General features: G+C 50.8%; 1 protein-coding gene across 8 annotated transcripts; it reads right to left on the bottom strand.

Moving 5' to 3' along the window:
• Positions 1 to 37,134: 37,134 nt before the first annotated feature.
• Positions 37,135 to 51,547, bottom strand: LOC308186927 (uncharacterized protein). 8 transcript variants are annotated; one of them, XR_013944389.1, is made up of 18 exons: positions 51,511 to 51,547; positions 49,883 to 51,436; positions 49,399 to 49,631; positions 49,135 to 49,222; positions 46,464 to 46,750; positions 46,228 to 46,362; positions 46,094 to 46,144; positions 45,905 to 45,964; positions 45,755 to 45,804; positions 45,291 to 45,382; positions 44,296 to 44,669; positions 44,101 to 44,155; positions 42,122 to 43,749; positions 41,635 to 41,869; positions 41,371 to 41,458; positions 39,782 to 40,014; positions 39,518 to 39,605; positions 37,135 to 37,503 (listed from the first exon to the last, which is right to left on the bottom strand). XR_013944389.1 is itself a non-coding variant. In XM_080609078.1 (18 exons), the coding sequence occupies exons 11-15, from the start codon at positions 43,692 to 43,694 to the stop codon at positions 39,975 to 39,977; spliced, it is 297 nt and encodes a 98-aa protein (XP_080465204.1). In that variant the 5' UTR covers positions 43,695 to 43,749; positions 44,101 to 44,155; positions 44,296 to 45,266; positions 45,751 to 45,804; positions 45,905 to 45,964; positions 46,094 to 46,144; positions 46,228 to 46,362; positions 46,464 to 46,750; positions 49,135 to 49,222; positions 49,399 to 49,631; positions 49,883 to 50,017; the 3' UTR covers positions 37,135 to 37,503; positions 39,518 to 39,605; positions 39,782 to 39,875; positions 39,958 to 39,974. The 8 variants fall into 8 exon arrangements, 7 of the variants coding, with proteins under 7 accessions (XP_080465204.1, XP_080465202.1, XP_080465207.1 ...); XM_080609078.1 differs by lacking the exons at positions 41,371 to 41,458; positions 41,635 to 41,869; positions 45,291 to 45,382; positions 51,511 to 51,547 and adding an exon at positions 41,970 to 42,022 and having other exon boundaries at positions 39,782 to 39,875; positions 39,958 to 40,014; positions 42,122 to 42,174; ... (3 more) ...; positions 45,751 to 45,804; positions 49,883 to 50,017; XM_080609076.1 differs by lacking the exons at positions 41,371 to 41,458; positions 41,635 to 41,869; positions 45,291 to 45,382; positions 51,511 to 51,547 and adding an exon at positions 41,970 to 42,022 and having other exon boundaries at positions 39,782 to 39,875; positions 39,958 to 40,014; positions 42,122 to 42,174; ... (3 more) ...; positions 45,751 to 45,804; positions 49,883 to 50,017.
• Positions 51,548 to 72,089: the final 20,542 nt, after the last annotated feature.

Below are 72,089 nucleotides of genomic sequence, written 5' to 3'. Positions count from 1 at the left end.
ACTGCAGTGCATCCCCAGTGGTGCCAGTGCACTCTCTGGAGTCACTGCACTGCATCCCCAGTGGTGCCAGTGCACTCTCTGGACTCACTGCACTGCATCCCCAGTGGTTCCAGCGCACTCTCTGGACTCACTGCACTGCATCCCCAGTAGTGCTAGTGCACTCTGTGGACTCACTGCAGTGCATCCCCAGTGGTGCCAGTGCACTCTCTGGACTCACTGAAGTGCATTCTCAGTGGTGCCAGTGCACTCTCTGGACTCACTTCAGTGCATCCCCAGTGGTGCCAGTACACTCTCTGGACTCACTGCAGTGCATCCCCAGTGGTGCCAGTGCACTCTCTGGACTCACTGCAGTGCATCCCCAGTGGTGCCAGTGCACTCTCTGGACTCACTGCAGTGCATCCGCAGTGGTGCCATTGCACTCTCTGGACTCACTGCACTGCATCCCCAGTGGTGCCAGTGCACTCTCTGGACTCACTGCACTGCATCCCCAGTGCTGCCAGTGCACTCTCTTGAGTCACTGCACTGCATCCCCTCTGGTGCAAGAGCACTCTCTGGACTCACAGCAGTGCATCACCAGTGGTGCCAGTGCACTCTCTGGACTCACTGCACTGCATCCCCAGTGGTGCCAGTGCACTCTCTGGACTCACTGCACTGCATCCCCAGTGGTGCTAGTGCACTGTGTGGACTCACTGTACTGCATCCCCAGTGGTGCCAGTGCAATCTCTGGACTCACTGCAGTGCATCCCCAGTGGTGCCAGTGCACTCTCTGGACTCACTGCACTGCATCCCCAGTATTGCCAGTGCACTCTCTGGACTCACTGCAGTGCATCCCCAGTGGTGCCAGTGCACTCTCTGGACTCACTGCACTGCTTCCCCAGTGGTGCCAGTGCACTCTTTCGAGTCACTGCAGTGCATCCCCATTGGTGCCAGTGCACTCTCTGGACTCACTGCAGTGCATCACCAGTGGTGCCAGTGCACTCTCTGGACTCACTGCAGTGCATCCCCAGTGGTGCCAGTGCGCTCTCTGGAGTCACAGCACTGCATCCCCAGTGGTGCCAGTGCAATCTCTGGACTCACTGCACTGCATCCCCAGTGGTGCCAGTGCGCTCTCTGGACTCACTGCAGTGCATTCTCAGTGGTGCCAGTGCACTCTCTGGACTCACTGCACTGCATCCCCAGTGGTGCCAGTGCACTCTCTGGACTCACTGAACTGCATCCCCAGTGGTGCCAGTGCAATCTCCGGACTCACTGCAGTGCATCCCCAGTGGTGCCAGTGCACTCTCTGGACTCACTGCACTGCATCCACAGTGGTGCCACTGCACTCTCTGGACTCACTGCACTGCTTCCCCAGTGGTGCCAGTGCACTCTCTGAACTTACTGCACTGCATCCCCAGTGGTGCCAGTGCACTCACTGGACTCACTGCACTGCATCCCCAGTGGTGCCAGTGCACTCTCTGGAGTCCCTGCACTGCATCCCCAGTGGTGCCAGTGCACTCTCTGTACTCACTGCACTGCACCCCCAGTGGTTCCAGCGCACTCTCTGGACTCACTGCACTGCATCCGCAGTAGTGCTATTGCACTCTGTGGACTCACTGCAGTGCATCCCCAGTGGTGCCAGTGCACTCTCTGGACTCACTGAAGTGCATTCCCAGTGGTGCCAGTGCACTCTCTGGACTCACTTCAGTGCATCCCCAGTGGTGCCAGTACACTCTCTGGACTCACTGCAGTGCATCCCCAGTGGTGCCAGTGCACTCTCTGGACTCACTGCAGTGCATCCCCAGTGGAGCCAGTGCACTCTCTGGACTCACTGCAGTGCATCCGCAGTGGTGCCATTGCACTCTCTGGACTCACTGCACTGCATCCCCAGTGGTGCCAGTGCACTCTCTGGACTCACTGCAGTGCATCCCCAGTAGTGCCAGTGCACTCTCTTGAGACACTGCACTGCATCCGCTGTGGTGCAAGAGCACTCTCTGGACTCACAGCAGTGCATCACCAGTGGTGCCAGTGCACTCTCTGGACTCACTGCACTGCATCCCCAGTGGTGCCAGTGCACTCTCTGGACTCACTGCACTGCATCCCCAGTGTTGCTAGTGCACTGTGTGGACTCACTGTACTGCATCCCCAGTGGTGCCAGTGCAATCTCTGGACTCACTGCAGTGCATCCCCAGTGGTGCCAGTGCACTCTCTGGACTCACTGAAGTGCATTCTCAGTGGTGCCAGTGCACTCTCTGGACTCACTGCACTGCATCCCCAGTATTGCCAGTGCACTCTCTGGACGCACTGCAGTGCATCCCCAGTGGTGCCAGTGCACTCTCTGGACTCACTGCACTGCATCCCCAGTAGTGCTAGTGCACTCTCTGGACTCACTGCAGTGCATCCCCAGTGGTGCCAGTGCACTCTCTGGACTCATTGAAGTGCATTCCCAGCGGTGCCAGTGCACTCTCTGGACTCACTTCAGTGCATCCCCAGTGGTGCCAGTACACTCTCTGGACTCACTGCAGAGCATCCCCAGTGGTGCCAGTGCACTCTCTGGACTCACTGCAGTGCATCCCCAGTGGAGCCAGTGCACTCTCTGGACTCACTGCAGTGCATCCGCAGTGGTGCCATTGCACTCTCTGGACTCACTGCACTGCATCCCCAGTGGTGCCAGTGCACTCTCTGGACTCACTGCACTGCATCCCCAGTGCTGCCAGTGCACTCTCTTGAGTCACTGCACTGCATCCCCTGTGGTGCAAGAGCACTCTCTGGACTCACAGCACTGCATCACCAGTGGTGCCAGTGCGCTCTCTGGACTCACTGCACTGCATCCCCAGTGGTGCCAGTGCACTCTCTGGACTCACTGCACTGCATCCACAGTGGTGCTAGTGCACTCTCTGGACTCACTGTACTGCATCCCCAGTGGTGCCAGTGCAATCTCTGGACTCACTGCAGTGCATCCCCAGTGGTGCCAGTGCACTCTCTGGACTCACTGAAGTGCATTCTCAGTGGTGCCAGTGCACTCTCTGGTCTCACTGCACTGCTTCCCCAGTGGTGCCAGTGCACTCTCTGAACTTACTGCACTGCATCCCCAGTGGTGCCAGTGCACTCACTGGACTCACTGCAGTGCATCCCCAGTGGTGCCAGTGCACTCTCTGGACTCACTGCACTGCATCCCCAGTGGTGCCAGTGCACTCTCTGTACTCACTGCACTGCACCCCCAGTGGTTCCAGCGCACTCTCTGGACTCACTGCACTGCATCCGCAGTAGTGCTATTGCACTCTGTGGACTCACTGCAGTGCATCCCCAGTGGTGCCAGTGTACTCTCTGGACTCACTGAAGTGCATTCCCAGTGGTGCCAGTGTACTCTCTGGACTCACTTCAGTGCATCCCCAGTGGTGCCAGTACACTCTCTGGACTCACTGCAGTGCATCCCCAGTGGTGCCAGTGCACTCTCTGGACTCACTGCAGTGCATCCCCAGTGGAGCCAGTGCACTCTCTGGACTCACTGCAGTGCATCCGCAGTGGTGCCATTGCACTCTCTGGACTCACTGCACTGCATCCCCAGTGGTGCCAGTGCACTCTCTGGACTCACTGCAGTGCATCCCCAGTAGTGCCAGTGCACTCTCTTGAGACACTGCACTGCATCCGCTGTGGTGCAAGAGCACTCTCTGGACTCACAGCAGTGCATCACCAGTGGTGCCAGTGCACTCTCTGGACTCACTGCACTGCATCCCCAGTGGTGCCAGTGCACTCTCTGGACTCACTGCACTGCATCCCCAGTGGTGCTAGTGCACTGTGTGGACTCACTGTACTGCATCCCCAGTGGTGCCAGTGCAATCTCTGGACTCACTGCAGTGCATCCCCAGTGGTGCCAGTGCACTCTCTGGACTCACTGAAGTGCATTCTCAGTGGTGCCAGTGCACTCTCTGGACTCACTGCACTGCATCCCCAGTATTGCCAGTGCACTCTCTGGACGAGAGTCTCAACCACGCGAGAACACCTGCTCATAACACTCCACATTATCCCAATATTCCTCCTAATCCTCAAACCCGAACTGATCTCCGGAATCCCCTCATGCCTTCTTTAAAGCCATACTATTCCTATGCTCAGGGTCTATCATCCACAACCTAAACGGAGAACAAGATATCCGAAAGATAGGAGGCCTACAGAAAATACTCCCAGTCACTACTTCCTGCCTAACCATCGGAAACCTGGCGCTGATAGGAACCCCATTCCTAGCCGGATTCTACTCAAAAGACCTCATCATCGAAAGCTTAAACACATCATACCTAAATACTTGAGCCCTACTCCTAACCCTTATAGCCACAGCATTCACCGCAACCTACAGCATCCGCATAACCATCCTAGTCCAAGCTGGACAAACCCGAATCCCCCCAATAGTATCAATAAACGAAAACAACCCACTAATCACCGCCCCCCTAACCCGACTCGCCCTAGGCAGCATTACAGCAGGAATAATCATTACCTCTTTCATCACACCAACCAAAACCCCCCCAATAACCATACCCCTTATCACCAAAACCGCTGCCATCCTCATAACAATCCTAGGAATCATCCTAGGCCCCTCATGTACAGGGCCACACCCCTCTAACGGCGCAAGCTTACATAGAAACATTATTAACAGACCTAGACAGATACAAAAACCCCTACAAGACCACGTATTAACTAACCCTGTTAACCCGACTCAGGAGCGCCTATAAGAGCGATTAAAATCTGTGAAAGGAACTCGGCAAATTAATAAGGCCCGACTGTTTACCAAAAACATAGCCTTCAGCAAATTAAACAAGTATTGAAGGTGATGCCTGCCCGGTGACTTAGGTTTAACGGCCGCGGTATCCTAACCGTGCAAAGATAGCGCAATCAATTGTCCCATAAATCGAGACTTGTATGAATGGTTAAACGAGGTCTTAACTGTCTCTCACAGATAATCAGTGAAATTGATCTCCCCGTGCAAAAGCGGGGATGTGAACATAAGACGAGAAGACCCTGTGGAACTTAAAACTCAACGACCACCGCGAATCCTCAATCAACCCCACTGGGGCCACTACCATCGCAGAGCCTGGTCGATATTTTTCGGTTGGGGCGACCTTGGAGGAGAACAAATCCTCCAAAAACAAGACCATACCTCTTTACCTAGAGCTACCCCTCAAAGTGCTAACAGTGACCAGACCCAATATAATTGATTAATGGACCAAGCTACCCCAGGGATAACAGCGCAATCCCCCTCAAGAGCCCATATCGACAGGGGGGTTTACGACCTCGATGTTGGATCAGGACATCCTAATGGTGCAGCCGCTATTAAGGGTTCGTTTGTTCAACGATTAACAGTCCTACGTGATCTGAGTTCAGACCGGAACAATCCAGGTCAGTTTCTATCTATGACACACTCTCCCCAGTACGAAAGGACCGGGAAAGTGGGGCCAATACCACAAGCACGCCCCCCCCCCCTAAGCAGTGAAACCAACTAAACCGTGAAGAGGGCCTTCCCCCACCACTTTCAATCCTAGAAAAGGACCAGCTAGAGTGGCAGAGCCCGGCAAGTGCAGAAGGCTTAAGCCCTTTCCCCAGAGGTTCAAATCCTCTCCCTAGCTTCACCCATGATTCAAATAACAACACTAAGCTGCCTCATTATATCCCTCCTATACATCATCCCAATCCTGATTGCCGTAGCCTTCCTAACCCTAGTAGAACGGAAAATCCTAAGCTACATACAATCCCGCAAAGGCCCTAACGTTGTCGGGCCTTTTGGCCTACTTCAACCATTTGCGGACGGACTGAAACTATTTACCAAAGAGCCCATCCGACCCTCTACCTCTTCCCCACTTCTATTCATTCTGATACCAATACTAGCCCTTGTCCTAGCCCTCACCACTTGAGCACCACTACCACTCCCATTTCCCCTAGCAGATCTAAACCTCGGAGTTCTCTTCCTAATAGCCATGTCAAGCCTAGCCGTCTACTCAGTCCTATGATCAGGCTGAGCCTCGAACTCAAAATACGCACTAATCGGAGCCCTACGGGCAGTAGCACAGACCATTTCATACGAAGTGACACTGGCCATAATCCTGCTATCAATAATCATACTAAGCGGAAGCTACACACTCAGCTCCTTTGCCATCGCACAGGAGCCTCTATACTTCATTTTCTCCTCATGACCCCTAGCAATAATATGATACGTATCCACCCTAGCAGAGACAAACCGAGCTCCTTTTGACCTCACAGAGGGTGAATCTGAGCTAGTCTCAGGGTTTAACGTTGAATACGCCGCAGGACCCTTCGCCTTATTCTTCCTAGCTGAATATGCGAACATTATGCTAATAAATACACTTACAGCCATCATATTCCTAAACCCAAGCGCCCTAGGGCCACCCACAGAACTATTCCCCGTCATCCTAGCCACAAAAGTCCTCCTACTATCTTCTGGTTTCTTATGGGTCCGAGCTTCATACCCACGATTCCGATATGACCAACTAATGCACCTACTTTGAAAAAACTTCCTACCCCTCACACTAGCTCTGTGCCTCTGACACATCAGCATACCTATCTGCTATGCAGGCCTACCTCCTTACATAAGGAAATGTGCCTGAACTACAAAGGGTCACTATGATAAAGTGAACATAGAGGTATAACAGCCCTCTCATTTCCTGTTGACCTTAGAAAAGTAGGAATTGAACCCACACAAGAGAAATCAAAATTCTCCATACTTCCCTTATATTATTTTCTAGTAGAGTCAGCTAATCAAGCTATCGGGCCCATACCCCGAAAATGATGGTTTAACCCCCTCCTCTACTAATGAACCCTTACGCGACCCCAATCATAACCTTCAGCCTCATCTTGGGCACCACAATCACAATTTCCAGCAACCACTGAGTTCTGGCCTGGACAGGACTGGAGATCAACGCACTAGCCATCATTCCCCTAATTGCCAAATCCCACCACCCACGAGCAGTAGAAGCCGCAACGAAATACTTCCTAACCCAAGCAGCTGCTTCCGCCCTGGTCCTATTCTCTAGCATAACCAATGCCTGAGTCACCGGCCAATGAGACATCACACAAATAAACCACCCAACCTCCTGTCTACTACTGACAGCAGCAATCGCTATTAAACTGGGCCTAGTGCCATTTCACTTCTGATTCCCAGAAGTACTACAAGGATCGCCACTAATAACAGCCCTGCTACTCTCGACCCTCATAAAATTCCCCCCACTAACCCTGCTCCTACTAACATCCAAATCCCTCGACCCAGCTCTACTCACCGCCATGGCCCTAGCCTCAACAGCACTAGGAGGCTGAATAGGACTGAACCAAACACAAACACACAAAATCCTAGCCTTCTCGTCCATCTCCCACTTAGGCTGAATCGCCATCATCCTAGTTTACAGCCCCAAATTGGCCTTACTTACCTTCTACCTATACACAATCATAACATCAGCCGTATTCCTAGCCCTTAACAAAATCAAAGCCCTTAACCTATCCATGATCACAACCTCATGAACAAAAACCCCAGTGCTAAACGCCACCCTAATACTAGTACTTTTATCCCTAGCAGGCCTCCCCCCATTAACAGGCTTTATACCAAAGTGACTTATCATCCAAGAACTAACTAAACAGGAAATAACACCAGCAGCCATGGCAATTGCCATGCTATCACTGCTCAGCCTCTTCTTCTACCTACGCCTCGCATACCACTCAACAATTACCCTTCCCCCCAACTCCTCTAACCACATAAAACAATGATACACTAGCAAAGCCCCAAGCACACCTACTGCGGTCCTTGCCTCACTATCAATCCTCTTACTTCCCCTGTCCCCAATAATACATGCCATTGTCTAGAAACTTAGGATAACACCCCAAACCGAAGGCCTTCAAAGCCTTAAATAAGAGTTAAACCCTCTTAGTTTCTGCACATTAAGACTTACAGAATATTAACCTGTATCTTCTGAATGCAAGTCAGACGCTTTAATTAAGCTAAAGCCTCCCTAGACAGATGGGCTTCGATCCCACAAAACTCTAGTTAACAGCTAAATGCCTAAACCAATTGGCTTCTGCCTACAAAGACCCTGACGCACCCTAGTGCGCATCGATGAGCTTGCAACTCAACATGAATTTCACTACAGAGCCGATAAGAAGAGGAATTAAACCTCTGTAAAAAGGACTACAGCCTAACGCTTCAACACTCAGCCATCTTACCCGTCACCTTCATCAACCGATGACTATTTTCCACTAACCATAAGGATATTGGCACCCTGTACCTCATCTTCGGGGCATGAGCAGGAATAGTCGGCACCGCACTCAGCCTATTAATCCGCGCAGAACTAGGACAACCAGGAACTCTCCTAGGCGACGACCAAATTTACAATGTAATCGTTACCGCTCACGCCTTTGTAATAAGCTTCTTTATAGTCATACCCATCATGATCGGAGGATTCGGCAACTGATTAGTCCCCCTCATAATCGGTGCCCCCGACATAGCATTCCCGCGAATAAACAACATAAGCTTTTGACTCCTCCCCCCATCATTCCTCCTCCTACTAGCCTCATCCACTGTAGAAGCTGGCGCCGGCACAGGCTGAACTGTCTACCCTCCCCTAGCAGGTAACCTTGCCCACGCCGGAGCTTCAGTAGACCTGGCTATCTTCTCACTCCACTTAGCCGGTATCTCCTCCATCCTTGGGGCCATCAACTTTATCACCACAGCCATCAACATAAAACCCCCCGCACTCTCACAATACCAAACCCCACTATTTGTCTGATCCATACTAATTACCGCCATCCTACTCCTTCTATCACTCCCCGTACTCGCCGCCGGTATTACAATATTACTAACTGATCGAAACCTAAACACCACATTCTTCGACCCCGCTGGAGGAGGAGACCCAATCCTGTACCAACACCTATTCTGATTCTTCGGACACCCAGAAGTCTATATTCTGATCCTACCGGGGTTCGGAATCATCTCACACGTAGTCACGTACTACTCAGGCAAAAAGGAGCCCTTCGGCTACATGGGAATAGTCTGAGCCATACTATCCATCGGCTTCCTAGGATTCATCGTCTGAGCTCACCACATGTTTACAGTAGGAATAGACGTTGATACCCGAGCCTACTTTACATCAGCCACTATAATCATTGCCATCCCTACCGGAATCAAAGTATTTAGCTGACTAGCCACCCTGCACGGAGGAACAATCAAATGAGACCCCCCCAATACTATGAGCTCTAGGATTTATCTTCCTATTTACCATCGGAGGATTAACAGGAATCGTTCTTGCAAACTCTTCCCTAGACATCGCCCTGCACGACACGTACTACGTAGTTGCCCACTTCCACTACGTCCTATCCATAGGCGCCGTCTTTGCCATTCTAGCAGGATTTACTCACTGATTCCCACTACTCACTGGGTTTACCCTACACCAAACATGAGCAAAAGCCCACTTCGGGGTAATATTTACAGGAGTAAACCTAACGTTCTTCCCCCAGCACTTCCTAGGCCTAGCAGGAATACCCCGACGATACTCGGACTATCCCGACGCCTACACACTATGAAACACCATTTCCTCCATCGGCTCCCTAATCTCAATAGTAGCCGTAATCATACTAATATTCATCATCTGAGAAGCCTTTCCGGCCAAACGAAAAGTCCTACAACCAGAACTAACTACCACAAACGTTGAATGAATCCACGGCTGCCCTCCCCCATACCATACTTTCGAGGAACCGGCCTTCGTCCAAGTACAAGAAAGGAAGGAATCGAACCCTCACATGCTGGTTTCAAGCCAACTGCATTAACCGCTCATGCTTCTTTCTTATGAGACGTTAGTAAACCAATTACATAGCCTTGTCAAGACTAAATCACAGGTAAAAATCCTGTACATCTCATGTGGCCAACCACTCCCAACTAGGATTCCAAGACGCCTCATCACCCATCATAGAAGAACTCGTTGAATTCCACGACCACGCCCTAATCGTTGCTCTAGCTATCTGCAGCCTAGTTCTCTACCTTTTAGCCCACATACTAACAGAAAAACTCTCGTCCAATGCTGTAGACGCCCAAGAAGTAGAGCTGATCTGGACAATCCTACCTGCTATCGTCCTGGTACTCCTCGCCCTCCCATCCCTACAAATCCTCTACATAATGGACAAAATCGATGAACCAGACCTCACCCTAAAAGCCATCGGCCACCAATGATACTGAAGCTACGAATACACAGACTTCAAAGACCTATCATTCGACTCCTACATAGTGCCCACCCCAGACTTACCCAACGGCCACTTCCGACTGCTAGAAGTTGACCACCGCGTAGTTATCCCAATAGAATCCCCCATCCGCGTGATCATTACTGCAGGAGACGTACTCCACTCCTGAGCAGTCCCAACGCTCGGAGTTAAAACAGACGCAATCCCAGGCCGACTAAACCAAACTTCATTCATTACCACCCGGCCTGGGATTTTTTACGGACAATGCTCAGAAATTTGCGGGGCTAATCACAGCTACATACCCATTGTAGTAGAATCAACCCCACTCCCACATTTCGAGGCCTGATCGTCCCTTCTATCATCATCCTAATCATTAAGAAGCTATGCAACAGCACTAGCCTTTTAAGCTAGCTGAAGAGGGACTTCCCCCTCCTTAATGATATGCCACAGCTTAACCCCGCACCATGATTTTCAATCATAATTATAACCTGATTAACCCTAGCACTCCTCATCCAACCAAAACTACTAGCCTTCACCACAACCAACCCCCCATCAAATAAGACCTCCCTCACTACCAAACCCACACCATGATCCTGACCATGAACCTAAGCTTCTTTGACCAATTTTCCAGCCCCAATCTATTCGGCATCCCCTTAATCCTACTATCCCTACTCTTCCCAGCCCTACTATTCCCGTCCCCAAACAACCGATGAATCAACAACCGCCTTTCTACTATCCAAACATGACTCCTTCACCTAATCACAAAACAACTAATAGTCCCACTCAACAAAAATGGCCACAAATGAGCCATAATATTTACATCCCTAATAATCATACTTCTTACAATCAACCTTCTAGGCCTCCTTCCATATACATTCACCCCAACCACCCAACTATCTATGAACATAGCCCTAGCCTTCCCACTATGGCTCGCCACACTACTAACAGGCCTACGAAACCAACCATCAGCCTCTTTAGCCCACCTATTACCCGAAGGTACCCCTACACCCCTAATCCCCGCACTAATCCTGATCGAAACAACCAGCCTACTAATCCGCCCCCTAGCCCTCGGAGTCCGCCTTACAGCCAACCTTACAGCAGGACACTTACTCATCCAACTCATCTCTACAGCCTCCATTGCATTAATACCCACCCTTCCTGCAGTATCCATCCTAACAATAATCATCCTACTACTCCTAACCATCCTAGAAGTAGCAGTAGCCATAATCCAGGCCTACGTCTTCGTGCTCCTTCTAAGCCTATACTTACAAGAAAACATCTAATGGCACACCAAGCACACTCATACCACATAGTTGACCCAAGCCCTTGACCAATCTTCGGGGCAGCCGCCGCCCTACTCACAACCTCAGGATTAATCATGTGATTCCACTACAACTCATCCATACTACTAACCCTAGGCCTCATCTCAATACTCCTAGTAATACTCCAATGATGACGAGACATTGTACGAGAAAGCACCTTCCAAGGCCATCACACTCCCACAGTCCAAAAAGGCCTACGATACGGCATAATCCTTTTCATCACATCCGAAGCATTCTTCTTCTTAGGGTTCTTCTGAGCGTTCTTCCACTCGAGCCTGGCCCCAACCCCAGAACTAGGAGGCCAATGACCCCCAACAGGAATTAAACCACTCAACCCGATAGAAGTCCCCCTACTAAACACAGCCATCCTACTAGCCTCAGGCGTTACCGTAACGTGAGCCCATCACAGCATCACAGAAGGAAACCGAAAACACGCCATCCACGCCCTAACCCTAACGATCCTCCTGGGATTCTACTTCACAGCCCTACAAGCAATAGAATACCACGAAGCCCCATTCTCAATCGCCGATAGCGTCTACGGATCTACCTTCTTCGTTGCCACTGGATTCCACGGACTCCACGTAATCATCGGATCCTCCTTCCTGACCGTCTGCCTCTTCCGACTGATCAAGTTCCACTTTACATCAGACCACCACTTCGGATTCGAGGCAGCAGCCTGATACTGACACTTCGTAGACGTCATCTGACTATTCCTCTACATAACCATCTACTGATGAGGATCTTGCTCTTCTAGTATATTAATTACAATTGACTTCCAATCTCTAGAATCTGGTATAAACCCAGAGGAGAGCAATGAACGCACTCATGTTCATATTTGCCCTATCATCAATCCTAAGCGCCGCCCTAACCGCATTAAACTTCTGACTCGCCCAAATAAACCCCGACTCAGAGAAACTCTCACCGTACGAATGTGGATTCGACCCACTTGGATCTGCTCGATTACCATTCTCAGTCCGATTCTTCCTCAGTAGCCATCCTGTTCGTCCTATTCGACCTAGAAATCGCCCTCCTACTCCCCCTGCCATGAGCCGTCCAACTCCAATCCCCCCTAATGACCCTCACCTGAACTGTAGTGATCCTCCTTCTCCTAACACTCGGACTGGCCTACGAGTGAATTCAAGGGGGCCTAGAATGAGCAGAATAACAGAAAGTTAGTCTAACCAAAAAGATAGCTGGTTTCGACCCAGCAGATTACAGCCAACCCTGTAACTTTCTTATGTCGCCCCTACATTTAAGCTTCTACTCAGCCTTCATTTTCAGCGGACTAGGACTAGCCTTCCACCGAACCCACCTAGTATCCGCCCTACTATGCCTTGAAAGCATAATATTATCGATATTCGTAGGCCTATCAATATGATCCATCGAAAACCAAGTCTCCTCATTCACCATGGTACCAATTCTCATGCTAACCTTCTCAGCGTGTGAGGCGGGCACAGGCCTGGCCATCCTAGTAGCCTCCACCCGCACACATGGCTCCGACCATCTACACAACCTAAACCTCCTGCAATGCTAAAAATCATCCTACCCACAATCATACTTCTTCCAACAGCCCTGCTGTCTCCACCAAAATTTCTATGGACTAACACCACCTTATACAGCCTCCTAATCGCTGCCCTAAGCCTACAGTGATTAATCCCAACCTACTACCCCTACAAATTTTTATCCAACTGAACAGGAATTGACCAAATCTCATCCCCCCTCCTAGTACTATCCTGCTGACTACTCCCACTCATAATCATAGCAAGCCAAAACCACCTGCAACAAGAACCCCTACAACGCAAACGAATCTTTATCTCAACCTTAGTCGCAGTCCAGCCATTCATCCTACTAGCCTTTTCCACCACAGAACTAGCACTATTTTACATCTCATTTGAAGCAACCCTCATTCCCACCCTAATCTTAATCACCCGATGGGGGAACCAACCAGAACGCCTAAGCGCTGGCATCTACCTGCTATTCTACACGCCAGTAAGCTCTCTACCCCTGCTAATCACAATCATACACCTATACGTGAAAATTGGCACCCTGCACCTGCCAACCCTACAACTAACCCACCCAACCCTATCCACCTCATGGACAGGAATACTATCAGGTCTAGCACTGCTCATAGCATTCATAGTAAAAGCCCCACTATACGGCCTACACCACTGACTGCCAAAAGCCCACGTAGAAGCACCCATCGCAGGCTCAATACTCCTCGCCGCCCTACTACTAAAGCTAGGAGGATACGGAATTATACGAGTCACTCTATTTATGGGCCCACTGTCCAACCTCCTGCACTACCCCTTCCTAACCCTGGCCCTATGAGGCGCCCTAATGACTAGCTCAATCTGCCTACGACAGACAGACCTAAAATCACTAATCGCTTATTCATCCGTTAGCCACATAGGCCTAGTTATCGCCGCAGGAATAATCCAAACCCACTGATCATTCTCAGGGGCAATGATCCTAATAATTTCCCATGGACTAACTTCCTCCATACTATTCTGCCTAGCCAACACAAACTATCAACGTACGCACAGCCGAATTCTACTACTCACACGAGGCCTACAACCTCTCCTACCACTCATAGCTACCTGATGATTGCTGGCCAATCTAACAAACATAGCCTTACCCCCAACAACAAACCTCATAGCAGAGCTAACCATTATAATCACCTTATTCAACTGATCTGCCTTCACGATCATCCTAACAGGAATCGCAACCCTACTAACCGCCTCCTACACCTTATTCATACTACTAATGACCCAACGAGGCTCAATCCCCTCCCACATCACATCTATGCAAAACTCAACCACGCGAGAACACCTGCTCATAACACTCCACATTATCCCAATATTCCTCCTAATCCTCAAACCCGAACTGATCTCCGGAATCCCCTCATGCAAGTATAGTTTAAACCAAACATTAGACTGTGATTCTAAGAATAGAAGTTCAAACCTTCTTACCTGCCGAGGGGAGGGTTTAACCAACAAGAGCTGCTAACTCTTACATCTGAGCCTAAAACCTCAGCCCCCTTACTTTTAAAGGATAACAGCAATCCACTGGTCTTAGGAACCACCCATCTTGGTGCAAATCCAAGTAAAAGTAGTGAACCCCACACTACTAATCAACTCCCTCACACTACTCACGCTGACAATCCTCCTAACCCCAATCATCCTGCCATTTCTATTTAAAAACTTTAAAAACACCCCACAAGCCACCACCCGCGCTGTTAAAACCGCATTCCTAATTAGCCTAGCCCCTACAACCGCATTCATCTACTCGGGAGTAGAATCTGTCACCTGCCACTGGGAGTGAAAATTCATTATAAACTTTAAAATCCCCCTGAGCCTAAAAATAGACCAATACTCAATAACATTTCTTCCAATCGCCCTATTTGTAACATGATCAATCCTACAATTCGCCATATGATACATGGCCTCAGAGCCATACGTAACAAAATTTTTCACCTACCTACTGACATTCCTAGTCGCCATACTCCTCCTAACAACCGCAAACAACATATTCCTCCTATTCGTAGGCTGGGAAGGAGTACGAATCATGTCCTTCCTTCTCATCGGCTGATGACAAGGCCGAGCAGATGCCAACACCGCCGCCCTACGAGCCGTAATCTACAACCGAATCGGAGACATCGGACTGATCCTGAGCATAGCATGACTAGCTTCAACATTCAACACCTGAGAGATCCAACAAGCCGTACACCCCCACCAAACCCCAATCCTCCCCCTCATAGGATTAATCCTCGCAGCCGCAGGAAAATCCGCCCAATTTGGACTCCACCCATGACTGCCCGCAGCAATAGAAGGCCCCACCCCAGTATCAGCCCTACTGCACTCCAGTACCATAGTAGTAGCCGGAATCTTCCTGCTCATCCGCATGCACCCCCTGCTAGCCACCAACCAGACAGCCCTAACTGCCTGCCTATGCCTAGGTGCTCTATCAACCCTATTCGCTGCCACATGCGCCCTAACCCAAAATGACATCAAAAAAATCATTGCTTTCTCAACATCCAGCCAACTAGGACTAATAATAGTCACTATCGGACTAAACCTCCCACAACTAGCCTTCCTACACATCTCAACCCATGCCTTCTTTAAAGCCATACTATTCCTATGCTCAGGGTCTATCATCCACAACCTAAACGGAGAACAAGATATCCGAAAGATAGGAGGCCTACAGAAAATACTCCCAGTCACTACTTCCTGCCTAACCATCGGAAACCTGGCGCTGATAGGAACCCCATTCCTAGCCGGATTCTACTCAAAAGACCTCATCATCGAAAGCTTAAACACATCATACCTAAATACTTGAGCCCTACTCCTAACCCTTATAGCCACAGCATTCACCGCAACCTACAGCATCCGCATAACCATCCTAGTCCAAGCTGGACAAACCCGAATCCCCCCAGTAGTATCAATAAACGAAAACAACCCACTAATCACCGCCCCCCTAACCCGACTCGCCCTAGGCAGCATTACAGCAGGAATAATCATTACCTCTTTCATCACACCAACCAAAACCCCCCCAATAACCATACCCCTTATCACCAAAACCGCTGCCATCCTCATAACAATCCTAGGAATCATCCTAGCCCTAGAACTATCGAACATAACACACACCCTCACTCACCCCAAACCAAACCCCCTCATAAACTTCTCCTCTGCATTAGGGTACTTCAACCCCCTAGTACACCGATTCTTCTCCAAAAACCTACTAGAAAAGGGACAAAACATTGCCCTACACTTGATCGACCTCTCCTGACTCAAAAAAATAGGGCCAGAGGGCCTTGCTGAACTACAAGTAGCCGCAAGCAAAGCCGCAACCTCAATACACACAGGGCTAATTAAGGCCTACCTAGGATCCTTCGCCCTCTCCATCCTGGTAATAATCCTAATAACACACAGACTCACTAATGGCCCCTAACATCCGCAAATCCCATCCCCTACTAAAAATAATCAACAACTCCCTAATCGACCTACCCGCCCCCTCCAACATCTCTGCCTGATGAAACTTCGGCTCCCTTCTAGCCATCTGCTTAGCCACACAAATCCTAACAGGCCTGCTACTAGCCATACACTACACCGCAGACACTTCACTCGCCTTCTCCTCAGTAGCTCACACATGCCGAGACGTCCAGTACGGATGGCTCATCCGCAACCTCCACGCCAACGGTGCTTCGCTCTTCTTTATCTGCATCTACTTACACATCGGACGAGGCCTCTACTACGGCTCCTACCTATACAAAGAAACCTGAAACACAGGAGTAATCCTCCTACTCACCCTAATAGCAACTGCCTTCGTAGGGTATGTCCTACCATGAGGACAAATGTCATTCTGAGGGGCCACCGTAATCACCAACCTATTCTCAGCCATCCCGTACATTGGGCAAACTCTAGTAGAATGAGCCTGAGGAGGATTCTCAGTAGACAATCCAACCTTAACCCGATTCTTCGCCATCCACTTCCTACTGCCCTTCCTAATTGCAGGAATCACCCTAGTCCACCTAACCTTCCTACACGAATCAGGCTCAAATAACCCACTAGGAATCGTATCAGACTGCGACAAAATCCCATTCCACCCATACTTCTCCATTAAAGACAGCTTAGGGCTTACCCTAATAATCACCCCTCTAATAGCACTAGCCCTATTTTCACCGAACCTCCTGGTTCTTGGAATCCTAGTTGGGAGTGGTTGGCCACATGAGATGTACAGGATTTTTACCTGTGATTTAGTCTTGACAAGGCTATGTAATTGGTTTACTAACGTCTCATAAGAAAGAAGCATGAGCGGTTAATGCAGTTGGCTTGAAACCCATCCCCAGTGGTGCAAGTGCACTCTCTGCACTCACTGCACTGCATCCCCAGTGGTGCCAGTGCAATCTCTGGACTCACTGCACTGCATCCCCAGTGGTGCCAGTGCACTCTCTGGACTCACTGAAGTGCATCCCCATTGGTGCCATTGCACTCTCTGCACTCACTGCACTGCATCCCCAGTGGTGCCAGTGCACTCACTGGACTGACTACACTACATCCCCAGTGGTGCCAGTGCGCTCTCCGGAGTCACAGCACTGCATCCCCAGTGGTGCCAGAGCACTCACTGGACACACTGTACTGCATCACAGGTGGTGCCAGTGCACTCTCTGCACTCACTGCACAGCATCCCCAGTGGTGCCAGTGCATTCACTGGACTCACTGGACTGCATCACCAGTGGTGCCAGTGCACTCTCTGGACTCACTGCAGTGCATCCCCAGTGGTGCCAGTGCACTCTCTGGACTCACTGCAGTGCATCCCCAGTGGTGCCAGTGCAGTCTCTGGACTCACTGCACTGCATCCCCAGTGGTGCCAGAGCACTCTCTGGACTCACTGCACCGCATCCCCAGTGGTGTCAGTGCAATCTCTGGACTCACTGTACTGCATCCCCAGTGGTGCCAGTGCACTCTCAAGACTCACTGCAGTGCATCCCCAGTGGTGCCAGTGCACTCTCTGGACTCCCTGCAGTGCATACCCAGTGGCGCCAGTGCACTCTCTGGACTCACTGCACTGCATCCCCAGTGGTGCCAGTGCACTCTCTGGACTCACTGCACTGCATCCCCAGTGGTGCCAGAGCACTCTCTGGACTCACTGCACCGCATCCCCAGTGGTGTCAGTGCAATCTCTGGACTCACTGGACTGCATCACCAGTGGTGCCAGTGCACTCTCTGGACTCACTGAAGTGCATCCCCAGTGGTGCCAGTGCACTCTCTGGACTCACTGCAGTGCATCCCCAGTGGTGCCAGTGCACTCTCTGGACTCACTGCAGTGCATCCCCAGTGGTGCCAGTGCAATCTCTGGACTCACTGTAGTGCATCCCCAGTGGTGCCAGTGCAATCTCTGGACTCACTGCAGTGCATCCCCAGTGGTGCCAGTGCACTCTCTGGACTCACTGTACTGCATCCCCAGTGGTGCCAGTGCACTCTCAAGACTCACTGCAGTGCATCCCCAGTGGTGCCAGTGCACTCTCTGGACTCCCTGCAGTGCATACCCAGTGGCGCCAGTGCACTCTCTGGACTCACTGCACTGCATCCCCAGTGGCGCCAGTGCACTCTCTGGACTCACTGCACTGCATCCCCAGTGGTGCCAGTGCACTCACTGGACTCACTGTACTGCATCACCAGTGGTGCCAGTGCACTCTCTGGACTCACTGCACTGCATCCCCAGTGGTTCCAGTGCATTCACTGGACTCACTGTACTGCATCTCCAGTGGTGCCAGTGCACTCTCTGGACTCACTGCACTGCATCCCCAGTGGTGCCAGTGCACTCTCTGGACTCACTGCACTGCATCCCCAGTGGTGCCAGTGCACTCTCTGCACTCACTTCTCTGCATTCCCAGTGGTGCCAGTGAAGTCTCTGGACTCACTGCACTGCATCCACAGTGGTGCCAGTGCAATCTCTGGACTCACTGCAGTGCATCCCCAGTGGTGCCAGTGCACTCTCTGGACTCACTGCACTGCATCCCCAGTGGCACCACTGCTATAGAAACTTTGCATGTGTATACTGCTGTTCTACATAACAGTGAATATAATAGTCTAATGACCTTTCGGAGCCAGCTGTATAGTCAAGGGAAAAAGTGTTAAATTCAGGCTTGCTGAAGTGATCATTACGGAGTTTGTAACTTCACTCATTTCAGAGTGTATCAAAGCTCCACCACCTAAAAATACCAAAATAAGATGATTCCCTTATCACAAACAGGTCAACCTATGAATATAGGAGAATTAATGCTAAAATAAGTAACTCAGGGCCACACCCCTCTAACGGCGCAAGCTTACATAGAAACATTATTAACAGACCTAGACAGATACAAAAACCCCTACAAGACCACGTATTAACTAACCCTGTTAACCCGACTCAGGAGCGCCTATAAGAGCGATTAAAATCTGTGAAAGGAACTCGGCAAATTAATAAGGCCCGACTGTTTACCAAAAACATAGCCTTCAGCAAATTAAACAAGTATTGAAGGTGATGCCTGCCCGGTGACTTAGGTTTAACGGCCACGGTATCCTAACCGTGCAAAGGTAGCGCAATCAATTGTCCCATAAATCGAGACTTGTATGAATGGCTAAACGAGGTCTTAACTGTCTCTCACAGATAATCAGTCCACTCCTCTACTAATGAACCCTTACGCGACCCCAATCATAACCTTCAGCCTCATCTTGGGCACCACAATCACAATTTCCAGCAACCACTGAGTTCTGGCCTGGACAGGACTGGAGATCAACGCACTAGCCATCATTCCCCTAATTGCCAAATCCCACCACCCACGAGCAGTAGAAGCCGCAACGAAATACTTCCTAACCCAAGCAGCTGCTTCCGCCCTGGTCCTATTCTCTAGCATAACCAATGCCTGAGTCACCGGCCAATGAGACATCACACAAATAAACCACCCAACCTCCTGTCTACTACTGACAGCAGCAATCGCTATTAAACTGGGCCTAGTGCCATTTCACTTCTGATTCCCAGAAGTACTACAAGGATCGCCACTAATAACAGCCCTGCTACTCTCGACCCTCATAAAATTCCCCCCACTAACCCTGCTCCTACTAACATCCAAATCCCTCGACCCAGCTCTACTCACCGCCATGGCCCTAGCCTCAACAGCACTAGGAGGCTGAATAGGACTGAACCAAACACAAACACGCAAAATCCTAGCCTTCTCGTCCATCTCCCACTTAGGCTGAATCGCCATCATCCTAGTTTACAGCCCCAAATTGGCCTTACTTACCTTCTACCTATACACAATCATAACATCAGCCGTATTCCTAGCCCTTAACAAAATCAAAGCCCTTAACCTATCCATGATCACAACCTCATGAACAAAAACCCCAGTGCTAAACGCCACCCTAATACTAGTACTTTTATCCCTAGCAGGCCTCCCCCCATTAACAGGCTTTATACCAAAGTGACTTATCATCCAAGAACTAACTAAACAGGAAATAACACCAGCAGCCATGGCAATTGCCATGCTATCACTGCTCAGCCTCTTCTTCTACCTACGCCTCGCATACCACTCAACAATTACCCTTCCCCCCAACTCCTCTAACCACATAAAACAATGATACACTAGCAAAGCCCCAAGCACACCTACTGCGGTCCTTGCCTCACTATCAATCCTCTTACTTCCCCTGTCCCCAATAATACATGCCATTGTCTAGAAACTTAGGATAACACCCCAAACCGAAGGCCTTCAAAGCCTTAAATAAGAGTTAAACCCTCTTAGTTTCTGCACATTAAGACTTACAGAATATTAACCTGTATCTTCTGAATGCAAGTCAGACGCTTTAATTAAGCTAAAGCCTCCCTAGACAGATGGGCTTCGATCCCACAAAACTCTAGTTAACAGCTAAATGCCTAAACCAATTGGCTTCTGCCTACAAAGACCCTGACGCACCCTAGTGCGCATCGATGAGCTTGCAACTCAACATGAATTTCACTACAGAGCCGATAAGAAGAGGAATTAAACCTCTGTAAAAAGGACTACAGCCTAACGCTTCAACACTCAGCCATCTTACCCGTCACCTTCATCAACCGATGACTATTTTCCACTAACCATAAGGATATTGGCACCCTGTACCTCATCTTCGGGGCATGAGCAGGAATAGTCGGCACCGCACTCAGCCTATTAATCCGCGCAGAACTAGGACAACCAGGAACTCTCCTAGGCGACGACCAAATTTACAATGTAATCGTTACCGCTCACGCCTTTGTAATAAGCTTCTTTATAGTCATACCCATCATGATCGGAGGATTCGGCAACTGATTAGTCCCCCTCATAATCGGTGCCCCCGACATAGCATTCCCGCGAATAAACAACATAAGCTTTTGACTCCTCCCCCCATCATTCCTCCTCCTACTAGCCTCATCCACTGTAGAAGCTGGCGCCGGCACAGGCTGAACTGTCTACCCTCCCCTAGCAGGTAACCTTGCCCACGCCGGAGCTTCAGTAGACCTGGCTATCTTCTCACTCCACTTAGCCGGTATCTCCTCCATCCTTGGGGCCATCAACTTTATCACCACAGCCATCAACATAAAACCCCCCGCACTCTCACAATACCAAACCCCACTATTTGTCTGATCCGTACTAATTACCGCCATCCTACTCCTTCTATCACTCCCCGTACTCGCCGCCGGTATTACAATATTACTAACTGATCGAAACCTAAACACCACATTCTTCGACCCCGCTGGAGGAGGAGACCCAATCCTGTACCAACACCTATTCTGATTCTTCGGACACCCAGAAGTCTATATTCTGATCCTACCGGGGTTCGGAATCATCTCACACGTAGTCACGTACTACTCAGGCAAAAAGGAGCCCTTCGGCTACATGGGAATAGTCTGAGCCATACTATCCATCGGCTTCCTAGGATTCATCGTCTGAGCTCACCACATGTTTACAGTAGGAATAGACGTTGATACCCGAGCCTACTTTACATCAGCCACTATAATCATTGCCATCCCTACCGGAATCAAAGTATTTAGCTGACTAGCCACCCTGCACGGAGGAACAATCAAATGAGACCCCCCCAATACTATGAGCTCTAGGATTTATCTTCCTATTTACCATCGGAGGATTAACAGGAATCGTTCTTGCAAACTCTTCCCTAGACATCGCCCTGCACGACACGTACTACGTAGTTGCCCACTTCCACTACGTCCTATCCATAGGCGCCGTCTTTGCCATTCTAGCAGGATTTACTCACTGATTCCCACTACTCACTGGGTTTACCCTACACCAAACATGAGCAAAAGCCCACTTCGGGGTAATATTTACAGGAGTAAACCTAACGTTCTTCCCCCAGCACTTCCTAGGCCTAGCAGGAATACCCCGACGATACTCGGACTATCCCGACGCCTACACACTATGAAACACCATTTCCTCCATCGGCTCCCTAATCTCAATAGTAGCCGTAATCATACTAATATTCATCATCTGAGAAGCCTTTCCGGCCAAACGAAAAGTCCTACAACCAGAACTAACTACCACAAACGTTGAATGAATCCACGGCTGCCCTCCCCCATACCATACTTTCGAGGAACCGGCCTTCGTCCAAGTACAAGAAAGGAAGGAATCGAACCCTCACATGCTGGTTTCAAGCCAACTGCATTAACCGCTCATGCTTCTTTCTTATGAGACGTTAGTAAACCAATTACATAGCCTTGTCAAGACTAAATCACAGGTAAAAATCCTGTACATCTCATGTGGCCAACCACTCCCAACTAGGATTCCAAGACGCCTCATCACCCATCATAGAAGAACTCGTTGAATTCCACGACCACGCCCTAATCGTTGCCCTAGCTATCTGCAGCCTAGTTCTCTACCTTTTAGCCCACATACTAACAGAAAAACTCTCGTCCAATGCTGTAGACGCCCAAGAAGTAGAGCTGATCTGGACAATCCTACCTGCTATCGTCCTGGTACTCCTCGCCCTCCCATCCCTACAAATCCTCTACATAATGGACAAAATCGACGAACCAGACCTCACCCTAAAAGCCATCGGCCACCAATGATACTGAAGCTACGAATACACAGACTTCAAAGACCTATCCTTCGACTCCTACATAGTGCCCACCCCAGACTTACCCAACGGCCACTTCCGACTGCTAGAAGTTGACCACCGCGTAGTTATCCCAATAGAATCCCCCATCCGCGTGATCATTACTGCAGGAGACGTACTCCACTCCTGAGCAGTCCCAACGCTCGGAGTTAAAACAGACGCAATCCCAGGCCGACTAAACCAAACTTCATTCATTACCACCCGGCCTGGGATTTTTTACGGACAATGCTCAGAAATTTGCGGGGCTAATCACAGCTACATACCCATTGTAGTAGAATCAACCCCACTCCCACATTTCGAGGCCTGATCGTCCCTTCTATCATCATCCTAATCATTAAGAAGCTATGCAACAGCACTTGCCTTTTAAGCTAGCCAAAGAGGGACTTCCCCCTCCTTAATGATATGCCACAGCTTAACCCCGCACCATGATTTTCAATCATAATTATAACCTGATTAACCCTAGCACTCCTCATCCAACCAAAACTACTAGCCTTCACCACAACCAACCCCCCATCAAATAAGACCTCCCTCACTACCAAACCCACACCATGATCCTGACCATGAACCTAAGCTTCTTTGACCAATTTTCCAGCCCCAATCTATTCGGCATCCCCTTAATCCTACTATCCCTACTCTTCCCAGCCCTACTATTCCCGTCCCCAAACAACCGATGAATCAACAACCGCCTTTCTACTATCCAAACATGACTCCTTCACCTAATCACAAAACAACTAATAGTCCCACTCAACAAAAATGGCCACAAATGAGCCATAATATTTACATCCCTAATAATCATACTTCTTACAATCAACCTTCTAGGCCTCCTTCCATATACATTCACCCCAACCACCCAACTATCTATGAACATAGCCCTAGCCTTCCCACTATGGCTCGCCACACTACTAACAGGCCTACGAAACCAACCATCAGCCTCTTTAGCCCACCTATTACCCGAAGGTACCCCTACACCCCTAATCCCCGCACTAATCCTGATCGAAACAACCAGCCTACTAATCCGCCCCCTAGCCCTCGGAGTCCGCCTTACAGCCAACCTTACAGCAGGACACTTACTCATCCAACTCATCTCTACAGCCTCCATTGCATTAATACCCACCCTTCCTGCAGTATCCATCCTAACAATAATCATCCTACTACTCCTAACCATCCTAGAAGTAGCAGTAGCCATAATCCAGGCCTACGTCTTCGTGCTCCTTCTAAGCCTATACTTACAAGAAAACATCTAATGGCACACCAAGCACACTCATACCACATAGTTGACCCAAGCCCTTGACCAATCTTCGGGGCAGCCGCCGCCCTACTCACAACCTCAGGATTAATCATGTGATTCCACTACAACTCATCCATACTACTAACCCTAGGCCTCATCTCAATACTCCTAGTAATACTCCAATGATGACGAGACATTGTACGAGAAAGCACCTTCCAAGGCCATCACACTCCCACAGTCCAAAAAGGCCTACGATACGGCATAATCCTTTTCATCACATCCGAAGCATTCTTCTTCTTAGGGTTCTTCTGAGCGTTCTTCCACTCGAGCCTGGCCCCAACCCCAGAACTAGGAGGCCAATGACCCCCAACAGGAATTAAACCACTCAACCCGATAGAAGTCCCCCTACTAAACACAGCCATCCTACTAGCCTCAGGCGTTACCGTAACGTGAGCCCATCACAGCATCACAGAAGGAAACCGAAAACACGCCATCCACGCCCTAACCCTAACGATCCTCCTGGGATTCTACTTCACAGCCCTACAAGCAATAGAATACCACGAAGCCCCATTCTCAATCGCCGATAGCGTCTACGGATCTACCTTCTTCGTTGCCACTGGATTCCACGGACTCCACGTAATCATCGGATCCTCCTTCCTGACCGTCTGCCTCTTCCGACTGATCAAGTTCCACTTTACATCAGACCACCACTTCGGATTCGAGGCAGCAGCCTGATACTGACACTTCGTAGACGTCATCTGACTATTCCTCTACATAACCATCTACTGATGAGGATCTTGCTCTTCTAGTATATTAATTACAATTGACTTCCAATCTCTAGAATCTGGTATAAACCCAGAGGAGAGCAATGAACGCACTCATGTTCATATTCGCCCTATCATCAATCCTAAGCGCCGCCCTAACCGCATTAAACTTCTGACTCGCCCAAATAAACCCCGACTCAGAGAAACTCTCACCGTACGAATGTGGATTCGACCCACTTGGATCTGCTCGATTACCATTCTCAGTCCGATTCTTCCTCAGTAGCCATCCTGTTCGTCCTATTCGACCTAGAAATCGCCCTCCTACTCCCCCTGCCATGAGCCGTCCAACTCCAATCCCCCCTAATGACCCTCACCTGAACTGTAGTGATCCTCCTTCTCCTAACACTCGGACTGGCCTACGAGTGAATTCAAGGGGGCCTAGAATGAGCAGAATAACAGAAAGTTAGTCTAACCAAAAAGATAGCTGGTTTCGACCCAGCAGATTACAGCCAACCCTGTAACTTTCTTATGTCGCCCCTACATTTAAGCTTCTACTCAGCCTTCATTTTCAGCGGACTAGGACTAGCCTTCCACCGAACCCACCTAGTATCCGCCCTACTATGCCTTGAAAGCATAATATTATCGATATTCGTAGGCCTATCAATATGATCCATCGAAAACCAAGTCTCCTCATTCACCATGGTACCAATTCTCATGCTAACCTTCTCAGCGTGTGAGGCGGGCACAGGCCTGGCCATCCTAGTAGCCTCCACCCGCACACATGGCTCCGACCATCTACACAACCTAAACCTCCTGCAATGCTAAAAATCATCCTACCCACAATCATACTTCTTCCAACAGCCCTGCTGTCTCCACCAAAATTTCTATGGACTAACACCACCTTATACAGCCTCCTAATCGCTGCCCTAAGCCTACAGTGATTAATCCCAACCTACTACCCCTACAAATTTTTATCCAACTGAACAGGAATTGACCAAATCTCATCCCCCCTCCTAGTACTATCCTGCTGACTACTCCCACTCATAATCATAGCAAGCCAAAACCACCTGCAACAAGAACCCCTACAACGCAAACGAATCTTTATCTCAACCTTAGTCGCAGTCCAGCCATTCATCCTACTAGCCTTTTCCACCACAGAACTAGCACTATTTTACATCTCATTTGAAGCAACCCTCATTCCCACCCTAATCTTAATCACCCGATGGGGGAACCAACCAGAACGCCTAAGCGCTGGCATCTACCTGCTATTCTACACGCCAGTAAGCTCTCTACCCCTGCTAATCACAATCATACACCTATACGTGAAAATTGGCACCCTGCACCTGCCAACCCTACAACTAACCCACCCAACCCTATCCACCTCATGGACAGGAATACTATCAGGTCTAGCACTGCTCATAGCATTCATAGTAAAAGCCCCACTATACGGCCTACACCTCTGACTGCCAAAAGCCCACGTAGAAGCACCCATCGCAGGCTCAATACTCCTCGCCGCCCTACTACTAAAGCTAGGAGGATACGGAATTATACGAGTCACTCTATTTATGGGCCCACTGTCCAACCTCCTGCACTACCCCTTCCTAACCCTGGCCCTATGAGGCGCCCTAATGACTAGCTCAATCTGCCTACGACAGACAGACCTAAAATCACTAATCGCTTATTCATCCGTTAGCCACATAGGCCTAGTTATCGCCGCAGGAATAATCCAAACCCACTGATCATTCTCAGGGGCAATGATCCTAATAATTTCCCATGGACTAACTTCCTCCATACTATTCTGCCTAGCCAACACAAACTATGAACGTACGCACAGCCGAATTCTACTACTCACACGAGGCCTACAACCTCTCCTACCACTCATAGCTACCTGATGATTGCTGGCCAATCTAACAAACATAGCCTTACCCCCAACAACAAACCTCATAGCAGAGCTAACCATTATAATCACCTTATTCAACTGATCTGCCTTCACGATCATCCTAACAGGAATCGCAACCCTACTAACCGCCTCCTACACCTTATTCATACTACTAATGACCCAACGAGGCTCAATCCCCTCCCACATCACATCTATGCAAAACTCAACCACGCGAGAACACCTGCTCATAACACTCCACATTATCCCAATATTCCTCCTAATCCTCAAACCCGAACTGATCTCCGGAATCCCCTCATGCAAGTATAGTTTAAACCAAACATTAGACTGTGATTCTAAGAATAGAAGTTCAAACCTTCTTACCTGCCGAGGGGAGGGTTTAACCAACAAGAGCTGCTAACTCTTACATCTGAGCCTAAAACCTCAGCCCCCTTACTTTTAAAGGATAACAGCAATCCACTGGTCTTAGGAACCACCCATCTTGGTGCAAATCCAAGTAAAAGGAGTGAACCCCACACTACTAATCAACTCCCTCACACTACTCACGCTGACAATCCTCCTAACCCCAATCATCCTGCCATTTCTATTTAAAAACTTTAAAAACACCCCACAAGCCACCACCCGCGCTGTTAAAACCGCATTCCTAATTAGCCTAGCCCCTACAACCGCATTCATCTACTCGGGAGTAGAATCTGTCACCTGCCACTGGGAGTGAAAATTCATTATAAACTTTAAAATCCCCCTGAGCCTAAAAATAGACCAATACTCAATAACATTTCTTCCAATCGCCCTATTTGTAACATGATCAATCCTACAATTCGCCATATGATACATGGCCTCAGAGCCATACGTAACAAAATTTTTCACCTACCTACTGACATTCCTAGTCGCCATACTCCTCCTAACAACCGCAAACAACATATTCCTCCTATTCGTAGGCTGGGAAGGAGTACGAATCATGTCCTTCCTTCTCATCGGCTGATGACAAGGCCGAGCAGATGCCAACACCGCCGCCCTACGAGCCGTAATCTACAACCGAATCGGAGACGTCGGACTGATCCTGAGCATAGCATGACTAGCTTCAACATTCAACACCTGAGAGATCCAACAAGCCGTACACCCCCACCAAACCCCAATCCTCCCCCTCATAGGATTAATCCTCGCAGCCGCAGGAAAATCCGCCCAATTTGGACTCCACCCATGACTGCCCGCAGCAATAGAAGGCCCCACCCCAGTATCAGCCCTACTGCACTCCAGTACCATAGTAGTAGCCGGAATCTTCCTGCTCATCCGCATGCACCCCCTGCTAGCCACCAACCAGACAGCCCTAACTGCCTGCCTATGCCTAGGTGCTCTATCAACCCTATTCGCTGCCACATGCGCCCTAACCCAAAATGACATCAAAAAAATCATTGCTTTCTCAACATCCAGCCAACTAGGACTAATAATAGTCACTATCGGACTAAACCTCCCACAACTAGCCTTCCTACACATCTCAACCCATGCCTTCTTTAAAGCCATACTATTCCTATGCTCAGGGTCTATCATCCACAACCTAAACGGAGAACAAGATATCCGAAAGATAGGAGGCCTACAGAAAATACTCCCAGTCACTACTTCCTGCCTAACCATCGGAAACCTGGCGCTGATAGGAACCCCATTCCTAGCCGGATTCTACTCAAAAGACCTCATCATCGAAAGCTTAAACACATCATACCTAAATACTTGAGCCCTACTCCTAACCCTTATAGCCACAGCATTCACCGCAACCTACAGCATCCGCATAACCATCCTAGTCCAAGCTGGACAAACCCGAATCCCCCCAATAGTATCAATAAACGAAAACAACCCACTAATCACCGCCCCCCTAACCCGACTCGCCCTAGGCAGCATTACAGCAGGAATAATCATTACCTCTTTCATCACACCAACCAAAACCCCCCCAATAACCATACCCCTTATCACCAAAACCGCTGCCATCCTCATAACAATCCTAGGAATCATCCTAGGCCCCTCATGTACAGGGCCACACCCCTCTAACGGCGCAAGCTTACATAGAAACATTATTAACAGACCTAGACAGATACAAAAACCCCTACAAGACCACGTATTAACTAACCCTGTTAACCCGACTCAGGAGCGCCTATAAGAGCGATTAAAATCTGTGAAAGGAACTCGGCAAATTAATAAGGCCCGACTGTTTACCAAAAACATAGCCTTCAGCAAATTAAACAAGTATTGAAGGTGATGCCTGCCCGGTGACTTAGGTTTAACGGCCGCGGTATCCTAACCGTGCAAAGATAGCGCAATCAATTGTCCCATAAATCGAGACTTGTATGAATGGCTAAACGAGGTCTTAACTGTCTCTCACAGATAATCAGTGAAATTGATCTCCCCGTGCAAAAGCGGGGATGTGAACATAAGACGAGAAGACCCTGTGGAACTTAAAAATCAACGACCACCGCGAATCCTCAATCAACCCCACTGGGGCCACTACCATCGCAGAGCCTGGTCGATATTTTTCGGTTGGGGTGACCTTGGAGGAGAACAAATCCTCCAAAAACAAGACCATACCTCTTTACCTAGAGCTACCCCTCAAAGTGCTAACAGTGACCAGACCCAATATAATTGATTAATGGACCAAGCTACCCCAGGGATAACAGCGCAATCCCCCTCAAGAGCCCATATCGACAGGGGGGTTTACGACCTCGATGTTGGATCAGGACATCCTAATGGTGCAGCCGCTATTAAGGGTTCGTTTGTTCAACGATTAACAGTCCTACGTGATCTGAGCTCAGACCGGAGCAATCCAGGTCGGTTTCTATCTATGACACACTCTCCCCAGTACGAAAGGACCGGGAAAGTGGGGCCAATACCACAAGCACGCCCCCCCCCCGCTCTAAGCAGTGAAACCAACTAAACCGTGAAGAGGGCCTTCCCCCACCACTTTCAATCCTAGAAAAGGACCAGCTAGAGTGGCAGAGCCCGGCAAGTGCAGAAGGCTTAAGCCCTTTCCCCAGAGGTTCAAATCCTCTCCCTAGCTTCACCCATGATTCAAATAACAACACTAAGCTGCCTCGTTATATCCCTCCTATACATCATCCCAATCCTGATTGCCGTAGCCTTCCTAACCCTATTAGAACGGAAAATCCTAAGCTACATACAATCCCGCAAAGGCCCTAACGTTGTCGGGCCTTTTGGCCCACTTCAACCATTTGCGGACGGACTGAAACTATTTTCCAAAGAGCCCATCCGACCCTCTACCTCTTCCCCACTTCTATTCATTCTGATACCAATACTAGCCCTTGTCCTAGCCATCACCACTTGAGCACCACTACCACTCCCATTTCCCCTAGCAGATCTAAACCTCGGAGTTCTCTTCCTAATAGCCATGTCAAGCCTAGCCGTCTACTCAGTCCTATGATCAGGCTGAGCCTCGAACTCAAAATACGCACTAATCGGAGCCCTACGGGCAGTAGCACAGACCATTTCATACGAAGTGACACTGGCCATAATCCTGCTATCAATAATCATACTAAGCGGAAGCTACACACTCAGCTCCTTTGCCGTCGCACAGGAGCCTCTATACTTCATTTTCTCCTCATGACCCCTAGCAATAATATGATACGTATCCACCCTAGCAGAGACAATCCGAGCTCCTTTTGACCTCACAGAGGGCGAATCTGAGCTAGTCTCAGGGTTTAACGTTGAATACGCCGCAGGACCCTTCGCCTTATTCTTCCTAGCTGAATATGCGAACATTATGCTAATAAATACACTTACAGCCATCATATTCCTAAACCCAAGCGCCCTAGGGCCACCCACAGAACTATTCCCCGTCATCCTAGCCACAAAAGTCCTCCTACTATCTTCTGGTTTCTTATGGGTCCGAGCTTCATACCCACGATTCCGATATGACCAACTAATGCACCTACTATGAAAAAACTTCCTACCCCTCACACTAGCTCTGTGCCTCTGACACATCAGCATACCTATCTGCTATGCAGGCCTACCTCCTTACATAAGGAAATGTGCCTGAACTACAAAGGGTCACTATGATAAAGTGAACATAGAGGTATAACAGCCCTCTCATTTCCTGTTGACCTTAGAAAAGTAGGAATTGAACCCACACAAGAGAAATCAAAATTCTCCATACTTCCCTTATATTATTTTCTAGTAGAGTCAGCTAATCAAGCTATCGGGCCCATACCCCGAAAATGATGGTTTAACCCCCTCCTCTACTAATGAACCCTTACGCGACCCCAATCATAACCTTCAGCCTCATCTTGGGCACCACAATCACAATTTCCAGCAACCACTGAGTTCTGGCCTGGACAGGACTGGAGATCAACACACTAGCCATCATTCCCCTAATTGCCAAATCCCACCACCCACGAGCAGTAGAAGCCGCAACGAAATACTTCCTAACCCAAGCAGCTGCTTCCGCCCTGGTCCTATTCTCTAGCATAACCAATGCCTGAGTCACCGGCCAATGAGACATCACACAAATAAACCACCCAACCTCCTGTCTACTACTGACAGCAGCAATCGCTATTAAACTGGGCCTAGTGCCATTTCACTTCTGATTCCCAGAAGTACTACAAGGATCGCCACTAATAACAGCCCTGCTACTCTCGACCCTCATAAAATTCCCCCCACTAACCCTGCTCCTACTAACATCCAAATCCCTCGACCCAGCTCTACTCACCGCCATGGCCCTAGCCTCAACAGCACTAGGAGGCTGAATAGGACTGAACCAAACACAAACACGCAAAATCCTAGCCTTCTCGTCCATCTCCCACTTAGGCTGAATCGCCATCATCCTAGTTTACAGCCCCAAATTGGCCTTACTTACCTTCTACCTATACACAATCATAACATCAGCCGTATTCCTAGCCCTTAACAAAATCAAAGCCCTTAACCTATCCATGATCACAACCTCATGAACAAAAACCCCAGTGCTAAACGCCACCCTAATACTAGTACTTTTATCCCTAGCAGGCCTCCCCCCATTAACAGGCTTTATACCAAAGTGACTTATCATCCAAGAACTAACTAAACAGGAAATAACACCAGCAGCCATGGCAATTGCCATGCTATCACTGCTCAGCCTCTTCTTCTACCTACGCCTCGCATACCACTCAACAATTACCCTTCCCCCCAACTCCTCTAACCACATAAAACAATGATACACTAGCAAAGCCCCAAGCACACCTACTGCGGTCCTTGCCTCACTATCAATCCTCTTACTTCCCCTGTCCCCAATAATACATGCCATTGTCTAGAAACTTAGGATAACACCCCAAACCGAAGGCCTTCAAAGCCTTAAATAAGAGTTAAACCCTCTTAGTTTCTGCACATTAAGACTTACAGAATATTAACCTGTATCTTCTGAATGCAAGTCAGACGCTTTAATTAAGCTAAAGCCTCCCTAGACAGATGGGCTTCGATCCCACAAAACTCTAGTTAACAGCTAAATGCCTAAACCAATTGGCTTCTGCCTACAAAGACCCTGACGCACCCTAGTGCGCATCGATGAGCTTGCAACTCAACATGAATTTCACTACAGAGCCGATAAGAAGAGGAATTAAACCTCTGTAAAAAGGACTACAGCCTAACGCTTCAACACTCAGCCATCTTACCCGTCACCTTCATCAACCGATGACTATTTTCCACTAACCATAAGGATATTGGCACCCTGTACCTCATCTTCGGGGCATGAGCAGGAATAGTCGGCACCGCACTCAGCCTATTAATCCGCGCAGAACTAGGACAACCAGGAACTCTCCTAGGCGACGACCAAATTTACAATGTAATCGTTACCGCTCACGCCTTTGTAATAAGCTTCTTTATAGTCATACCCATCATGATCGGAGGATTCGGCAACTGATTAGTCCCCCTCATAATCGGTGCCCCCGACATAGCATTCCCGCGAATAAACAACATAAGCTTTTGACTCCTCCCCCCATCATTCCTCCTCCTACTAGCCTCATCCACTGTAGAAGCTGGCGCCGGCACAGGCTGAACTGTCTACCCTCCCCTAGCAGGTAACCTTGCCCACGCCGGAGCTTCAGTAGACCTGGCTATCTTCTCACTCCACTTAGCCGGTATCTCCTCCATCCTTGGGGCCATCAACTTTATCACCACAGCCATCAACATAAAACCCCCCGCACTCTCACAATACCAAACCCCACTATTTGTCTGATCCGTACTAATTACCGCCATCCTACTCCTTCTATCACTCCCCGTACTCGCCGCCGGTATTACAATATTACTAACTGATCGAAACCTAAACACCACATTCTTCGACCCCGCTGGAGGAGGAGACCCAATCCTGTACCAACACCTATTCTGATTCTTCGGACACCCAGAAGTCTATATTCTGATCCTACCGGGGTTCGGAATCATCTCACACGTAGTCACGTACTACTCAGGCAAAAAGGAGCCCTTCGGCTACATGGGAATAGTCTGAGCCATACTATCCATCGGCTTCCTAGGATTCATCGTCTGAGCTCACCACATGTTTACAGTAGGAATAGACGTTGATACCCGAGCCTACTTTACATCAGCCACTATAATCATTGCCATCCCTACCGGAATCAAAGTATTTAGCTGACTAGCCACCCTGCACGGAGGAACAATCAAATGAGACCCCCCCAATACTATGAGCTCTAGGATTTATCTTCCTATTTACCATCGGAGGATTAACAGGAATCGTTCTTGCAAACTCTTCCCTAGACATCGCCCTGCACGACACGTACTACGTAGTTGCCCACTTCCACTACGTCCTATCCATAGGCGCCGTCTTTGCCATTCTAGCAGGATTTACTCACTGATTCCCACTACTCACTGGGTTTACCCTACACCAAACATGAGCAAAAGCCCACTTCGGGGTAATATTTACAGGAGTAAACCTAACGTTCTTCCCCCAGCACTTCCTAGGCCTAGCAGGAATACCCCGACAATACTCGGACTATCCCGACGCCTACACACTATGAAACACCATTTTCTCCATCGGCTCCCTAATCTCAATAGTAGCCGTAATCATACTAATATTCATCATCTGAGAAGCCTTTCCGGCCAAACGAAAAGTCCTACAACCAGAACTAACTACCACAAACGTTGAATGAATCCACGGCTGCCCTCCCCCATACCATACTTTCGAGGAACCGGCCTTCGTCCAAGTACAAGAAAGGAAGGAATCGAACCCTCACATGCTGGTTTCAAGCCAACTGCATTAACCGCTCATGCTTCTTTCTTATGAGACGTTAGTAAACCAATTACATAGCCTTGTCAAGACTAAATCACAGGTAAAAATCCTGTACATCTCATGTGGCCAACCACTCCCAACTAGGATTCTGTCCTGGTTCCAGTTAGGACAGAGTTAAGTAGCTCATAGTAGCTGGTAGGGTGCTATGTTTTGGATTAGGATGAGAAGAGCGCTGATAACATGCTGATGTTTTAATTGTTGCAGAGCAGTGTTTACACCAGGCCAAGGACTTTTCGGCTTCTTGCTCTGTCCTGCCAGCGAGCAGGCTGGGGGTGCAGCAGGAGCTGGGAGGGGACAGACCCAGGACAGCTGACCCAAACTGGCCAAAGGGGTATTCCATACCATCTGACGTCATGCTAAACAATATATAGGGGTGGCTGGCCGGGGTGGGGGGGCCGGCTGCTCGGGAATAGGCTGGGCATCGGTCAGCGGGTGGTGAGCAATTGCATTGTGCATCACTTGTTTTCTTACACATTATTATTGTTAATACTATTACCATTATCACTATTATTATTATTATTGTTATTATTAATTTCCTGTCTTAATAAACTGTCTTTATCTCAACTCACAGGCTTCACTTTCCCGTTTCTCTCCCCCATCCCAGAGAGGGAGGGGGGAGGGTGAGCGAACGGCTGTGTGGTGTTTAGCTGCCAGCCGGGTTAAACCACAACAGTCTTTTTGGCGCCCAACGTGGGGCCCGAAGGGTTGAGATATCGACAAATCTGACCAGAGTGTGTTAAACTAATATTGGTATAAGTATTGGACCTGCTTAATAGTTGCTAGTCACGATGTTGATTGCCTTAATCTCCAGTCTGCTGTACCTGTATTCCAAATTGAGTTTTATGGTGCGTTACTTTCTGTATGTGCTCCCTGTTGCACTGTTTATCCTTTCCGGGCCCTGGTTTAAGATTGTTATGGTACTGTGCGGTGTAGCAATGGCTTATGAAATGATGAAATATCTGGTCATGACTTTAACCTGGTATTTGTACTCAGCACTGACATCGACTCTATACTTTGGAACCCATATCTCGGAAACTATTAGCAATTACACCTATTGCCTGTTTTCGTTAGGGAGCCAATCTGTGAAGGGGACAGGGGAAGACATGTTTCCCTACCTGTTCACTCTCCCTTTCTCCTTCACCACCACCCTCTTATCCCCCGAGTTAGTTACGGTGGTTCTCCGAGATGTTGAATATCCTTGGGATACTCAGACCAGCCTGCTCTTGTTGTTATGTCTCCTGAATGCGCTTCAGATTTTGTGGAGGGTTAAACAACTACTTAGGAATCTCATCCGGAGATCTGTCTTGAGGCGGGATAGTTGCGAGTGGCAGGGAGTGTGGGAGGATATGGGCAGGTTTCTAGAGCAGTGGTCACCTCCAGTGTTTTGGACATTCACCCCTGAACAACTGCAAAATCCTAAAAAGCTGGCAGAATGCTTGAAAAAAAGGTGTCATGACTCTGGCAGTTCCAAAGTGACACAAATCACTGTAGCGTGCTGGGGTCTGGCTTGTGCCTATCGAGCTGCAATTGATGCTACTAGCAACCTAGCTCCAGCTCCTGCAGCCGTTCCAGCTGCAGCTCCTGCAGCCACTCCAGCTGCAGCTCCTGCAGCCGCTCCAGCTGCAGCTCCTGCAGCCGCTCCAGCTGCAGCTCCTGTAGCCGTTCCAGCTCCAGCTCCTGCAGCCGCTCCAGCTCCTGCAGCCGCTCCAGCTCCTGCAGCCGCTCCAGCTCCTGCAGCCGCTCCAGCTCCTGCAGCCGCTCCAGTTCCAGATCCTGCAGCCGCTCCAGTTCCAGATCCTGCAGCTACTCCAGCTCCAGCTCCTGCAGCCGTTCCAGCTCCTGCAGCCGGATCCAAAGTAGGATCCAACCCTAACCCCTACCCCAACAAACCCTAGAAACCCTAACCCTAAAAACCCTTACAGCCCTAACCCGATAAAATTTACCACACTAAACCCCTGAAGAGTGTTCTGGGGGGTCCACATTCAATTCTGGAATTTCACACTTCCATTTAAGTCTTCTTCCCCCCCAATTTGGGGGTTCGCCCACCCAATTTTGGGGGTTCCTCCCCTAACTGGGGGGGGACACAACCAATTTTGGGGGGGACACAACCAATTTTGGGGGGGACACAACCAATTTTAGAGTCCCCCACCCTCCTTTTTTGGGTTTCCCCCAATATTAAGAGCTCTTCCGCCCAATTTTGGGGGACCCCACTATTTTGACGTTCCTTCCCCTAACTTGGGGCTTCAACCCTTCGATTTTGGGGGGGCTCCCACCCTCTTATTTTGGCCTTCCGCCCTAATATGAGGCCTAACCCCTCAGAACCTTGACCCCTAAGCCTACGGCAACCACCGATCTAACCCTAACCCCTACCCCAAAAAACCCTAGAAACCCTAACCCTAAAAACCCTTACAGTCCTAACCCGATAAAATTTACCACACTAGACCTATGCCTAAAAGCCCTAACCCTAAAAATTAAGACCCTCTAAACCCTAACCCAAAAAGTAAAGATTCTCAAAGCCCTAACCCTGGAGACCCTAACCTTAATTTTTTTTTTAAGACCTTAAAACCCTAACTCTAAATACCTGACCATAACTAAAACCCTAAGACCCTAACCCTAAAAACCCTATCAACACTAAAACCACAAAATATTTTAAAACCTTAACACACCAACCCCCAACCCCTAACCCTTATAACTCCAGCCCTAACAACCTTAAAAACCTAACCCTAAACCCTGGAAACCCTAACCCTGAAACCCAACCCTAGTGCCTTAGCCCTGAAACCTTAAAACCCTAACATCTTGTTAGAAACACTCTGTAACCAATAACATAGGCTCAGGCAAGGATCTCAGTGAAGTAGCATTTTTATTCACGATTGCAATGGCAGGCGTCCCACAAACTACCTACTAGTTCCATAACACAGTTTATATAAATTTTTTTTTCCTCTCGGTGACCAGGACCCTCCCCAGTTTCCCCATTGACTGGGTAATCCAGGTTCACGATCTATCCGGTGCTTCACTGAAAATACACAGCTGCTGGCCTGTTACAAGTCAATTTTCTTTTTTCCTTGACTGTTTTCCTCTTTGAGGTGGTAATGTTTCTTACACCGTGATTTCCACCCAATTGCTCTAAGGATTCTGGTTGTCTGCATTTCACAAGGTTGTCTGGTAAGCTTTCTTCTCACTGCAAGCATATCTCAATACCACCTTCCTTCCCTCTAAACGATGTAACTCTGTGCTAAAACATTTTTATTCCCACAACCTTGATCCCCTTACCCTAAAAATCCTTATTCCCTTTAACCCTAACAACTCTAACCACAACCCTAACCCTTCGTATCAACCCCCCGACGCTAATGACACTGACTAATGATCCAAACCCCAAACTGCCCCTAACCCCAGGCAACCGACAAAGAAACTGACACAAAGCTGAAAACTACAAAAAAGGCAAAACCCTGGATACAGACCCCAAATCACAAACACGCGACCAAAATGCTACAGAAAAGCCCCAGACGCAGGCCCCAAGCACTACAGCTAGGCCCCAGAAGCTCAAGACACATCCCAAAGCCAAAATGCAAGCCCCAAACGCTACAGAAAAGCCCCCAAACACCAGACACAGGCTGCAGAAGTCTACACGCAGGCCACGACCCACCCCCAGACACAGGCCCCAACCACACCCAGATGCAGACCCCAACTGTCCACAAGCAGCTCCCAACCCTCCCCCCATGAACTGGACCCCACCCCACCCAGATGCAGGCCCCAGCCCCAGCCCGCACGCCCCAAACTCAGGCCCCAAAGGTGTACAACCAGCTCCCAACTGCCCCCCTCAAAGGGAGGCTCCAAAGCCCGCCAGAGGACCCTAGAGTGTACAAGCAGCTCCCAACCCCCCCCAGCACAGGCCCCAACCCCCCCCCAGACACAGGCCCCAAAGGTGTACAAGCAACTCCCCGCCCTCCCCAGAGGCACGCCCCAAAGGTATACAAACAGCCCCAACCCCCCAAGACCCAGACCCCTACAGCATAGAAGCAGCTCCCAACCCCATCCCCCAAGGCACATGCCCCAACCCCCCCCCCCCCAAGGCAGGCCCTAACAGTGTACAAGCAGCTCCCACCCCCCCCCCCAGGCGCAGGCCCCAAAGGTGTACAAGCAGCTCACAACCACCCCCCCCCCCCCAGAGGCAGGCCCCAACCCCCTCCAGAGGCAATCCCGAAAGGTGTACAACCAGCTCCAAACTCCCCCCCCCAGACGCAGGCGCCAAACCCCCCCCAGACACAGGCCCCGAAGGGGTACAAGCAACTCCCTCCCCACCCTCCCTCCCCAGAGGCAGGCCCCAGAGGTGTACAACCAGCACCCGACCCCCCCCCCCAGATGCAAGCCCCAAAGGTGCACAAGGCAGCTCCAAACCTCCCCCCCCCAACCCAGGCGTCCAGTGTACGAGCAGCTCCCAACCCCCCCCCAACGCAGGCTCCTATACTGTACAACCAGCTCTGAACCCCCACCCCCCCGCTCCCCAGACGGAAGCACCAAGCCCCCACAGAGGCAGGCCCCAAGGGTGTGCAAGCAGCTCCCAACCACCCCCCCCACGAGGCAAGCACCAAAGCCCCATAGAGGGAAGCCCCTAGCATGTACAAGCATCTCACAACCCCTCCCAGCTGCAGGCCCCAGAAGTGTACAAGCAGCTCCCAACTCCCCAGACATGGGCACCTACAGTGGACAAGTACCTCTCAACCACCCCCCAGCTGCAGACCCCAAAGCTGTACAAGCAGCTACAAACCATGCCCAAGGCAGGACCCTGCAGTGTACAAGCAGCTCTCAACCCCCCCCAGATACAAGTCCCAAAGATGTACAAGCAGCTCCCAACCCACTCCAGATGCAAGTCCAAAAGGTGTACAAGCAGCTCCCAACCACCCCCCAGATGCAAGTCCCAAAGGTGGACAAGCAGTTCCCAACCCCCTCCAGATGTAGATCCCTGCAGTGTACAAGCAGCTCCCAACCCCCACAGATACAGATCCCTACATTCTAGGAACAGCTTCCAACCCGCCCAGATGCAGGCCCTGACCCCCCCCCCCAAAACACAGTCCCCAAAGGTGTACAAGCAGCTCCACAAACCCCCAAGACACAGGCCCCAAAAGCCTAAACATATGCCAAGCAAGTACTAATGCAGGTGCCAAACGCTACAGACAGGCCCAAAAGCACAGGCACACGCCCCAGATGCTCGAGGCCGAGACGTAACTTGGCTTTCTGAATTACTGGAAAGCGGCTTTCGTTCTCAGCGAGGTGTGCGCAGGCTAGACAGGATGGGGCTCCAGGCACCTCTTCACCTGTGGAAACACACTGCCATCAGGCACTGCCATGCCAGACAAGCTTTTTCTGTTAAAACACCCTTCTCAGATGCCCCGTGGCATTCAAGTGACCTGCTTTGCTCCGATTCTAAAGACTACTGTCACAGCCCACCTTGCCTGTGGCACCTGATCAACAGAAGAGAAAGCAACCATACCGTTTGGAAACCGTCACTGCACGTGCCGCTCCTTGATGCTCTGTAACCTCTTCTCAAATCCTCAGCCACTTCTGTGTAGAGCCTGCCATGGCACCTGCAAAGCAAGATGGATACCCTTCGCAGTCACCTTGCGCAACTTGGCCATTCTGCTCCAACCCCACTCACGACCAGCCTGCCCTTCTCGTGCTGCTCTTCAGAGTGCAGCTTGGCCCCTCTGAGTCTGTGCAAGGCACCTGCGAAAGAAAAAGAAAAGCATAGGCCCCCAAGACCCAGACCCCTACAGCATAGAAGCAGCTCCCAACCCCAACCCCCCAAGGCACATACCCCAACCCCCACCCCCCAAGGCATGCCCTAACAGTGTACAAGCAGCTCCCACCCCCCCCAGACACAGGCCCCAAAGGTGTACAAGCAGCTCACAACCACCCCCCCAGAGGCAGGCCCCAAAGGTGTACAACCAGCACCCGACCCCCCCCAGATGCAAGTCCCAAAGGTGCACAAGCAGCTCCAAACCTCCCCCCCCATCCCAGGCGTCCAGTGTATGAGCAGCTCCCACCCCCCCCCCCCCAACGCAGGCTCCTTTACTGTACAACCAGCTCTGAACCCCCCCCACTCCCCAGATGCAAGCACCAAGCCCCCGCAGAGGCAGGCCCCAAGGGTGTGCAAGCAGCTCACAACCACCCACCCCCCCCAGAGGCAGGCCCCAACCCCCCCCCCAGATGCAAGCCCCAAAGGTGCACAAGCAGCTCCAAACCTCCCCCCCCCCCAAACCAGGCTTCCAATGTACAAGCAGCTCCCAACCCCCCCCCAACGCAGGCTCCTACACTACAACCAGCTCTGAAACCACCCCCCCCCCCACACTCACCAGACGCAGGCACCAAGCCCCCGCAGAGGCAGGCCCCAAGGGTGTGCAAGCAGCTTCCAACCCCTCCCCCCCCCGAGGCAGGCCCCAAAGCCCCACAGAGGGAAGCCCCTAGCATGTACAAGCAACTCCCCACCCTCCCCAGAGGCACGCCCCAAAGCTGTAAACACAGCCCCAACCCCCCAAGACCCAGACCCCTACAGCGTAGAAGCAGCTCCCAACCCCACCCCCAAGGCACATGCCCCAACCCACCCCCCCCAAGGCAGGCCCTAACAGTGTACAAGCAGCTCCCAACCCCCTCCAGATGCAAGCCCGAAAGATGTACAAGCAGCTCCCAACCCCCCCAGATGCAAGTCCCAAAGGTGTACAAGCAGCTCCCAACCCCCCCCAGATGCAAGCCCCAAAGGTGCACAAGCAGCTCCCAACCCCCCCCAGATGCAAGCCCCAGAGGTGTACAAGCAGCTCCCAACCCCCCCAAGATGCAAGCCCCAGAGGTGTACAAGCAGCTCCCAACCCCCCCCAGATGCAAGCCCCAGAGGTGTACAAGCAGCTCCCAACCCCCCCCAGATGCAAGCCCCAAAGGTGTACAAGCAGCTCCACACCCCCCCCCAAGACACAGGCCCCAAAAGCCTAAACATATGCCAAGCAAGTACTAATGCAGGTGCCAAACGCTACAGACAGGCCCAAAAGCACAGGCACACGCCCCAGATGCTCGAGGCCGAGACGTAACTTGGCTTTCTGAATTACTGGAAAGCGGCTTTCGTTCTCAGCGAGGTGTGCGCAGGCTAGACAGGATGGGGCTTCAGGCACCTCTTCACCTGTGGAAACACACTGCCATCAGGCACTGCCATGCCAGACAAGCTTTTTCTGTTAAAACACCCTTCTCAGATGCCCCGCGGCATTCAAGTGACCTGCTTTGCTCTGATTCTAAAGACTAGTGTCACAGCCCACCTTGCCTGTGGCACCTGACCAACAGAAGAGAAAGCAACCATACCGTTTGGAAACCGTCACTGCACGTGCCGCTCCTTGATGCTCTGTAACCTCTTCTCAAATCCTCAGCCACTTCTGTGTAGAGCCTGCCATGGCACCTGCAAAGCAAGATGGAAACCCTTCGCAGTCACCTTGCGCAACTTGGCCATTCTGCTCCACTGCTCCACTCACGACCAGCCTGCCCTTCTCGTGCTGCTCTTCAGAGTGCAGCTTGGCCCCTCTGAGTCTGTGCAAAGCACCTGCGACAGAAAACAGAAAAGCATAGGCCGCGGCAGCATCCAAAGCCGCAGCACAGCTAGGACAGGTACTCTCACCTGCTCCCTTACTCTGCCCCCTCACCTGCCCTCGACGCAGATGCTTCCATCTGCTCTCTTAAGCCAGCTACACCACCTCTGGAATATAAACAGGACTTTAACTGTATTTTGTGTAGTTAAGTAACTGCAGTGACAACCGCACCCCTAAAATAACTGCTACATCTGTTCATCGCTCACCTTGCCAAAACCAGCTCTGGTCGTGAAGTCCCAGGTTGTACGCTGTGTTTCAGCTTTAACAAATGAAAACAGTCAGAAGATAATCATTCAGCTGCCAGCATTAGCACCCATCCCTCAACAACACAAGGGACCCCATGGCTAATTTTATCATTTCAAAACAGCAGCCCCCTTGCCTCAGCACCTGGAAAGTAGATCAAGCCAGTCACCGGGTTGCCTACCGAGTCCTTGACAGTTCCAAAAGGAGCTCTTTCCTGTGACCAGTTCCTCCTAAGGTTTACCCCTCCTACTGCGGGGGGGAACGAAATACAAACAAAAAATCAAAACTCCATATCTGCGAGCTTTCAAGATTCAATGACAGACCTCTCCTCTAGCACTATTCAAGCACTATGCAAACAGCTGCTCGCAAGCAGCTCAGGTCTCCCCCTCCACATTTGCCAAACACCACAGAGATGACTCTGTGCCAGCTGCCCTTCAGTACGTGCCCAGAGGCAGACCGGATGTCTTTGCCAAAACAGTCCGGACAATGTATTAGTACACCGATGGACCGCCACGTTAGTTACCATCACTAACTGCCAGGCAGGACAGCTCCAGGCCAAACACACACACACAGGCACGCTACAAACATTACGAACAAAACACAGAACACAAGGCGCAAAAAAAAAGAGGACTCCCAGAGGGAAGCCCTACAGCAAGTCAGAACAGGTGCTCTGCAGCAGACCCAAGGAGAGACTCAAATGTCACGACATGCGACTGGAAGCAACTGCCAGAACTGGGATGATGGAGGCATAAAAAGCCTGCCTTCAAGACAAGAGACCAGAAGGATGGGGAGTGCAAACCCCAGAAGAAAAATGCTTCGGAAATGAACTCCCAAGACAGAGCTCCTGATGAAGCCCACATGACTTCCGCAACAGCGAGGATGGAAACAGATGCCATCTGAAACCGAATATGATGCACAAGACCTGAAACACATCTGCGCTTCAGGCTGTGACTGCAAGACAAGAAGTGCTCAGATCAGCCCTACAATGATGAAACAAGCATTTAGGACCTTTGGTGTGGCTAACAAGTTGCCCATCTAATCCGTCCAGTGGAAAAAGGCAATGAGGATATCAAGACCTGAGGAGCGCGTAACATATGATGATCGCATCAAGAAACATTTGATACAAAAAAAATTACACGCACAGAAGAAATGATCTCTTTAAGCTCCCACTGCAAGACAAGAAATGCTCAGCTTCCGTTTGAGCATCAGCATTATTCCAGTGAGGTCAAGTGTTCAACACCCTCAGGACGGCTTCCCCAGGGCCTGCCAAGCACCAGGAGCAACAGCACAGACAACACAGAACACAGACACCAAGCTGGAACTGCCCTGCCTGGCACGTGCTCAAGCAATACCTGACAGAATCCCACGCCTCCACACACTCTGTCTGACCGTGATCAATCCTAAAAGGCCCCATCCACAGCAATGACTTAAAAGCACAGACCCTCGCCCTATGTGTGCATTCAAAACCCGAAAGCAAACATAGCACTTGCCCCACAACTTAGCATGGGAATGACGGGAGGCAGGTTCCATCCTCATCAAGGAACACGAAGGCTAGCCAGGACATTGCTTCCGGCACGAGGCTCCTCTTCACCTGCAGAAATAAAGCGCCATCAGGCACTGGCACACCAGCCAAACTTCTTCTAGTGAAACACCCACCTCAAAAACAAAACAGTAGTCCGCTGACCTGCTCTGCTACTGAAGTCAGATAGACCAACTCCAGACAACTGCCCGCCTTCCCCTGCCAACCACCCCCAAACACACAGTATTTGCCCCTGGACTTAATTCTCAGGGGTCACAATCCATCCTCAAGGTGGACCACAGAGGCCAACTAGGATGTTCCCACTATCTTCTTCGTCCCCGGAAAAGAGGAGTCACCCAGAGGTGGGACCAATAGACTACCAAACCAAAACCAATGCCCTTTTCCCAACTTTTCTCCACTCACCTTCCCGATCCAGGCTTAGCGCTTCCATTTACTGTACTGAGCCAAGGTCACGTGGCTTAGACCAAGGAGAAAGAACAAACAAAAATGACAATCCACAAAACAGTCTATACCCACTCCTCTTCTTTCCTCCCCTACCCCAACAGCCAAGAAGCCCCAGACACATGTTCCCCAACCCAGTACCACCGCTTCGCTCACCTAACATCCCAAGGAGATGCATCATCCTCGTGCCTCATTCAAGTGTCTGTGCCCATGCCCTGGGATACAAGAAACAGAAAGAGAAGGTCATATCCGTGATGGATACGCAAACAGTACAGCTCCTTGCAGAGGACTCAAACACAGAGACGAGAGCCAGAAAAAAAAAAAACACGCCCTCAGGTCCACAAATGCCAAAAGGCCATGAATGCACAGCAGCCCCAACAGGGGTAATCACAGACTTCTCCTTTACAGATGAGAACGGTGACCCTGCTCAGTCTTTCCATAATACTGCACTTATGCGGTCAAGCCCCTTCGGGTGCGTACTGAAGCTCCTTGTGAAGCCTCTGGACAGTTATGCAAATGGCTTGATATACCTAGAGATTAAAAGGTAACTCAAAAAAAAGGAACCGTACCCCACCATTTCCCAAAAACAAGTTAGCCAGCAACACCTCCTAAGCACACCTCTATTACGTGAATTCCAAGCACTTAAAAACTAGAAGGCTGCAACATCTGAAGACTCTACAGCCACACAAACCACAGGCAAAAGCTCCAAAAATATAACAAACTGTCCCTAACCCTGAAAAAGACTACCCCTTACATGCCTACTGCTGCTCTTTTCAGACACATGCTTACACAGGGAGCTTCGATGATACTTATCTCCTAAACTCTGCTCCATCACTTTGCCACCAAGGTTGTAACTTTGATAATATTTGCCTTAATTCTGCAGAAATCATAAGGGACCCAGAACCACAAAGCAAACACACAAAGTAACATTGACATCCTATCCATAAACATGCTATAACAATTACTCACCTGAAGAAGAGCTGCATGCAATACAGGCACCTATTACTAGATTGGTTTACTCTAACAGGTCCTACTAGTTGTTACCCCACAAAGATGGGCGTACCAGTCTCTACTTGGAAACGCATCAGTCTGTAGACTCTGACCCACCTAAAGACCCCTGCAACTGACTGAAGGAAAAACAAAGCACTTACCCCAAAGTGCAGCCCAGGCAGAATGAGCTCTCTGATGGGATGCCTGTGACTCAATTACCACTAGGCCCTGCCTGGGACCCAAAGCCAATCACCTGGGAAAGGGGAGGGGCAAAGCACAAAGTAGAAAGAGGAGAAGCAACACCTGTGGTTTATGTATCTATTTATATGGCTTAGCTCAACAGCATGCAGGGTGCAGACAAGAGAACTGGGTTGTTTCTAGAAGCAACAATCCCCATGTTTTGGCTTCAGCTTTGAATATTGAAAGCTTTTCTCCTCTACAACACCTGCCTCAGGAACCAAACAGCATTGCAGTGACCTGCATTGCTCCTATTCTAAAGACTATCACAGCCCACCTTGCCTGTGGCACCTGATAAGCAGAAGAGAAGGCAACCACAGCAATAAAAGACACTGCACCCTCAGGACAGTTACTCTCATCCCCTCCTTTACCTCAGCTGCTTACCTACCCCACATGGCAGATGCTTCCACCCGTTCTCTGAAGCCGCCTATAGCACCTCTAAAAGAGAAACTGGAATTTTACTCTATCTGATGTAGTTAAAAAAATTGCAACGACAGCCGCACCCCAAAAATAACAGCTACCTCTGTTCATCACTCACCAGAGTCACTCCAGAGGCAGCTCGGGTCGTGACGTCCTGTACTGCACACTGCGTTTCAGCCTGAACAAAGGAAAACACAGTCAGACCATGAACATTCAGCTGACAGCATTAGCACCCATCCCTCAACAACAGAAGTCACCCCATATTTAATGTTTTCATTTCAAAACAACAGTCCACTTGCCTCTGTACCTGCAAGTTAGATCCAAGCTCGAAAGGAACGGCCACCATCACCCATGCCACCTGGGAACACAGAAGGACAAAATGATCGCTCTGCTTGCAAGCCTCCACCTGCCACATTGCTCCTCTGTCCCAAACAGCCTCACCTCAGACCCTCAGAGGGAAACACCTGAATGTCTTCCCTTTGCTTCAGATCAGGGATCACCAGGCTGATAGAACTCTCACCTTCCCTCACTGCTCCGTGTCATGGGGATTTCCCTGTCCAAGACTGCATGAAGCCCCTGCAGAGACAAGAGAAAAGCACACCCTGAGGCACCTCACAGCCACAGCGTACCTGCTGCAATACCTCTCTCTTCCCAGCTCCTTTACTTCAGCTCCTCACCAGCTCTGAGATTCTTCGCTTCAGTTTCCCCATTGACTGGGTAATCCAGGTTCACGATCTATCCGGTGCTTCACTGAAAATACACAGCTGCTGGCCTGTTACAAGTCAATTTTCTTTTTTCCTTGACTGTTTTCCTCTTTGAGGTGGTAATGTTTCTTACACCGTGATTTCCACCCAATTGCTCTAAGGATTCTGGTTGTCTGCATTTCACAAGGTTGTCTGGTAAGCTTTCTTCTCACTGCAAGCATATCTCAATACCACCTTCCTTCCCTCTAAACAAGGTAACTCTGTGCAAAAACATTTTTATTCCCACAACCTTGATCCCCTTACCCTAAAATCCTTATTCCCTTTAGCCCTAACAACTCTAACCACAACCCTAACCCTTCATATCAACCCCCCGACGCTAATGACACTGACTAATGATCCAAACCCCAAACTGCCCCAACCCCAGGCAACCCACAAAGAAACTGACACAAAGCTGAAAACTACAAAAAAAGGCAAAACCCTGGATACAGACCCCAAATCACAAACACGCGACCAAAATGCTACAGAAAAGCCCCAGACGCATGCCCCAAGCACTACAGCTAGGCCCCAGAAGCTCAAGACACATCCCAAAGCCAAAATGCAAGCCCCAAACGCTACAGAAAAGCCCCCAAACACCAGACACCCTCCCCAGAGGCACGCCCCAAAGGTGTACAAACAGCCCCAACCCCCCAAGACCCAGACCCCTACAGCATAGAAGCAACTCCCAACCCCACCCCCCCAAGGCACATGCCCCAACCCCCCCCCCCCCCAAGGCAGGCCCTAACAGTGTGCAAGCAGCTCCCACCCCCCCCCCAGGCGCAGGCCCCAAAGGTGTACAAGCAGCTCACAACCACCCCCCAGAGGCAGGCCCCAACCCCCTCCAGATGCAAGCCCGAAAGGTGTACAACCAGCTCCAACCCCCCCCCCCAGACGCAGGCCCCAAGCCCCTCCAGACACAGGCCCCAAAGGTGTACAAGCAATTCCCCACCCTCCCTCCCCAGAGGCAGGCCCCAAAGGGATACAACCAGCACCCGACCCCCCCACACATACAAGTCCCAAAGCTGCACAAGCAGCTCCAAACCTCCCCCCCATCCCAGGCGTCCAGTGCACGAGCAGCTCCCAACCCCCCTCAGCCCAACGCAGGTTCCTATACTGTACAACCAGCTCTGAACCCCCCCACTCCCCAGACACAGGCACCAAGCCCCCCCAGAGGCAGGCCCCAACCCCCCCCAGATGCAAGCCCCAAAGGTGCACAAGCAGCTCCAAACCTCCCCCCCCCCAACCCAGGCTTCCAGTGTACGAGCAGCTCCCAACCCCCCCTCAACGCAGGCTCCTACACTACAACCAGCTCTGAACCCCCCCCCCCACTCACCAGACGCAGGCACCAAGCCCCCGCAGAGGCAGGCCCCAAGGGTGTGCAAGCAGCTTCCAACCCCTCCCCCCCCCGAGGCAGGCCCCAAAGCCCCATAGAGGGAAGCCCCTAGCGTATACAAGCAACTCCCCACCCTCCCCAGAGGCACGCCCCAAAGCTGTAAACACAGCCCCAACCCCCCAAGACCCAGACCCCTACAGCGTAGAGGCAGCTCCCAACCCCACCCCCAAGGCAGGCCCTAACAGTGTACAAGCAGCTCCCAACCCCCCCCAGATGCAAGTCCCAGAGGTGTACAAGCAGCTCCCAACCCCCTCCCAGCTGCAAGCCCCAAAGGTGCACAAGGCAGCTCCAAACCTCCCCCCCCCAACCCTGGCGTCCAGTGTACGAGCAGCTCCCAACCCCCCCCCAACGCAGGCTCCTATACTGTACAACCAGCTCTGAACCCCCCCACTCCCCAGACACAGGCACCAAGCCCCCGCAGAGGCAGGCCCCAAGGGTGTGCAAGCAGCTCACAACAACCCCCCCCCCAGAGGCAGGCCCCAAAGCCCCGTAGAGGGAAGCCCCTAGCATGTACAAGCATCTCACAACCCCTCCCAGCTGCAGGCCCCAAAAGTGTACAAGCAGCTCCCAACTCCCCAAACGTGGGCACCTACAGTGGACAAGCACCTCTCAACCACCCCCCAGCTGCAGACCCCAAAGCTGTACAAGCAGCTACAAACCATGCCCAAGGCAGGACCCTGCAATGTACAAGCAGCTCCCAACCCCCCCCCCAGATACAAGTCCCAAAGATATACAAGCAGCTCCCAACCCCCCCCAGATGCAAGTCCCAAAGGTGGACAAGCAGCTCCCACCCCCCCCCAGATGCAAGTCCCAAAGGTGGACAAGCAGCTCCCTACCCCCTCCAGATGCAGATCCCTGAATTGTACAAGCAGCTCCAGCTCCCAACACCCACCCCCAAACGCAAGCCCATACTGTGTACAAGCAGCTCCCAACCACCACAGACACAGATCCCTACATTGTAGGAGCAGCTTCCAACCCCCCCAGATGCAGGCCCTGACCCCTCCCCCAGACACAGTCCCCAAAGGTGTTCAAGCAACTCCCCCCCCCCCCCAGATGCAAGCCCCAAAGGTGTACAAGCAGCTCCACACCCCCCCCAAGACACAGGCCCCAAAAGCCTAAAGATACGCCAAGAAACTACTAATGCAGGTGCCAAACGCTACAGACAGGCCCAAAAGCACAGGCACGAGCCCCAGATGCTCGAGGCCGAGACGTAACTTGGCTTTCTGAATTACTGGAAAGCGGCTTTCGTTCTCAGCGAGGTGTGCACAGGCTAGACAGGATGGGGCTTCAGGCACCTCTTCACCTGTGGAAACACACTGCCATCAGGCACTGCCATGCCAGACAAGCTTTTTCTGTTAAAACACCCTTCTCAGATGCCCCGCGGCATTCAAGTGACCTGCTTTGCTCCGATTCTAAAGACTAGTGTCACAGCCCACCTTGCCTGTGGCACCTGACCAACAGAAGAGAAAGCAACCATACCGTTTGGAAACCGTCACTGCACGTGCCGCTCCTTGATGCTCTGTAACCTCTTCTCAAATCCTCAGCCACTTCTGTGTAGAGCCTGCCATGGCACCTGCAAAGCAAGATGGAAACCCTTCGCAGTCACCTTGCGCAACTTGGCCATTCTGCTCCAACCCCACTCACGACCAGCCTGCCCTTCTCGTGCTGCTCTTCAGAGTGCAGCTTGGCCCCTCTGAGTCTGTGCAAGGCACCTGCGAAAGAAAAAGAAAAGCATAGGCCGCGGCAGCATCCAAAGCTGCAGCACAGCTAGGACAGGTACTCTCACCTGCTCCCTTACTCTGCCTCCTCACCTGCCCTCGAGGCAGATGCTTCCATCTGCTCTCTTAAGCCAGCTACACCACCTCTGGAATATAAACAGGACTTTAACTGTATTTTGTGTAGTTAAGTAACTGCAGTGACAACCGCACCCCTAAAATAACTGCTACATCTGTTCATCGCTCACCTTGCCAAAACCAGCTCTGGTCGTGAAGTCCCAGGTTGTACGCTGTGTTTCAGCTTTAACAAATGAAAACAGTCAGAAGATAATCATTCAGCTGCCAGCATTAGCACCCATCCCTCAACAACACAAGGGACCCCATGGCTAATTTTATCATTTCAAAACAGCAGCCCCCTTGCCTCAGCACCTGGAAAGTAGATCAAGCCAGTCACCGGGTTGCCTACCGAGTCCTTGACAGTTCCAAAAGGAGCTCTTTCCTGTGACCAGTTCCTCCTAAGGTTTACCCCTCCTACTGCGGGGGGGAACGAAATACAAACAAAAAATCAAAACTCCATATCTGCGAGCTTTCAAGATTCAATGACAGACCTCTCCTCTAGCACTATTCAAGCACTATGCAAACAGCTGCTCGCAAGCAGCTCAAGTCTCCCCCTCCACATTTGCCAAACACCACGGAGATGACTCTGTGCCAGCTGCCCTTCAGTACGTGCCCAGAGGCAGACCGGATGTCTTTGCCAAAACAGTCCGGACAATGTATTAGTACACCGCCACGTTAGTTACCATCACTAACTGCCAGGCAAGACAGCTCCAGGCCAAACACACACACACAGGCACGCTACAAACATTACGAACAAAACACAGAACACAAGGCGCAAAAAAAAAGAGGACTCCCAGAGGGAAGCCCTACAGCAAGTCAGAACAGGTGCTCTGCAGCAGACCCAAGGAGAGACTCAAATGTCACGACATGCGACTGGAAGCAACTGCCAGAACTGGGATGATGGAGGCATAAAAAGCCTGCCTTCAAGACAAGAGACCAGAAGGATGGGGAGTGCAAACCCCAGAAGAAATCTCTTAGGAAATGAATTCCCAAGACAGAGCTCCTGATGCGACCCAGATGACTTCTGCAAGAGTGAGTATGGAAACAGATGCCATCTGAAACCGAATATGATGCACAAGACCTGAAACACATCCGAGCTTTAAGCTGCGACTGCAATACAAGAAGTGCTCGGATCAGACCCATGATGACAAAACAAGCTTTTAGGACCTTTGGTACGGCTAACAAGTTGCCTTTCTAGTCTGTCCAGTGCAAAAAGCAATGAGGATATCAAGACCTGAGGAGCACGTAACATGATGATCACATCAAGAAACATTTGATACAAAGACCCGAGGCGTGCATGACACAGAACACACCCTGCAGAAGCAGCACTACAAGACAAATAAACAGATGGGAACTGTCCTGCCTGGCACATACACTCACACTACAAAATACCCCCTGCTCCTTCTATTAGCCTGGTGACCCAGCCTCAAGCAGCCTGAAGGTGACGCAGCCTCAACCACCCTCACAGTGCCACGAAGTATATTCAGCCGGCTGGCTCCATGCTGCTCCGGCTCCCAGCTCCCATCAGCCACACCACATATGCAAATACCAGGTGCCCCTCAACTTAGCTCTCAGATTGCTGGATGGTAAATTCCCTCCACCTCAAGAAATGCACAGACACTGAGAGACATCTTAGTCCATGGCCAGGCTCATCATCATCTGCAAAAACAGCGTACCAGCATTCACTAGCACACCGGCCCTGATGCCCACCTCCTCCGCAATACTGACTACCGCTGAAGCAACATACGGTTGTGCTCACCCGTTCCTCTCTGAGTCCAAGCTCCAACAGTACAGCCGGTATCACCCACACCACCTGGGAAAACAAAGGGATAAAATGATCGTTGTGTTCTCAAGTAATCACCCACCACACTGCTCCTCTATCCCACCCAGCCTCACCTCAGACCCTCAGCAGATTCTGAGGAAGGCCTGCTGCAGCACCTGCTAAACCAGGGGAAACACTTCAAGGACTTGCCTTAGGGGGACCTTGCTTAGGGACACTGACTGGGCTGACGACCCTCTCGTCTTTCCTCAGCACTCCACAATGTGGGGATTCACCTCTCCAAGGCTGCAGGAAGCACCCACAAAAGAAAAAAAAGAAAAGGCAGATCCTCAGGCACCTCACAGGCACAGCCTACCTGCTGCAATACCTCTCTTTCACTAGCTCTTTTTCTTCAGCTGCTCACATGCTCCAACTCGGCCGGGCCGGCACCACGGACTGGTGGTGCTTTCCACACTGCTGGAAAGCAGGCTTTATCCTCAAGGCACGTGCAGGCTAGATGAGATGGGGCTCCAGGCACCTCTTCACCTGTGGAAACACACTGCCATCAGACACCGCCATGCCAGACAAACTTTTCCTGTTAAAACACCCTTCTCAGATGCCCTGTGGCATTCCAGTGACCTGCTTTGCTCTGATTCTAAAGACTGATGTCACAGCCCACCTTGCCTGTGGCACCTGACCAACAGAAGAGAAAGCAACCGCAGCGCTTGGAAACCATCCCTGCACGTACTGCTCCTTGTCACTCTCCGGCCTCATCTCAAATCCTCAGCCACTTCTGTGGAGAGCCTGCCATGGCACCTGCAAAGCAAGACAGAGACCTTTCATAGTCACCTCGTGCTACTTGGCCATTCCGCTCCAACCCAGCTCATGACCAGCCCCCCTACTTAAGCAGCTCTTCAGAATGCAGTTTGCTCCTTTGAGCCTGTGCGAGACACCTGTGAAAGAGGAAGAAAAGCATAGGCTAAGGCAGCATCCTAAGCCGCAGCACAGCTAGGACAGTTACTCTCATCTGCTGCCTTACCTCTACCCGCTTACCTACCCCGAGGCAGATGCTTCCATCTACCCTCTTAAGCCAGCTACAACACCTCTAAAACAGAAAAGAGGGGTCACTTAGAGTGACAGTGAGAACCGCAACCCAACTATTACTGCTCCATCTGTTCATCGCTCACCTTGCCAGAGGCAGCTCTGGGTACGAAGTCCCAGGTTGTACGCTGTGTTTCAGCTTTAACAAACGAAAACATAGAAGGTAATCATTCAGCTGCCAGCATTAGCACCCATCCCTCAACAACACAAGGGACCCCATGGCTAATTTTATCATTTCAAAACAGCAGCCCCCTTGCCTCAGCACCTGGAAAGTAGATCAAGCCAGTCACCGGGTTGCCTACCGAGTCCTTGACAGTTCCAAAAGGAGCTCTTTCCTGTGACCAGTTCCTCCTAAGGTTTACCCCTCCTACTGCGGGGGGGAACGAAATACAAACAAAAAATCAAAACTCCATATCTGCGAGCTTTCAAGATTCAATGACAGACCTCTCCTCTAGCACTATTCAAGCACTATGCAAACAGCTGCTCGCAAGCAGCTCAAGTCTCCCCCTCCACATTTGCCAAACACCACGGAGATGACTCTGTGCCAGCTGCCCTTCAGTACATGCCCAGAGGCAGACCGGATGTCTTTGCCAAAACAGTCCGGACAATGTATTAGTACACCGCCACGTTAGCTACCATCACTAACTGCCAGGCAGGACAGCTCCAGGCCAAACACACACACACAGGCACGCTACAAACATTACGAACAAAACACAGAACACAAGGCGCAAAAAAAGGACTCCCAGAGGGAAGCCCTACAGCGACAGCAAGTCAGAACAGGTGCTCTGCAGCAGACCCAAGGAGAGACTCAAATGTCACGACATGCGACTGGAAGCAACTGCCAGAACTGGGATGATGGAGGCATAAAAAGCCTGCCTTCAAGACAAGAGACCAGAAGGATGGGGAGTGCAAACCCCAGAAGAAATCTCTTAGGAAATGAATTCCCAAGACAGAGCTCCTGATGCGACCCAGATGACTTCTGCAAGAGTGAGTATGGAAACAGATGCCATCTGAAACCGAATATGATGCACAAGACCTGAAACATATCTGCGCTTTAAGCTGCGACTGCAAGACAAGACGTGCTCAGATCAGCCCTACGATGATGAAACAAGCATTTAGGACTTTTGGTGTGGCTAACAAGTTGCCCATCTAATCTGTCCAGTGGAAAAAGGCAATGAGGATATCAAGACCTGAGGAGCGCGTAACATATGATGATCGCATCAAGAAACATTTGATACAAAAAAATTACACGCACAGAAGAAATGATCTCTTTAAGCTCCCACTGCAAGACAAGAAATGCTCAGCTTCCGATTGAGCATCAGCATTATTCCAGTGAGGTCAAGTGTTCAACACCCTCAGGAAGGCTTCCCCAGGGCCTGCCAAGCACCAGGAGCAACAGCACAGCACAGACAACACAGAACACAGACACCAAGCTGGAACTGCCCTGCCTGGCACGTGCTCAAGCCCTACCTGACAGAATCCCATGCCCCCATACACTGTCTGACCGTGATCAATCCTAAAAGGCCCCATCCACAGCAATGACTTAAAAGCACAGACCCTCGCCCTATGTGTGCATTCAAAACCCGAAAGCAAACATAGCACTTGCCCCACAACTTAGCATGGGAATGACGGGAGGCAGGTTCCATCCTCATCAAGGAACACGAAGGCTAGCCAGGACATTGCTTCCGGCACGAGGCTCCTCTTCACCTGCAGAAATAAAGTGCCATCGGGCACTGGCACACCAGCCAAACTTCTTCTAGTGAAACACCCACCTCAAAAACAAAACAGTAGTCCACTGACCTGCTCTGCTACTGAAGTCAGATAGACCAACTCCAGACAACTGCCCGCCTTCCCCTGCCAACCACCCCCAAACACACAGTATTTGCCCCTGGACTTAATTCTCAGGGGTCACAATCCATCCTCAAGGTGGACCACAGAGGCCAACTAGGATGTTCCCACTATCTTCTTCGTCCCCGGAAAAGAGGAGTCACCCAGAGGTGGGACCAATAGACTACCAAACCAAAACCAATGCCCTTTTCCCAACTTTTCTCCACTCACCTTCCCGATCCAGGCTTAGCGCTTCCATTTACTGTGCTGAGCCAAGGTCACGTAGCTTAGACCAAGGAGAAAGAACAAACAAAAATGACAATCCACAAAACAGTCTATACCCACTCCTCTTCTTTCTTCCCCTACCCCAACAGCCAAGAAGCCCCAGACCCACTTTCCCCAACCCAGTACCACCGCTTTGCTCACCTAACATCCCAAGGAGATGCATCACGCTCCCAGCTCCTCTTGTGCTCCGAGCATCTCCAGCATTTCAGGAACTGGAACCGCTGACGCCTGGCGCGCCTCAGGAACGTGGCAGGAGATGTACTCTGCTCTTTCAAGGTGCTTCCAAAGCCTGCATAACAGGCAAAGCAGACTAACACAATCCACTGACCAACTCAGGGCCCACACTGCCGTCCACTCACCCTCGTGCCTCATTCAAGTGTCCGGGCCCATGCCCTGGGATACAAGAAACAAAAAGAGAAGGTCATATCCGTGATGGACACACAAACAGTACAGCTCCTTGCAGAGGACTCAAACAGAGACGAGAGCCGAAAAAAAAAAAACACACCCTCAGGTCCACAAATGCCAAAAGGCCATGAATGCACAGCAGCCCCAACAGGGGTAATCACAGACTTCTCCTTTACAGATGAGAACGGTGACCCTGCTCAGTCTCTCCGTAATACTGCACTTATGCGGTCAAGCCCCTTCGGATGCGTACTGAAGCTCCTTGTGAAGCCTCTGGACAGTTATGCAAATGACTTGATATACCTAGAGATTAAAAGATAACTCAAAAAAAAAGGAACCGTACCCCACCATTTCCCAAAAACAAGTTAGCCAGCAACACCTCCTAAGCACACCTCTATTACGTGAATTCCAAGCACTTAAAAACTAGAAGGCTGCAACATCTAAAGACTCTACAGCCACACAAACCACAGGCAAAAGCTCCAAAACTATAACAAACTGTCCCTAACCCTGAAAAAGACTACCCCTTACAGGCCTACTGCTACTCTTTTCAGACGCATGCTTACACAGGGAGCTTCGATGATACTTATCTCCTAAACCCTGCTCCATCACTTTGCCACCAAGGTTATAACTTTGATAATATTTGCCTTAATTCAGCAAAAATCATAAGGGACCCAGAACCAAAAGCAAACACACAAAGTAGCACTGCCATCCTATCCGTAAACATGCTATAACAATTACTCACCTGAAGAAGAGCTGCATGCAATACAGGCACCTATTACTGGATTGGTTTACTCTAACAGATCCTACCAGTTGTTACCTCACAAAGATGGGCGTACCGGTCTCTACTTGGAAACGCATCAGTCCATAGACTCTTAACCACCTAAAGAAACCTCCAACTCACTGAAGGAAAAACAAAGCACTTACCCCAAAGTGCAGCCCAGGCATAATGAGCTCTCTGAAGGGATGCCTGTGACTCAATGACCACTAGGCCCTCCCTGGAACCCAAAGCCAATCACCTGGGAAAGGGGAGGGGCAAAGCACAAGTAGAAAGAGAAGCAACAGCTGTGGTTTATTTATTTTTGCTTCAGCTTTAAATATTGAAAGCTTTTCTCCTCTACAACTCCTGTCTCAGGAACCAAACAGCATTCCAGTGACCTGCTTTGCTCCTTTTCCAAAGACTATCACAGCCCACCTTGCCTGTGGCACCTGATAAGCAGAAGAGAAAGCAACCACAGCAGCAAAAGCCACGGCACCCTTAGGACAGTTACTCTCATCCCCTCCTTTACCTCAGCTGCTTACCTACCCCACATGGCAGATGCTTCCACCCGTTCTCTGAAGCCACCTAGAGCACCTCTAAAAGAGAAACTGGAATTTTACTCTATTTGATATAGTTAAAAAAACTGCAGCGACAACCGCACCCCAAAAATAACAGCTACCTCTGTTCATCACTCACCAGAGTCACTCCAGAGGTAGCTCGGGTCGTGACGTCCTGTACTGCACGCTGCGTTTCAGCCTGAACAAAGGAAAACACAGTCAGAAGATAAACATTCAGCTGACAGCATTAGCACCCATCCCTCAACAACAGAAGTGACCCCATATTTAATGTTTTCGTTTCAAATAGCAGTCCACTTGCCTCTGTACCTGCAAGTTAGATCCAAGCTCGAAAGGAACGGCTACCATCACCCATGTGCCACCTGGGAACACAGAAGGACAAAATGACCACTGTGCTTGCAAGCCTCCACCTGCCACACTGCTCCTCTGTCCCAGCCAGCCTCACCTCAGACCCTCAGAGGGAAACACCTGAACGTCTTCCCCTGTGGTGGTTTTACAGGGGTAGGCGACCGAGCTCCACCAAAACCGCTCTCTCACTCTCCCTCCTCAGAGAAGGACAAGGAGAAAATACAAGGAAAAAGGGCTCAAGGGTTGAGATAAGGACGAGGAGATTACACAGTAAATATCGTGATAGGCAAAACACACTCAGCATAGAAAGATAGAAAGATTTATTGCTTATTACTACACAATGTAGAGAAGCGAGAAACAAACGAAAGCAACCAAAAGCACCTTCCCCCCCAACCACCCTCTTCCACCTTCTCCCCCCCAGCGGTACAGGTGATCGGTGTTTATGGTCAGTCTATAGCGCTTCTTTGCCGCCACTCCTTCTCGGACGCCCTCATCCCCTGTGCTGTGGGGTTCCTCCCACAGGATGCAGTCCTTGGTCAACTGATCTGGCATGGCCTTCCCACAGGCAGCAGCTCTTCCAGAACTGTTCCAGATGTAAGTCCATACCACGGGGTCCATCCCTCAGGAGCAAACTGCTCCAACCTGGGTCCCCCACGGGCAGCAGCTCCTGCCAGCTCACCTGCTCCTGCGTGGTCCCCTCTCCACGGTCTACAGGTCCGGCCCGGAATCTGCTCCGGCAAGGGTCTTCCACAGGCCGCAGCCTCCATCAGTGCAGGTCCACCTGCTCCACCGTGGCCTCCTCCACCAGCTGCAGCATGGAACCCTGCTCCACCGTGGTACTCCGTGGGCTGCAGGGGGACAGCCTGCTTCACCATGGTCCTCGCCACAGGCCGCAGGGGACTTCTGCTCCGGCACCTGGAGTACCTCTCCCCCTCCTTCTTCACTGACCTTGGCGCCTGCAAGGCTGTTCCTCACTCCTCTTGCTCTCCCAGCTGCTGCATGGACCAGCGTGGTTTTTTTTTTTTTTTCCTGTCTTAAATATGCTCTCACAGACGCGCAAACAACATCACTTATTGGCTCCGCTCAGCAGCGGGGCCCTTACCTAACATGGGGCAGCTTCTAGATTCTTCGCACAGAAGCCGCCCCTAGAGCTCCCTGCTACCAAAACCTTGCCACATAAACCCCCCACGTCCCTTCACTTCGGTTAAGGAACGACCAGGCTGACAACACGCTCGCCTTCCCTCACTGCTCCGTGACACGGGGATTTCCCTGTCCAAGACTGCACCAAGAACCTGCAGAGACGAGAGAAAAGCACACCCTGAGGCACCTCACAGCCACAGCGTACCTGCTGCAATACCTCTCTCTTCCCAGTTGCTTTACTTCAGCTGCTCGTTAGCTCGATCTAAGATAAATGTGCCCGGGCGGCGCCGCGCCAAAATGTGCCCGGGCGGCGCCGCGCCAAAATGTGCCCGGGCGGCGCCGCGCCAAAATGTGCCCGGGCGGCGCCGCGCCAAAATGTGCCCGGGCGGCGCCGCGCCAAAATGTGCCCGGGCGGCGCCGCGCCAAAATGTGCCCGGGCGGCGCCGCGCCAAAATGTGCCCGGGCGGCGCCGCGCCAAAATGTGCCCGGGCGGCGCCGCGCCAAAATGTGCCCGGGCGGCGCCGCGCCAAAATGTGCCCGGGCGGCGCCGCGCCAAAATGTGCCCGGGCGGCGCCGCGCCAAAATGTGCCCGGGCGGCGCCGCGCCAAAATGTGCCCGGGCGGCGCCGCGCCAAAATGTGCCCGGGCGGCGCCGCGCCAAAATGTGCCCGGGCGGCGCCGCGCCAAAATGTGCCCGGGCGGCGCCGCGCCAAAATGTGCCCGGGCGGCGCCGCGCCAAAATGTGCCCGGGCGGCGCCGCGCCAAAATGTGCCCGGGCGGCGCCGCGCCAAAATGTGCCCGGGCGGCGCCGCGCCAAAATGTGCCCGGGCGGCGCCGCGCCAAAATGTGCCCGGGCGGCGCCGCGCCAAAATGTGCCCGGGCGGCGCCGCGCCAAAATGTGCCCGGGCGGCGCCGCGCCAAAATGTGCCCGGGCGGCGCCGCGCCAAAATGTGCCCGGGCGGCGCCGCGCCAAAATGTGCCCGGGCGGCGCCGCGCCAAAATGTGCCCGGGCGGCGCCGCGCCAAAATGTGCCCGGGCGGCGCCGCGCCAAAATGTGCCCGGGCGGCGCCGCGCCAAAATGTGCCCGGGCGGCGCCGCGCCAAAATGTGCCCGGGCGGCGCCGCGCCAAAATGTGCCCGGGCGGCGCCGCGCCAAAATGTGCCCGGGCGGCGCCGCGCCAAAATGTGCCCGGGCGGCGCCGCGCCAAAATGTGCCCGGGCGGCGCCGCGCCAAAATGTGCCCGGGCGGCGCCGCGCCAAAATGTGCCCGGGCGGCGCCGCGCCAAAATGTGCCCGGGCGGCGCCGCGCCAAAATGTGCCCGGGCGGCGCCGCGCCAAAATGTGCCCGGGCGGCGCCGCGCCAAAATGTGCCCGGGCGGCGCCGCGCCAAAATGTGCCCGGGCGGCGCCGCGCCAAAATGTGCCCGGGCGGCGCCGCGCCAAAATGTGCCCGGGCGGCGCCGCGCCAAAATGTGCCCGGGCGGCGCCGCGCCAAAATGTGCCCGGGCGGCGCCGCGCCAAAATGTGCCCGGGCGGCGCCGCGCCAAAATGTGCCCGGGCGGCGCCGCGCCAAAATGTGCCCGGGCGGCGCCGCGCCAAAATGTGCCCGGGCGGCGCCGCGCCAAAATGTGCCCGGGCGGCGCCGCGCCAAAATGTGCCCGGGCGGCGCCGCGCCAAAATGTGCCCGGGCGGCGCCGCGCCAAAATGTGCCCGGGCGGCGCCGCGCCAAAATGTGCCCGGGCGGCGCCGCGCCAAAATGTGCCCGGGCGGCGCCGCGCCAAAATGTGCCCGGGCGGCGCCGCGCCAAAATGTGCCCGGGCGGCGCCGCGCCAAAATGTGCCCGGGCGGCGCCGCGCCAAAATGTGCCCGGGCGGCGCCGCGCCAAAATGTGCCCGGGCGGCGCCGCGCCAAAATGTGCCCGGGCGGCGCCGCGCCAAAATGTGCCCGGGCGGCGCCGCGCCAAAATGTGCCCGGGCGGCGCCGCGCCAAAATGTGCCCGGGCGGCGCCGCGCCAAAATGTGCCCGGGCGGCGCCGCGCCAAAATGTGCCCGGGCGGCGCCGCGCCAAAATGTGCCCGGGCGGCGCCGCGCCAAAATGTGCCCGGGCGGCGCCGCGCCAAAATGTGCCCGGGCGGCGCCGCGCCAAAATGTGCCCGGGCGGCGCCGCGCCAAAATGTGCCCGGGCGGCGCCGCGCCAAAATGTGCCCGGGCGGCGCCGCGCCAAAATGTGCCCGGGCGGCGCCGCGCCAAAATGTGCCCGGGCGGCGCCGCGCCAAAATGTGCCCGGGCGGCGCCGCGCCAAAATGTGCCCGGGCGGCGCCGCGCCAAAATGTGCCCGGGCGGCGCCGCGCCAAAATGTGCCCGGGCGGCGCCGCGCCAAAATGTGCCCGGGCGGCGCCGCGCCAAAATGTGCCCGGGCGGCGCCGCGCCAAAATGTGCCCGGGCGGCGCCGCGCCAAAATGTGCCCGGGCGGCGCCGCGCCAAAATGTGCCCGGGCGGCGCCGCGCCAAAATGTGCCCGGGCGGCGCCGCGCCAAAATGTGCCCGGGCGGCGCCGCGCCAAAATGTGCCCGGGCGGCGCCGCGCCAAAATGTGCCCGGGCGGCGCCGCGCCAAAATGTGCCCGGGCGGCGCCGCGCCAAAATGTGCCCGGGCGGCGCCGCGCCAAAATGTGCCCGGGCGGCGCCGCGCCAAAATGTGCCCGGGCGGCGCCGCGCCAAAATGTGCCCGGGCGGCGCCGCGCCAAAATGTGCCCGGGCGGCGCCGCGCCAAAATGTGCCCGGGCGGCGCCGCGCCAAAATGTGCCCGGGCGGCGCCGCGCCAAAATGTGCCCGGGCGGCGCCGCGCCAAAATGTGCCCGGGCGGCGCCGCGCCAAAATGTGCCCGGGCGGCGCCGCGCCAAAATGTGCCCGGGCGGCGCCGCGCCAAAATGTGCCCGGGCGGCGCCGCGCCAAAATGTGCCCGGGCGGCGCCGCGCCAAAATGTGCCCGGGCGGCGCCGCGCCAAAATGTGCCCGGGCGGCGCCGCGCCAAAATGTGCCCGGGCGGCGCCGCGCCAAAATGTGCCCGGGCGGCGCCGCGCCAAAATGTGCCCGGGCGGCGCCGCGCCAAAATGTGCCCGGGCGGCGCCGCGCCAAAATGTGCCCGGGCGGCGCCGATCACAGACCTACCCTTTACAGATGAAAAAGGTAACTCTGATACGACCCTGCTCAGTCTCTTGGTAATACTGCGCCTACGTGGTCAAGCCTCTTGTAGTGTGTAATCAAGCTCTTTTTAGTCCTCTGGAGAGTTACACAAGTGCCTTCATACGTCTAGAGATTCAAATATGACCCAAAAACACAAGTGGATCCCACCACCCCAAAAACAAGTGAGCCAGCAACCTCTGCTAAATATCCCTCTAGTAAGTGATTTCCAAGCACTTAAAATCTAAAAATCCATAGATTCCAACCTGCCCAAAGAACCCTGCAACTGACTGAAGGAAAAACAAAGCACTTACCCCAAAGAGGAGCCCAGGCACAATGAACTCCCTAATGGCATACCTGGGGCTCATATACCATTTGGCCCCGCCCAGCACCCAAACCCAATCACCTGGGAAAGGGGAGGTGGTAAAGCACAAGAAAGTAAAAAGAGCACAAGCAGCACAGCAGCTGTGGGGTTTTTTTTTGGTGGTTTTTTTTTAGTTTTGTATTTTGTTTGTTTGTTTTTTGTTTTTCTTTTTTTTTCTTTAATCTGGTTTAGCTCAATAGCATGCAGACTGCAGACAAGAGAACTGGGGTGATTCTAGAAGCAACAATCCCCATGCTTTTGCTGCAGCTTTGAATATTGAAAGGACAATATGACCAAGCAAGTAACTGAAATTTTTTCACCTAGAATTAGCTCAAACCTTTATTTATATAGAAAGAAAAATCTGGGAGCATAACAGATTACATGCCAAAAAAAAAAAATCAATTCCATGTAATAACATCACTCGCAGGAAAAATCACATACTTGAGTAGGCTATCTGAAAACCAAAAGGCTATGCTGATGGGTCAAAACACACTACAGGACAATGGAGCCTGGCCCTCTGCTGCACCAGCTTAAATCCTATCCCTACACTCACCAAGGTGCAACCCCAGCCCAAACACAGACACACCATTTCAGGCTATACGGGATGGGGCTTCAGGCACCGCTTCACCTACTGAAGAAGACCACCATCAGGAGCTGCCACGCCAGACGACCTTTTTCCTCTGAAACACCTTTCTCAGGAACCAAACAGCATTCCAGTGACCTGCTTCGCTCCTATTCTAAAGACTATCACAGCCCACCTTGCCTGTGGCACCTGATAAGCACAAGAGAAAGCAACCACAGCAATAAAAGACACTGCACCCTCAGGACAGTTACTCTCATCCCCTCCTTTACCTCAGCCGCTTACCTACCCCACACGGCAGATGCTTCCACCCGTTCTCTGAAGCTACCTACAGCACCTCTAAAAGAGAAACTGGAATTTACTCTATCTGATGTAGTAAAATAAGTGCAGCGACAACCGCACCCCAAAAATAACACCTACCTCTGTTCATCACTCACCAGAGTCACTCCAGAGGTAGCTCGGGTCGTGACGTCCTGTACTGCACACTGCGTTTCAGCCTGAACAAAGGAAAACACAGTCAGAAGACAAACATTCAGCTGACAGCATTAGCACCCATCCCTCAACAACAGAAGTCACCCCATATTTAATGTTTTCGTTTCAAAACAGCAGTCCACTTGCCTCTGTACCTGCAAGTTAGATCCAAGCTCGAAAGGAACGGCCACCATCACCCATGTGCCACCTGGGAACACAGAAGGACAAAATGATCGCTCTGCTTGCAAGCCTCCACCTGCCACATTGCTCCTCTGTCCCAAACAGCCTCACCTCAGACCCTCAGAGGGAAACACCTGAATGTCTTCCCTTCGCTTCAGATAAGGGATGACCAGGCTGATAGAACTCTCACCTTCCCTCATTGTTCTGAGACACAGGCATTTCCCTGTCCAAGACTTCACAAAGCCCCTGCAGAGACAAGAGAAAAGCACACCCTGAGGCACCTCACAGCCACAGCGTACCTGCTGCAATGCCTATCTCTTCCCAGATCCTTTGCTTCAGCTGCTCACCAGCTCGAACTGAGATTCTTCGCTCACAGCGCCGCGGCAAACTCTGCCCGGGCCACACAACACACACTGCACAAGCTACATTGTTTAAGACACACGAGCTGGAACATTCCTGCCCAACAATCAGTGGCATCGCACAGGAAGGATGCCGCACGCTCCTAGAAACCAAACCTACCAGTCCTGAACAGCTCCCCTGCCAGACAATTCCCCACCTCCTCCTGCCAACCATGCTCAGCACACACACTATTTGGCCTTAAAAAAAAAAAGTAATAACATACACACACAAAAAAAACTACTGAGCTCCACAAATGCCAAAAAGCCATGCACACACAGCAGCCCCTGCAGGGGTATTCACAGACTTACCCTTTACAGATGAAAAAGGTAACTCTGATACGACCCTGCTCAGTCTCTTGGTAATACTGCGCCTACGTGGTCAAGCCTCTTGTAGTGTGTAATCAAGCTCTTTATAGTCCTCTGGAGAGTTACACAAGTGCCTTCATACGTCTAGAGATTCAAATATAACCCAAAAACACAAGTGGATCCCACCATCCCAAAAACAAGTGAGCCAGCAACCTCTGCTAAATATCCCTCTAGTAAGTGATTTCCAAGCACTTAAAATCTAGAAATCCATAGACTCCAACCTGCCCAAAGAAGCCTGCAACTGACTGAAGGAAAAACAAAGCACTTACCCTAAAGAGGAGCCCAGGCACAATGACCTCTCTAATGGCATACCTGGGGCTCATATACCATTTGGCCCCGCCCAGCACCCAAACCCAATCACCTGGGAAAGGGGAGGGGCAAAGCACAAGAAAGTAAAAAGAGCACAAGCAGCACAGCAGCTGTGGGGTTTTTTTTGGTGTTTTTTTTAGTTTTGTATTTTGTTTGTTTGTTTTTTGTTTTTCTTTTTTTTTTCTTTAATCTGGTTTAGCTCAATAGCATGCAGACTACAGACAAGAGAACTGGGGTGATTCTAGAAGCAACAATCCCCATGCTTTTGCTGCAGCTTTGAATATTGAAAGGACAATATGACCAAGCAAGTAACTGAAATTTTTTCACCTAGAATTAGCTCAAACCTTTATTTATATAGAAAGAAAAATCTGGGAGCATAACAGATTACATGCAAAAAAAAAAAAATCAATTCCATGTAATAACATCACTCGCAGGAAAAATCACGTACTTGAGTAGGCTATCTGAAAACCAAAAGGCTATGCTGATGGGTCAAAACACACTACAGGACAATGGAGCCTGGCCCTCTGCTGCACCAACTTAAAACTCATCCCTACACTCACCAAGGTGCAACCCCAGCCCAAACACAGACACACCATTTCAGCCTCAACACAGTTTTGGAAACTGCTGGAAAGCAGGCTTCAACCTCAGCGAGGCGTGCTCAGGCTACACGGGATGGGGCTTCAGGCACCGCTTCACCTACTGAAGAAGACCACCATCAGGAGCTGCCACGCCAGACGACCTTTTTCCTCTGAAACACCTTTCTCAGGAACCAAACAGCATTCCAGTGACCTGCTTCGCTCCTATTCTAAAGACTATCACAGCCCACCTTGCCTGTGGCACCTGATAAGCACAAGAGAAAGCAACCACAGCAATAAAAGCCACTGCACCCTCAGGACAGTTACTCTCATCCCCTCCTTTACCTCAGCCGCTTACCTACCCCACACGGCAGATGCTTCCACCCGTTCTCTGAAGCTACCTACAGCACCTCTAAAAGAGAAACTGGAATTTACTCTATCTGATGTAGTAAAATAAGTGCAGCGACAACCGCACCCCAAAAATAACACCTACCTCTGTTCATCACTCACCAGAGTCACTCCAGAGGTAGCTCGGGTCGTGACGTCCTGTACTGCACACTGCGTTTCAGCCTGAACAAAGGAAAACACAGTCAGAAGATAAACATTCAGCTGACAGCATTAGCACCCATCCCTCAACAACAGAAGTCACCCCATATTTAATGTTTTCGTTTCAAAACAGCAGTCCACTTGCCTCTGTACCTGCAAGTTAGATCCAAGCTCGAAAGGAACGGCCACCATCACCCATGCCACCTGGGAACACAGAAGGACAAAATGACCACTGTGCTTGCAAGCCACCACCTGCCACTCTGCTCCTCTGTCCCAAACAGCCTCACCTCAGACCCTCAGAGGGAAACACCTGAATGTCTTCCCTTTGCTTCAGATCAGGGATCACCAGGCTGATAAAAATCTCACCTTCCCTCATTGTTCTGTGACACGGGCATTTCCCTGTCCAAGACTGCATGAAGCCCCTGCAGAGACGAGAGAAAAGCACACCCTGAGGCACCTCACAGCCACAGCGTACCTGCTGCAATACCTCTCTCTTCCCAGATCCTTTACTTCAGCTGCTCACCAGCTCGAACTGAGATTCTTCGCTCACAGCGCCGCGGCAAACTCTGCCCGGGCCACACAACACACACGGCACAAGCTACATTGTTTAATGTTATAAGCGAGACCACGCAATTTTCTGGTCTATCGAAGATAATTTATTTATTAAGTAAGCAGGTACAAGCAAAACAGCGCTGGGCGGCTGGGGAGTCTCCGCTCCATCACAGCACACAACTTTCCCTTTTCAGTGTCGCCGTTTTATAGCATCCAAGTTCGGCTTGTCAGGACTTGTTGAATCTTCTGAAGCTGTGCAGTTCGTTCTGTTTCTTTCAATGATCATGCGTTGTGCTCGTGTTCAAGGGTAGTAAAGCAGCAAACAGTATTTCACAGAGTCTTTGTTTTACCAAGGACGTTTATCCAACACCCCCTCCCCACTATCTACTTGCTTAGTCTTCCCCCTCAACAAGGTCGTAAATTGCAAAACCTTGTCTTCTCAGCAGATTCTCTGAATTCTTTTTAAAGACAATGAACAAACACCTGCTAATTTATCACAATCCCTCCTTTTTCTTTTTCTAACATATTTTGTTCATTGATGAATTTTTGAAGCACTTGTTTGCTCAATATTAAAGTTGCTGCGTCATCCTCCTCCTGTTCAAGAGATTCATATTTCGCACACACAAGCGTAAGTTGAGCTGCCTCTAATCGGTTTTTTACAATTGTGATTATTTGATTGAATATACGTGGTCCAAAAGTTAGTGTAAATATGAGCAGCAACAAAGGTCCTGCTATAGCTGATAGCAGTGTAGTGAGCCAAGGTGAGTAATTAAACCAGGATTCGTACCAGTTTCGGTGGGCTTCATTCTCCCTTTTTCGTTTTTCTAGCCCTTCTCTCAATTTAGTCATTGTATCCCTCACCACTCCAGTATGATCAGCATATACACAACACTCCTCTCGTAGGGCTGCACACAATGCTCCTTATTGTAGAAAAATCAGATCTAATCCCCTACGATTTTGTAGTACTACTTCAGATAAGGATCGCACAGATTTCTCTAAAGCTTATATAGATTGCTCGATACGGGCCAAATCCTCATCTACAGCAATGCGTAACGAGGTAAATTCTTGGCTTTGTTTTACCAGAGAGGTAATTCCAGTTCCGGCTCCTGCAGCCCCCAGAATCATCAGAGTGGCTAAAGTAAGAGCCGTAATAGGCTCTCTCTTCCTTAAGTGGTTTTTTGCCATAGCATGTTGGATGTACATATACTCCTCAGAATGGTAAAGAATCCTTGGGATAATTACTACCTGTACACAGAAATCATGAGACGAGTTGAACAATTTCAAAGATAACATGGAGTCACCCCCAGAGACGAACATACCCATCTGGTGTTATCTGCTGGTATTAACCATTTTTCTTTGTCTAATTGTGTAACATTTTCTGTAATATTGCATAGATGGAACTTCTCACCAGGGACCGTGCCTACGCATCTGCCATTCCCAGTTACTTCCGTTAACGTTATTCCTACATCCCTTCCCCAATTGCATTGAGGGGGATCGGTTTCGTTTGAACGGGTGGTCTCTCCCAGATCCCCAATGGCGTCGTAATATGGGGGCCTTATATCAAGACATAACCAGCAAGGTCTAGGCACGTCTGGATTTGTTTGATTCAACAACTGATAACTAGCATTCACGATTCTCCATATGTTATTCCCGGTCACCCCTTCATTTCTAATCCCGTACTCCGGGTTTACTGATTTATTAGCAACCTCCAGTGGTTTAGGGCTATTAGGAGTGTCCTGGTTCCAGTTAGGACAGAGTTAATTTTTCCTCATAGTAGCTGGTAGGGTGCTATGTTTTGGATTAGGATGAGAAGAGCGCTGATAACATGCTGATGTTTTAATTGTTGCAGAGCAGTGTTTACACCAGGCCAAGGACTTTTCGGCTTCTCGCTCTGTCCTGCCAGCGAGCAGGCTAGGGGTGCAGCAGGAGCTGGGAGGGGACAGACCCTGGACAGCTGACCCAAACTGGCCAAAGGGGTATTCCATACCATCTGACGTCATGCTAAACAATATATAGGGGTGGCTGGCCGGGGTGGGGGGCCGGCTGCTCGGGGATAGGCTGGGCATCGGTCAGCGGGTGGTGAGCAATTGCATTGTGCATCACTTGTTTCTTACACATTATTATTATTAATACTATTATCATTATCACTATTATTACTATTGTTATTATTATATTCCTGTCTTAATAAACTGTCTTTATCTCAACTCACAGGCTTCACTTTCCCGTTTCTCTCCCCCATCCCAGAGAGGGAGGGGGGAGGGTGAGCGAACGGCTGTGTGGTGTTTAGCTGCCAGCCGGGTTAAACCACAACAAGGAGTTAGCATTCTAAAAGCTTGTGTAGGCTGAATCCTCAAAACACTCCCCGACAGTTTCTGATTTCGTCCCACCCGTTGGGGACTCTTCGTCTCTTCCTTCTTTATATAGATGATGCCTCCCCTATCAGTCCCCCAGCAGTAGTTATCTGCTGAACAACATGGTGATCTTCCCATCTAATCAGGCTCCATTTAAAAGGTTTGTGAGGGTGCGCAGACCCAGGAACAGTGTAAACAATCGTACCCATTACTATGTATCGCAAAAAAAAAAAAAATGGCTAGGGCCCATTTTCCAGAGTTCTTTACCTGGCCACGTAATTCCCCACCGTTTCACTCTCTGCCTCGCTTGTCGGTTCGGTTGCAGCGAACTACAAGGTGCAGGTTCTTCTCGGCAGCAGCAGTGTTCTTCAGGGGAGTTTTTCAGGTAACCGCGACCTTTTTCTGATCAAACAGGGTCCCCTCTCCTCCTTTTTACGATACATAGACAGTTAGACCATACTTATCGAGTTCGTTTCAACGTGAGCTTTAAGTCATCAGGGCCTGCGACCACTTCCCATTCGCTTTTCTGGATCGGTCCTTTCACGCCACTGGCATGCGTTCACCCCTTCTCAGCCATCCGGATAGCCGTCTCTGTGATAAGTAAAACAACATAGGGGCCTCCCCACCGTGGTGTTAAAGACATTTCTTTCCATGTCTTAATTAGAACCCTATCTCCAGGTGGTATCCTATGGATTGCTATATCTAGCCACCAAGCCTTTCGCTTGCAACTCCCTCCGTCAGTTCATAAGCTGTATTAAATAAGGTTTTAATTGGATATCCTGTACCTGGGGATCAGATGGCATCTCTAAATCATAAGGCATACCATACAGCCTTTCAAAAGGTGAGATTCTGACATCGGCTCGGGGCTATGTCCGGATATTCAATAGTGCAAGCGGTAAACATTTCACCCAGGAGGTCTTAGTCTCTATCATAAGCTTTGTTAGTTGCTTTTTAATTTCACCATTCATTCGTTCTACCTTTCCCGAACTCTGAGGATGCCAGGGAGTGTGATATTCCCATTTAATTCCCAGAGCCTTCATCGTGTCTCGGGATAACTTTGACACAAAGTGTGGGCCTCGATCAGAGTCAATTGCTTCTATTACCCCGTATCTGGGTATGATGCTTTCTAATAATATCTTTACCATGGTTTGAGCTGTGGCCCTTGCCGTAGGGAATGCTTCAACAAAGTTTGTGAGGTGGCCTACAATAACTAATAAGTATCTATATCGCCCCGTTTTCGGAAGTTCAGTAAAATCTAATTGAATCTTTGCAAAAGGTCGATGTGCCAATTCTCGTCCTCCTCCCGGGACCCTTTTTCTCATGTGTTGAGCATTTACCCTCCAACAAGTTACACAATCATTTACGATCCTCTTTGCTATATTATAAATCCCTATACACATATAATATGTGGCAAATTGATCCACCAACACCTGAGTACCCCAGTGCGTCTGTTCATGAAATCTCCGTAGCACCCTCATAGCTACTGATTTTGGTAACACTTCCCGTCCATCAGGCAGTACCCATTTCCCTTTATCGTTTGTTTTTTTTTTTTTGGAACCCCCATTTGTGTCATCTTGTCTTCTTCTGTAATAGTGAAACAGAGTAAGGGGAGGGGAATGGGTCCATTCGACCACAGGGAGTTAGTCGGCCTGCACTTGTAGCAGTTTTTATAAGGCGGGCTTTCTTCCTCAGAACAATTGCATTCAATCCCATCAACTCCCCATTCACTCCACAATCATAACATGGAAATTCCTTTAAGTCTTTCCCACAGTATTAAGTATTATATTAAGCACTATTATATATTATGTTATTAATTATTATATTAATTATTATATATTAACTATTAAGTATAAGTATTATTTCCCACAGTCTGGGCAATCTTCCTTCGTTCTTATAATTCTTCTACTCATTAATGCTGCCCTTTTTGCCTCCTGATCTGCTCGATTATTACCCCTAACCTGAGGGGTGAGGCCTTTTTGATGCCCTTTTATATGTACTACGGCAATTTCTTTGGGCTCTCTGATAGCTTGTAAAACCTGGGTAATCAATTCCTGATGTATTAAACCCTTTCCTTGTGAATTGATGAGCCCCCTTTCTTCCCATATTTTACACAAATGTATGTACTACCCCATAAGCATATTTTGAATCTGTATATATTGTACCGCTTTTATTTTTCAGCAATTTTAGGGCCCGCAATATGGCATATAGCTCGCAAGTTTGGGTGTACCAGCTAGGACTCAAAGGTCCAGATTCCACTATCTCAAAAGTTTTCCCATTTACTAACGGGAAGGTTTACTACCTTCCCTGGGGCACCTGATAAGCAGAAGAGAAAGCAACCACAGCAATAAAAGCCACTGCACCCTCAGGACAGTTACTCTCATCCCCTCCTTTACCTCAGCCGCTTACCTACCCCACACGGCAGATGCTTCCACCCGTTCTCTGAAGCTACCTAGAGCACCTCTAAAAGAGAAAACTGGAATTTACTCTATTTGATGTAGTAAAGTAAGTGCAGCGACAACCACACCCCAAAAATAACACCTACCTCTGTTCATCACTCACCAGCGTCACTCCAGAGGTAGCTCGGGTCGTGATGTCCTGTACTGCACACTGCGTTTCAGCCTGAACAAAGGAAAACACAATCAGAAGACAAACATTCAGCTGACAGCATTAGCACCCATCCCTCAACAACAGAAGTGACCCCATATTTAATGTTTTCGTTTCAAAACAACAGTCCACTTGCCTCTGTACCTGCAAGTTAGATCCAAGCTCGAAAGGAACGGCCACCATCACCCATGCCACCTGGGAACACAGAAGGACAAAATGACCGCTGTGCTTGCAAGCCTCCACCTGCCACATTGCTCCTCTGTCCCAAACAGCCTCACCTCAGACCCTCAGAGGGAAACACCTGAATGTCTTCCCTTTGCTTCAGATCAGGGATCACCAGGCTGATAGAACTCTCACCTTCCCTCACTGCTCCGTGACACGGGGATTTCCCTATCCAAGACTGCACGAAGCCCCTGCAGAGACAAGAGAAAAGCACACCCTGAGGCACCTCACAGCCACAGCGTACCTGCTGCAATACCTCTCTCTTCCCAGCTCCTTTACTTCAGCTGCTCACCAGCTCGAACTGAGATTCTTCGCTCACAGCGCCGCGGCAAACTCTGCCCGGGCCACGCAACACACACTGCACAAGCTACGTTGTTTAAGACACACGAGCTGGAACATTCCTGCCCAACAACCAGTGGCATCGCACAGGAAGGATGCCGCACGCTCCTAGAAACCAAACCTACCAGTCCTGAACAGCTCCCCTGCCAGACAATTCCCCACCTCCTCCTGCCAACCATGCTCAGCACACACACTATTTGGCCTTAAAAAAAAAAAGTAATAACATACACACACAAAAAAAACTACTGAGCTCCACAAATGCCAAAAAGCCATGCACACACAGCAGCCCCAGCAGGGGTATTCACAGACTTACCCTTTACAGATGAAAAAGGTAACTCTGATACGACCCTGCTCAGTCTCTTGGTAATACTGCGCCTATGTGGTCAAGCCTCTTGCAGTGTGTAATCAAGCTCTTTTTAGTCCTCTGGAGAGTTATGCAAGTGCCTTCATACGTCTAGAGATTCAAATATAACCCAAAAACACAAGTGGATCCCACCATCCCAAAAACAAGTGAGCCAGCAACCTCTGCTAAATATCCCTCTAGTAAGTGATTTCCAAGCACTTAAAATCTAGAAATCCATAGACTCCAACCTGCCCAAAGAACCCTGCAACTGACTGAAGGAAAGCAAAGCACTTGCCCCAAAGAGCAGCCCAGGCACAATGAACTCCCTAATGGCATACCTGGGGCTCATATACCATTTGGCCCCGCCCAGCACCCAAACCCAATCACCTGGGAAAGGGGAGGGGCAAAGCACAAGAAAGTAGAAAGAGAGCACAAGCAGCAGCAGCTATGTTTTTGTTTGTTTGTTTGTTTTTTCTGGCCTAGCTCAATAGCATGCAGACTGCAGACAAGAGAACTGGGGTGTTTCTAGAAGCAACAATCCCCATGCTTTTGCTGCAGCTTTGAATATTGAAAGGACAATATGACCAAGCAAGTAACTGAAGTTTTTTTCAACTGCAAGCAGCTCAAACCGTTGTTTTTATACAGGAAGAAAAATCTAGGAGCATAACAGATTACACACCAGAAAAAAAGATCAATTCCATGTAATAACATCACTCGCAGCATAAATCACGTACTTGAGTAGGCTATCTGAAAACCAAAAGGCTATGCT

This window comes from Anser brachyrhynchus (assembly GCF_964034855.1).
Source record: "Anser brachyrhynchus genome assembly, contig: SCAFFOLD_116, whole genome shotgun sequence".
In the NCBI taxonomy this organism is placed as follows: Eukaryota; Metazoa; Chordata; class Aves; order Anseriformes; family Anatidae; genus Anser; species Anser brachyrhynchus.
Note: the sequence above shows the minus strand (reverse complement) of the source record. Positions and strands in the feature narration are given on the sequence as shown.

Excerpts from the sequence above, each read along its gene's own strand:
- LOC308186927 (XM_080609075.1), bottom strand. The coding sequence starts at position 43,694 with ATGAGGATGGAACCTGCCTCCCGTCATTCCCATGCTAAGTTGTGGG. Across the intron at positions 42,408-43,648 it reads TTCCCATGCTAAGTTGTGGG|TAGGAGGGGTAAACCTTAGG; the intron begins GCAAGTGCTATG and ends TCCCCCCCGCAG. Across the intron at positions 42,175-42,339 it reads TTGGAACTGTCAAGGACTCG|CTGAAACACAGCGTACAACC; the intron begins GTAGGCAACCCG and ends CATTTGTTAAAG.